Source organism: Notamacropus eugenii, chromosome 6, assembly GCF_028372415.1.
Source record: "Notamacropus eugenii isolate mMacEug1 chromosome 6, mMacEug1.pri_v2, whole genome shotgun sequence".
Taxonomy (NCBI): Eukaryota; Metazoa; Chordata; class Mammalia; order Diprotodontia; family Macropodidae; genus Notamacropus; species Notamacropus eugenii.
In genome coordinates, this window is record NC_092877.1 from 6097745 (window position 1) to 6158692 (window position 60948).

Here is a 60948-nt window from a genome sequence, read left to right on the forward strand (position 1 = left end):
TCCAGGGAAACAAGTACCCTCCCCTCAGAGCTGAGTAAAGTGTGACCAGACCTTCTTACCGAATGATTAAACGTTAGAACCCAGCCACGTGGGAGGGGAGAGAGAGAGAGAGAGACAGAGACAGAGAGACAGACAGACAGAGAGCCAGACAGAGACAGGCAGAAATAGAAGAGAGAGAGAGGGAGAGAGGGAGAGAGGGAGAGAGAAAGACCTTTGTGCACAGCTGTGTGTTCTTTTACTGGTAAATGAATAATTGTAGAACACTCCTTGGGCATCTGTTGTTTACCCTTTAAGGGAATGAGTCTCTGGCTTCACTGGGGCCAAAAAAAACCTCTCCACAGAGAAGGACAGAGGCTGAGTCAAGTGTTTCTCTAAATTTCCTTAAGGAAACACCGGTAATATGGAACATGAGACCAGCTTCCCTTATATTCAGTTCATATTCAATCAGATTTATCTAAATCTTTACAAAGCACTTTTGACACAAAGACCCTATTGAGGAGGAAATAGAACTAGTACTCCCACTTTACAGATGAGGAAACTGAAGCTTTCAGAGGTGCCAGTATCTCTCCTATCCATTTCCTTCTCTAATTTTGCACAGGCTCACATCTCCCCCTCCCCCATCAAGCCCTCTTGCTGACTATAAAAATCAACACATTCTTATTTAATCACAGTTTCATATTTAAAACCTTTAAAATCTAGCTCCAAGTCATCTCTTAAGACTGCCTTCACTTTATGTTCCCTCATACAACGTCCCAGCCACGCTGGACAACTTGGTCTTCTTGCACAACAATCCCATTTCCTGTTTTTATGCCTTCAACCCACAATTGGAACACAGCTAGATGGCACATGTCCCTCCAGTCAGGAAGACCTGAGTTCAAATCCAGCCCCAGACACTTGCTCTGGGTTATCTGATCCAGGACAAGTCACCGAACCTTTGTCTGTCTCAGTTCCCTTTTCTGTAAAATGTGGATAATAATAGGATCTACATTCCAGCCTTGTTTATATATATAATATACATAATATGATGTATAAATGCTAGGGGTTTTTATTGTTACTGGAAAGAGCACAGATTTGGTGTCAGAGGACTTGAGTTTGAATCTCAGCTTTGCTACTTATAACCTGTGCAATCTTTGCCAAGTCAGAGCCCCTTCACACCTTAGTTTTGTCATCTATAAAATGAAGGACCAGAGCAGTGGCATCCCTGTGAGCCACATATTGACTTAGTTTTAAAATGTAATATTATCTATGTTTTATTGCATTTTACTTCTTCGGTTAAACATTTCCCCAATGCATTTTTAATCTGCTTTGACTACACGTGGAGGGGTTGGGGGCTGCATGTGTGTTCGTCTGCTCTGAACTAGATGGCCTCAAAGGTCCCTTCGAGTTTTAAAGCTGTGACTCCTATGCACCATCCTATTTGTGAATCTCATATCCCCTTCAGGACTCAGGTCCAGGAATTCTTCCTACTATATTCCTTTCCTAAACCCCTCCCCCAAGTTATAAGAGCTCCCCCCCTCCCCAAATTACTTTGTCTTTATTTATATATCTTCTATTGCCTTCTCTGTGTTCATATTGTTTCCTCTCTGCAGAAGGTAAGCTCTCTGAAGGCAGCGACTGACTACATCTTTTTTTGGTCTTTGTATCTATCCTCAGTGCTCAGCACTGTGCCCAACATATAGGAGTTTGTGGCATTGAAACATTGACTACAAGAAATAACTTTCTAAATACCTTCCTGGGAGAATCTCAGTGACAAGGGATTTTCCATATGGCTATGTCTGAACCAGATGTCAACTTCTCCTCTGGAGTAGGCTGAGTCTGGCTCTCCTTTGCCCATGGCATCTCACCTGTTCTGTCCATGGTGCCAACAAGTCCACTGCAGCTAATTTCAGGACAGTAAAAGTTATGATTTCAAGTAGTTTGACCTGTTCTCTCTCTCTCTCTCTCTCTCTCTCTCTCTCTCTCTCTCTCTCTCTCTCTCTCTCTCTCTCTCTCTCTCTCTCCTCTCTCTCTCCTCCCTTTGCCCCATCTCAGGGTACCTTGCTGATTTAGCTAGGCTGGCCTGTCTGGCCTGAGTGGTGGTTGCTGGGGATGACTGACTCCTTACCCACAGGAGATGCTATCCTGGATGAGGGCTGTGATCTGGAAGCAGGACTGATGGTTACGATAATCCTACAAATACATGAAGATAATTATAGCCTTTCCCATCCCAGCCTTCGTTTCTTCACAGCCAATCCTCACATGGCATAGATCCCAGGACCAGGGAAGTATATAATAAAAGGAAAGAATTGTGACCCTGGAGTCAGAGGGGCTGGATTTAAATCTTACCTCTACCACTTACTACCTGTATGAAAAATTATTAATCTTCTTGGGCCCCAGTTTAGCCATTTATAAAATGAAAGGGGAGGGGTCAGACCAGATGATCTCTGAGGTCCCTTCCAGCTCCAAATCTATGAACTGTCCTGGTGAATGTTCTCTGGACAATCTCTAGTTCATTAATGTCCTTCTTGAAAGGAGGTGCCCAGAACTGAATGTGATGCACCAGATAATTTGACCAAGGCACAGAGAGGATCAGACAACTTTATTTTGCAAACATCTGATTAGAAATGGAGGTGGCCTCCTCATTTTATGAGAGCAAAGGCTAACAGATGGCTCATCCGAGTGGTGCCCTGATGCCCATAAAATGGTAAAAGATTTAGAGAAGGCCTCTAATACAATCCTAAAATTCCCCTATGGAAAAGGAATGGAAAGACATAAAAAGGAGTCACAGCACCTGGAGACAGGCAGACTGGAGTTCAAATCCTGCCTCAAACATTTACTAGTTGTGTGATCATGGGCAAACCACATAACCTCTGTCTACCCCAGTTTCCTCATCTGTTAAATGGGGATAATGACAGCACCCACCTCCCAAAGTTGTCGTGAAGATCAAATGAGATAATACATGCAAGGTGCTTGGCCGTCCTTAAAGCTCCATGCAAATATTCACTCTTATTTGAAAGGCATAAATGGGATGCCATCTGCACCAGTGAAGGAAGGTGCCCCCACAGATGAGATCAAGGACTTGCTTATATTTTGAACAAATGATGATAAGACCACTTCAATCCTTTGAAAGATCAATGCTTTCCCAAGAGAGATCATTCCCCTTGCCAACACTTATTGCAACCCCTGCCTGAGTGTCTGTGGCCAAAATCAATCATCTAGTGGCCAAATTTCTGGTAATAAAATTCTCCGCACTCAGCTAGACTGTCCTTAGATAATACACGGTACTTGAGTGAAGTCTCCTTAGTGCCTGTCAGAGCTCGAATGACCCTTGAAGACACAGAGTCACTTAAATGTGTTTGTCTCTGATTTGCTGCTTCTCCTTCATTCAAAGAGGACCATGACATCAGGAAGGTGATGTCATGACTTGCCAGTGAATTGGATTTCAGAGAGGGTGTGCTGTGCTAAGGCATCATTCTCGATTTCTCCTCCAGACCCATCTGGGTCTGGTGGCCAGGTAGAGATCAGGATGACTGGAGATGGCCCAGTTGGATGCTCTGCTGAAGTACAGGAGGAGGAAGGGGACTTTAGTGGATAAAGGATACCATGAGAATCCACTAGCACCATGTAGGTACTAACTAATATAGAGCAAAGTGTATGGGACTTGGAGCCAGAGACACTAGGTTTGAATTCTGACTCTGACCCTTAGTAGGGGGTTTGTTGATCAATATTTCAGTCGTGTCTGACTCTTTGTGACCCCATTTAAGGTTTGTTTTGGCAAAGACACTGGAGTGATTTACTTATTTCCTTCTCCAACTCATTTTACAAATGAGAAAACTAAGTTAAATATCTTGCCCAGGGTCACACAGCTAATAAGTGTCTGAGGCCGAATTTGAACTCAGGTCCTTTTGACGCCAGGCCCTGGCACTCAATCCACTGAACCATCTAGCTGCCCCATCTTCACTAGATGGTTTCTACGCCACGATTCTAACTTTGGAGGTGAAAGGAGAGGAGTGTGCCTTGCCTGGTCTGTCCCCTATTCCTTTCCCTTTCCAAAATGGTAGCCTTACTCTGAGGGCCTCAAAATCTATTCCAGGCACAAACATCCCTGGCTAATCTGCATTTGAATTACTTTGCAGCCCAGACCCAATTAGCAGGTAGTCTGAATCTAGGGGCAGGGCCTTGTTACTGGGGCCTAATTACTCTGAGATTAACCAGCATTCAGTGTTAGCTGGCAATTAGCATGTAATTACAGTCAGGTGTAAGCCTGGAGAAGTGCAGTCCTCCCTCCACCCATTCCTTCCCTCCCCATTCTCTTTCTATGGGAAACCTGAACTGTGACCTGGCTTCTGTCACTGACTTTGGAAGGGAATCACCCCTCATAGAGAAGGAGGTGGAGGGCTATCTTCTGTCTTCCTTTGGCAAGGGAGTTTCACAACCCTCCTAATTAAAAAGGGGAAGCTCAAGCTTTTACTGGAGTAGCTTACTGGACATGGAACCGGAAAGCCCTGGGTTCTAATCCCACCTTGAGCACTTATTAGCTGCATGACCCTGGGCAAGTCACTTTCCTTCTTTGAGAGCCACAGATGCCTCCTCTGTCAAGGGGGGACCATAGTAGTGCTTGCTTCATAGGGTCCTTGGAAGGAATGAATGAAGTATTTGTGAAGTGCTTTGCCTACCTTAAAACACTATGTCAGTGTCAGGTGTTATGTAATTAAGCTCTGAGCTAGGGAGAGCTCTGTCTCTGTCTCAGTCCCTCTCTCTCTCTCTCTCTCTCTTCTCTCTCTCCTCTCTCTTTCTCTCTCTCCTTCTCTCTCCGTTTCCCTCCCTTCCTTTCTCCCTCTCTCCTATTTCCCTCCCTCTCTTCCTCTCTCTCCTTTTCTTTCTCTCCTTCCCTTTCTCCTACTCTCTCACTTTCTCTGTCCCTCCTTCCCTTCCTCTCTCTCTTCTCCTCTTTCTCCTTCCCTCCCTTCCTTCCTCTCTCTCTTTCCCTAACCTCCCACTCGTGCTTTTAGAGCTGTCTTGATCTCCGTCCCCACAATTCCAGCCATCAAAAAGAAAACAGAACAATATATGGAATTTAGAACAGGAAGGGCCTTTAGAGATCATTTTGTCACCCACTACACAACTGTACTTCACAGAGAAGGAAACTGAGGTTTATGAAGGTGAAATGAGATTCCCAATGTCGCAGCTGGGCAGTAGGAAGGTCAAGATTTGAATCCTGGTCTTCTGCCTCCACCTTGGCAGTTTTAGCTCTGGCAGACTGGCTCATACCTTTGCCTCCCCAATGCTCTCAGCCTTTTCCTAGTCCAGATGACCTTTCCATGGGCAGGAGTGTGGAAGAGGCTGGATCTGCCCGTGGCTGTCAGTCTGTAGGAGCCAGAGCCCCATCCTCTCCTTACTCTCATCTTCCCCACCACTATCTCACACTCTCACCTGGCAATCTGTTGGCCAGGGCTTTTTATTAGGATTGGCCTAATCCACTGTAATCCCCATTCTTCTTGGAGGCTGACCAGAAAGTCTAGCAAGATCCTCTCTGGAAGAAAAGACTTTGTTTCCCCAGCTGTGAGGAGGAGGGAGGGAGAGCAGGGGGAGAAACCTAGCCGAAACACAAAGCAGCCCTCGTCCTCAGCCCTCAGACGCACTGTCACAGACCTGGGGTCCAGAACCGGCCACCTTTCAGTTTATTTCACTTGCTGCCTCAGCCTGAAAAGAGGAGCGGATGGTTCAGACCCAGGCTTCTTAGGAAGAAGGTCTGGACCCCAGAAGACATGATTCCATCTGTGAACTGCACAATCAGAGAATTGTCTGGACCTTGGAAAAAATAAATGACTTGCCCAGGGTCACACCACTAGTAGGAGTTAAAGGCTGGATCTGAACTCAGATCTCCCTGGATCAGACACCATGTCATCGTCATTACTAGACTGTGAGATACTTGAGGGCAGAAACTCTGCCTCATAATTTTCAATGCAGCCTCATAGAAATGGGGGCACATTAGTCATTATTCCTACTGTTAATGTTTTCAACCATTCACATTGACAGACCTTTACTAAGCTCCCTCTATATGTAAGATATGGAACTAGGGGCTGGGCGGATACTGAGGCAAAATGGGAAACAGACCCGGCCTGGAAGGACAATGCAATGAAACAGATCTAAAATATAAAATACTTTGAGGAGAGAGATAGACAGACGCAGAGACCTCAACGAGCAGGAAAGGCTTCTTGTAGGAAGAAAGAACTAAGTTATACCTTGAAGAAATCTAGGAATTTTAAAATGAAGAGGGAATGAATTCCAGGTATCGATTAATATACATTTATAATCAATGAGTAATTCTTTTCACCCTACATCTTTGTGAAGTCTTTTTGACTTCATTTAGGATATATACATATGTATGTATGTATATATGTGTGTATTATGTACATACATATGTATGTGTGTGTGTGTTTACAAAGATACTGACAATCCTAACGATGTCATTGGTCCTTTTCAAGAACAAGGATGAACAACATTTATTAAGTACCTACTGTGTACTAAGTGCTTGGGGGAAATTCGGAAGACAGTCCCTGGCCTCAAAGAGCTTATGATCTATTGAGCAGTATCTGTAAAGGCATGGGGGCAGGAGGTTGGGATACCAAATTTGGGGACTGGGAAAGTAGATCGATTTGACTGGAAAGGACAGTGCATGAAGGAGAAACACGAAATTTTGTCAGAGGTTGAATGGCCCTTAGAAGTTAGGATGTCAGAACTGGAAGGAATCTTAGAACATATAACATTATTTATGGCTTCAGATATGGAATATACAACCTCATAACTGATGGAGACTTAGAATGTAGGACATGGAATGTCCAAGATGAAAGAATCTTCCAATGGAATTTCAGAACCGAGAGAAAATTTAGAACATAGGATGCTGGAACTGGGAAGTATCTCAGAACCATGAATGTTCCAACTGGAAAGGACTGTGGAGCCAAGGTCAGGACTGGAAGGCTCTTCTAACACGACATTCCAGAATGTAAGAGTTGGAGGTACCTTATTTGTGCATCTAGTCAGAGCCTCTAATTTTACAGATGAGTGAAACAAGAAGCCAGAGAAGAAGTTACTTGCTCAGAATTTCTTATTGCCAAAGCTTCTATTGGAGGACAGGTCTCCAGCCTCTCTAATGGATGCTTGTTCTGTGGTATCTCAGTTGTCCTTCCCTTGAGATCTGTTTCTCTGAGACGTTCACACCTGTTTCTATTTCCATCACTGAACCAGAGGTAGCATCCAAATTCCCTCTTCCAGAAAACTACTGGCTTTTCTCTTCCATTCTTCTCCCTTTATCTTTCACTCTCTCACTTTTTACCCAACCTGCTTGAATCCCCACCTTCATCACCCTTCCCCCACTCCTGATTCCCCTCTCCTGCCCACTAGGAGGGACTCCTTAGGGGCCTCTGATGGAGAGAAAAAGCTGGAAGACATTAATTAAATTTGCCTAGCATTGCAGAGAGTACCCCTGCAAGGCATTCTCATATTTATGCTGATTTTATTTTCTGCCTGTTGTCTCCTTGACTACCTGGCTCACCCTTTTCTGTGATGTTGCCACAGTGTTCTCCCAAAGCCAGTCCTGGGGAGGGGAGAGGAGGAGAGCAGCTTCATTAACCTCCAGTGGAGATAGAACCATAGGGTGAAGGACACCCCCCCCAAAACACACCACACACACACACACACACACACACACACACACACACACAGGTGTGACCTCAGGTACTCCCCACCAGCTGCCATTTCCTCTCTCTGCTGACCACTGGTATTCCTGGAGAGAGGGGAGGATGGGGCTGAGGTTGGTGGTGTGTTCTTGCCTGGAAGGTGGTTTCAACTTTATTTGAAAGAGATGAAGGACAAAGGGCTAGCTAGCACCTGTCATGCCTACCCCACCTCCTGAAGTAACTGCTTGGCCTTTGTACTTCCTAAGGCACCTTGTTTCCTTTGTCTCCATGGTCTCCCAACCTCCCTGGGCTGTCTAGGATACATGTCATTATCTCTGTTTTCCAGATAACCATGATAGTTGCCTAGAGAGTTGGCCTAGGAGTCAGGAAGATCCGGCTTTGAATTCTATCCCTGACACATTTTAGCTGTATGACCTTGGACACCTCACTGAACCTCTTGGTGCCCTTGGTAACTAAATCTATAAAGTGCTGATAGAACGCTCATCTGGATTACTAAATAAAAACAAAAATGGATAAAATCCAAAGAAGGAGGAGAAAGGTCAGAAGAAGGAAGAGAACAAGAAAAGTTTGAATAATTAGAAAGAAGGCCTGCCTCATCATCCAGAAGACCTTTTCCAAATCCTGATTCTAACATATGCTTCTCTCTTCCTGACTGTGTGACCCTAGGCAAGTTATTTTCTGTATTAACAAAGGGATTTCCCTCACTGGGAGTTCTCTATAGTAAGGAAAGCACAGGTCTTGTTAATAATAATAACAACAGTATTCTATAAGGAGAATTATAATATAATAACAACTGATTGGTTCACATGACTCTATCTTTAAGGTTTTCAAAGTTTTTCTCACAACAGCTCTCTGAGAGCTGGCATTATGAGCCCCACTTTACAGATAAGGAAACTGAGGTTCGAGAAATGAAGTGATTTTTCCTAAACCATATAGCTAGTAAGTATCAGAGCTGGGAATCAAACCAACAGGGGTCTTTCTATTCCATCATGCTCCTCCCTCTTCCTCTGCACTACTCTTACAGGTATCACAGAATCAAAGACTTTGAGAGTCAGAAGGGAACTTGGAGGCCATCTAATCTAACCTATACATGAAAGGATCTCACCTATATCACACCCCACACATGGTCATCTAGTTTCTACTGGAAGACATTCCAGGAGGGTTCTCTGGAGGAAGCCCACACCGTTTGTGGACAGCACTACTAACTGATCATTTTTTCCTGTAGATTGATTTAGGTTCTCTGTGTCTTCCCCCCGTTACTTCTCTTTTGGCCATCTGGAGTCAAACAGTTCAGGTCTAAGGTGACCTCTTTGAGATAGCTCTTCAAATACTACAAGGTAGAAATCATTCTTGACCCTATCCTTTCGAGCCTCCCCTTCTCCCAGGTAAACATGTCTGCTTTCTTCAACGGATCCTCCTAACGCTTTGACACAAGGCTCTTCATCCTGGCTGACCTCCTTCGACACTTTCCATCTTATCACTGTCCGTTTTAAACCTTGGTGCCCAGAATAAATGCAATACAAGGCAAAACACAATGGGATTCTCCCCTCTCAATAGGCTCCATCCAGAACCCAAGGCTTCCAATGCAACCCAAAGTTATCTCAGTTTTGTTTTGCTTTTTGGATGTCCCACCACACAGCTGGCTCATATGGAGCTTGTAAACCACTGAAACACCTAGACCATTTTGTGTTTTAAAACAGCTGTGGTATAACCATATCCCTCCCCCAGTCTTGTACTTTTGATGGTGTGTGTGTGTGTGTGTGTGCGTGCATGCATAAGTGTATGTAAGTAAGACTTTGTGTCTCTCCCTAAGAAATTTCATCTTATTATATTCAGCCCAATGCTCCAATCTCCCAAGATCCCTTTGGATCTTTATTCCATCATCTGTTGTGTAAGCCATCTTTCCCAAATTTGTCTTTTCTGCAAATTTGATAAGGTTGCCAGCTAGGTCTTTATTTAAGTCATTGGAAAAAAAAATTAAATGGCACAGAGCCTGGGCTACTGCACTGGAGACTTTCTGGCATGAGGACATTTAACCACTAACACTTATTCTGTCCTCATCCAGTAGTTAGCCACTAATGGGTTAAACTTAGTAAGTCAATAGACTGAAGCAATTGTCTCCTGATGGGATGTAAGGGATACTGATAGTCCTTTCCCCCACATGCCTGAAAAACCCTCTAGCCTATTACTAGTACCCAATAAAATCAATAGAATTCCTGTTTGTTTTTAAGATTAAGCCTTTTCCCTGTAGTCTTCTTTACTCCATAGATTTAGAACTGAAAGGGACCTTGGAGGCTGTTCAGTCCAATTCCCTCATTTTACCAATGAGGGAAGTAAAGCAACCTACCCAAGGTCCTGAGGTGAGATCTACACCCAGGTCCCCCTGACTCCTAATCCAGTGTTCTTTCCACAAAGTCCAGCTGCTTAGATTCATAGAAAAAAATTCTAAACAAAGCTGTCTAGGAATTAGAAGGCACTGTCTTAGAAGGTAATGAATTTCTTGTCATTGGAAGGCTATATGCCACTTGTCAAAGACGTTTCTGGTGGGTCCCGGATCTGGGTAGAACTGTCAACTAAAGATCAAGTTAAGAAGGACTTAGGAAAATTGACTTAGTTCATGGGGTCCTTGGAACATGGGATAGAGGTGCTCCCAACAAACGATGTTAGAGAAAGATGAGACCCTAGGACATATAATGTAAATTGTCTATGATGGGAGTGACCTTTAAGCATGAGATCCCAGAAAGGCAGAAGACCTCATGGCACTTTCCAGTTCTAGGATTCTAATCTAAGAAATAACCAAGGAATCCCTAACTTCAGTGTGGCTATGGTCGTGGGACTGCAGAGTATTATGTCTTGTCTTTTCTTTGTTTTTGTGAGTGGGAGGGAGTACAGAATACTGTTTCTTTTTCCACCACCACCATCACACACACACACACACACACACATACACACACACACAAATGCACAAGATACAAAGAATTCACAGGCTCCCATGAGTAAGTGCAAAAATATGAAGCTCTCAAATAGCCCATTAGACTTCTTCCTAGGAGGTAAAGACCTTGAGAGATATATTGACCAAATATTTCTCATTTACTTTAGACCTGCACCCTCTGAGTGGTTCACAGCCAGAACAGGATTGGTCTGATTCTTATCTCCTATCCCCATCAGCTTCCAATGGCATTGTTTGTTTTCTTCTTATAGCATTGATCTAGCACTTGAAGGTATCATCACAACAATGCTCGGAGGGAAACACTAATTATTTTCATTTTACAAATGGGAAAAACTGAAGTAAAGTAAATGACTTGCCCATGGTCATACAGTGACTGAGGTGAAGTTTGAACTCAGTGCTTCCTGATTCTAAATCCAGAACTTCATTTGTATGCATTGGTGTTTCTTCTACAACTCCTAACACTTGTAGGGCTCAAGAAATCCTTGTTGACTTACAGTTTGCCCACTATTCTGACTAGAAGGCCTGGGTTCAAATCTTACCTTTGATTCTACCAATGTGGCCTTGTTGATTAAATAGTTTTTACCCTACTTTATGCTGTGTCGTTGCCATAGGAATCTTGTTCAGACGAAAAGGAACTGTAGTGTGGTTGAGGCATTTGGTGTGCAATCCTGGTCCAGGAATCAGTGGGGCAGAGGGACCATCTGGAAGGTTTCTTGATATATTAGAATCCCTGATAATGACCCTAGAGTGCCAAAGAGTCTTGGGTGGTACTACATAGCTGGATACCCTCCTTTCTTTCCCCTGTCCTCCATTTTCAGGAATAATGATGAAAGGATCTAGGTAGAAAGGAATACAATGAAAAGCTCCCCCCTAGCTTCTGCCACTCACTAGTTATCTGATACTGAGCAAAACACATAATGCCTTTTCCCTCTGGCCTTGACTTCCCTTATCTGTAAAATGGGGAGTCAGTGATAGATGACCTAGAAGGTCTTTGTTAATTTTTAATCCTATGATCTTCTGAAATGTAGAAGGTATTTCTTCAGTAACTTCTGGGTACCAAGAGTCACTGAACTGTCACTAGTCTGCTGCTTACCTGAAAGGCGAAAGAAGAGAAAGCCAGTGGTACCTGGGAATTGTAAGCAGACTAACTTCGGAGGTCCCACTCAGCTCAAACATTTTATGTATTATGATCCAAAGTCTATCTAAGCTCTAAAATTTTGGGTTCTAAGGTGGCTTTCAAAGTATATATTAAACATTTTCTATGTGCCAAGACTATGGTAGGAGCTGGAAGCACTGTGCAGTGACAGTGACGGAGATAATGCCTCCCCTCAAGGAGCATAGCCCTGATTTATAGGTTCCTTTCAGTTCAGCCAATTTTTGTTGTACAATTTCTTCTATCTCTGATATTGTGTGTTCTAAGGCCCCACCCAGCTCTGACATTGTAGGTTCTAAGGTCCCTCCCAGCTCTGACATTGTAGGTTCTAAGGTCCCTCCCAGCTCTGACATTCTGTGTTCTAAGGTTTTCTCCCCATATCTGACATTTTATGTTCAAATGCCCCTTGAAGTTCTGATAGTCTATATTCTAAGGCCCTTTCCAGCTCTGACATTGTATGTTCTAAGTTTCCTTTCATCGCTGACATTCTATATTCCAAGGACCTTCTAGCTCTGACATTCTAGGTTCTAAGGATCTTTCCAGCTCTAACATTCTAGGTTCTAAAGTCCCTTCTAGCTCTGACATTTTATTTTCTAAGATCTCTTCCAGGTTTAATATTCTCTGTTCTAAGGGCCCTTCTATTTCTGAGACTGTATATATTCTAAGGTCCCTTCTAGCTTGGACATTCTATATTCTGAGCTCCCCTCTAGCTCTGATAGTCTATGTTCTATGTTCTAAAGTTCCCTCCAGCTCTGATATTCCATAGTCTAAGGTACCTTCCAATCCTAATAGTCTAAGGTTCTATGTTTGAAGATCCCTTCAATCCCTGAAATTCTGTGTTTTAAAATATCTTCCAGTTTTGACATTCAATGACTTTTGTAATTAGTCCCAGTTGGACAAAAGACACAACAAATGGTGAGCCAGCCTTCTTAAGTGTATCATCTTGGACCTTTGGTGGTCAGAAATTGTCGCCTACTGCCTGTGAGTCAGTCTGGAGAAATGCATACCTCCTACCTTGAATTGAGGGGGTGGGATGCTGTCTGAGCTCCCCAAGATAGCAGAGACTAGACAGAGGTGTCCCTCTGTTTATCAGGGAGGGAACAGGAACAAGTTGGCAGCAATTGGCAAAAAAACAAAAATGACAGCCCAAAAAATTATCCCAAAGCTAGAACGCAGCATGTTAAATTGGCTCCTATGGTTGGGGCCCTTTTTCTTAATATAAGCATATCAAATGCAGTTTTATTTATAAATATGGAAGAAAATGAGAACAACCCTTCTGCCTAGACTGCTGGGTCCTTCTCCTGTGGAGCAAAGTATTCCTCCTCCCCCCTCCTGCTCTCTAGTGGATATGGCACTGAAAATACCATACAGAAATAAAATAAAGAACCATACTTAGAGGTGAGAGTGACATTAAAGATTATCTAGGTCAATCCTCCCACTGAATAGATGAAGAAAGTGATGCCCAGAGAGGGTCAATGACTTGCCTGAGGTCACACCCCTAGTAAGCAACAGGGCCAGAATTTGAAACAAGGTTTTTGCTTGAGGCATTTTGGTGGTGTAAGACCCAAGTTCAAATCTAGCCTCAAATACTTATTAACTATGTGACCTTGGGCAAGTCACCTAACCTTTGTCTGCTTCAGTTTCTTCATTGGTAAAATTTTGATAATTAAAAGCACCTACAACAGCACAAAGCTGTTATGAAGATCCAGTGAGATAACATGCAAAGTACCTTACGAGACTTAAAGCACTATAAATCCTTCTCTTTCTTTTTCAAAATACAGTGTTCATTTCCTGACATCATGCTTCAGAAGACAGTAAGGGGCAGCTAGGTGGTACAGCATATAGACCTGGAGTCTCAAAGACTCATCTAGCTAAGTTCAAACCTGGTCTCAGATGTTAGCTGTGTGGCCCTGGGCAAGTCACTTAACCTTGTTTGCTTCAGTTTCCTCATCTGTAAAATGAACTAGAGAAAGAAACCACTCTAATATCTTTGTCAAGAAACCCCAAATGGTGTCACAAAGAGTCTGAAATGACTGAACAACAAGGAGAAATAGTAAAGAAATGAATGAGTTTGAGAGTGGGGGAAGAGAGAGAGAGAAGGAGAGAGAGAGGGAGAGAGAGAGGGAGAGAGAGAGAGACAGGGAGAGGGAGAGGGAGAGGGAGAGAGAGAGGGAGAGGGAGAGGGAGGAGAGGGAGAGAGAGAGGGGGAGGGAGAGGGAGAGAGGGAGAGAGAGAGACAGAGAGAGGGAGAGGGAGGGAGAGGGAAAGGGAGAGGGAGAGAGAGAGAGAGAGAGAGAGGGAGAGAGGGAGAGGGAGAAGGAAAGGGAGAGGGAGAGGGAGAAAGGGAGAGGGAGAGGGAGGGGGGAGAGGGAGAGGGAGAGGGAGAGGGAGAGGGAGAGGGGGAGAAAGATTGGAAAGTTACAATTATTGTCCACTGTCACAATATTTGACTCCCTTGAAGGTCAACTATGGTACCATATAAAAAGTCATCTATTCATGGAATAGAATTCCCCATGGGCAAGGCATCAACTTTAACTGGAATGTTCTACAATGTGCCAATGGATAAAGTGTGGGACACCATGTTGAGAAACCATGGGGCTGGAAACCCGGCTCTCGCACTTCTCACCTGAGTAATTTTGGGTAAGTCACTGACTTCTCTGAACCTCGCTCTCCTCATCTGTAAATGGAATTGAAGATATCCAAGGTATCTTTATCTTCCTAGAGTGGTAAAGAGGCTCAAATGAGATAATGTCCTTAAAAACAACACTGCAGATTTAAATTAGTTTATTTAAATATTTAAATAAAATATCTTAAAATAGTGGTTTTTTATTTTAAAAAAATATTCAAGTGAGGATATACCTTACTGGAAAGATGGACCCCTCTTCCTTACAACAGTCCAGGAAAATTTTGAAGAGTTTGAATCAGTGCAAAGGTTGGATGAGTAAAGAGATGGAGATGGAGTAAAGAGATGGGAGGTCTGTAAAATGAAGGGATTGACCTTCTGGGCTTCTAGAGTCTCTCCTAGCTCTCAGTCATACATAACTCAGAAGAGTCAGGGTCTCTCCATACTTTTCTAGGCACCCTGTATAGTAAGATACTGGGCCTTTGTTTTCCTGTTTCCAATGTAGGGGCAGGTGATGAGAATGAATCCTGTTAATAGCTCTCTCAGAAAATCAAAGTTAGAAAAGAGCTGAGAGATGACCTAGGTGTTGGGTGAATATGGTTTCAGTGCCCTGGGAAAGTATATATTTAGCTCTCTGGGTACTCCTTAGGACAGGACCTGAGTTTTCAGTCCTCTTGGTTCTCAGCATTTATTAAACACTTGCTTTGTGTCACACTGTTGTTACCTTCCTTCTCAAAGAGGACCATGACATCAGGGAGGTGATGTCATAACATGTAAGTAAATTGGATCTAAATGAGGAAGGGCTGTGCAAAGTCACCATTGTGACAGGCAATGGGAATACAGAGAAAAAAGCCAAACCAACTCAGAAGTGACATTTGAGGAAGCAAAGGAGAGATTATTCTGGCTAAATTTCTGAGAATCAATTGGAGTGGGGAGGAGCAGAATTCTTGGCCTCCGTTTTGGGTTGTTTTTATTTTTTCTGTTCTCAAGGATTTTATGTTCTCTTGGGAAAAGTAAGAACAACATGTACATAAAAATTAAATACACATGTATACAAAATATTGACTAGGGAGGGGGAGGGCACAGGTCTATTAGGAAGGGACCCATGAGGCACCAATTCCCGTTTCCACAGCCAGTATGACATTCTTTCTATGCAATGTTACTCCAAACAATCAAGAGTTTTAAGTCTAAACCCTATGATTGATGTGTTGGTTGAGATGTGTTCCCACCTGATTACAGTATGGGGAGTAAGATTTTCTCAGTTACTTTAAATAGGCTAGGACAGGGGTGGGGACCCTCTGGCCTTTCAGCCACATGTGGCCTTCTAGTTCCTTGGGTGTGGCTTTTTGAGTGAGTCCAAGTTTTACAGAACAAATCTCTTTATTAAGGGCATTTGTTCTGTGAAGTTTGGATTCAGTCAAGGACTTAGAAGGCCACATGTGGCCTTGAGGCTAAAAGTTCCACTTGACTGATATACTAAGTCAACTCCTGCTCAGCACAAGAAAGTGACTAAACTGTCTCTACACCTTGACCTAGAGATTCCGTTGTTAGGCACATACCCCCAGGAGCTCAGTGACAAAAACGAAGGTCCCATACAAACTGAAATAGTTAGAAAAGTCCTTTTTTTATAGTAGCAAGAACCCAGAAACAGTGTGACTATCTATTCACTTGAGAATGGCTGAACAAACTGTGGAACAAGACTGTTAACTGTGCTCTAATAAACTGTGACTATGAACAACACAGAGAAGCATGGGAAGACTTATATAACGGATGCAGATTGAACTGATTGAACCAGGGAAGAAAGAGCTAAAAACGACTCTAACACTGTAAAAGAACACAACAACATAATCTTTGAAACAATGCTGTGGAATTCCGATGACCAAGCCTGGCCCCAGAGAAGTTAGATGAAAAGGCACATCTACTTTACAAAGGCAGAGGACTGTGGAGATATGGATGTATGGGTCCTAGCAGATAATGTCAATCTTTTATCTCATATTGATTAGTTTTGCTAATTTTTGTTATAAAGAATAGCTCCCTGAGAAGAGGGAGGGATCTTTGGGGAATAACCAATCTAAAACTAAAAGATAAATTTATTTTTTTTAAAAGGTCTACTTATTTATATTTCAGGATTGGTTGGTAGAGGTTCCTGGACTCTAAGAGATGGATTAGTTTCTTTATTTGTACAATGGGGATCATTCTGGTACTACTTTCACTGGGTTGATGTGAAGATGGAAGGAAATGGTGTGCGTAAATCATTTTGTAAACCTTAAAGCTCCATTTGCACAATAGTTAGCACCACCATCATCATCCCTGCCCTCTTGAGTTCAGATAGATCACAAATTAAATGGCCTTGTAGGGGCCCTGTCCTATGGTGCTGGACAGTCTAATGGGAAAGGTCTGATCATGGAGTCTGATTCTTCTCCACTGGGGCTCCCTCTATCACTGTCTAGGAGACGGCAGCTCTGAAATCCTGACACTCCTGGGGCTCAGGGAAGAATTCATCGGTGAGAGCTGCAGGGCCACCCTCCAAACTGGGTGTGCTGTTGCTGTCTGCATGTGACAGGCACCGTCTCCCCTGCCTGGCATATTGGGAAATTATATAACAATGCATTCTGCAATCACCCCAAGCAGACTGCTTTTGTCATTATAATATGCTGTAGTAATAGTGTGTGCCCCTATTAATAAGCCTATCACTCTAAATGCCAGGCTAGGTTTTATTTATTGATATTTGGGATATGGTACTACCCTAGGAAAAATCAACACATTCCCCTCCCCTAGATAAGAGAGGGAAGTCAGTGGGGAGGGAGGGAGCCTCCCTTCTCAAGCTTCGTCATGGATCTGGCTCACTCTAGGACCCAGAAGCAGAACCGGACAGTGCCCTCACAAGCACAAACCAGAAAAAGGACAGAATTTGGAGTCAGGGGGAAGGAAAGAAAGAACAAACACTTATTAAGCAGCTGTTTAACATGTCCCAGGTATTGTGCTAAGTACTTTGCAAATATTGTCTTATTTGAGGACCTGGATTTGAAACTAGAGTTGGCTATCTATTAGTTGTATGGCCTTAAGCAAATCCCTTGGTTTTTCTGAGTCTCAGATTTCTGTAAATAGGGATTGGATTGGATTGTTCAAGTGTTTGCTAGTGAAACTCTTGAAAAGGAAGCAGTATTATAAAGAGTCAATGGATCATAGATTTAGAGAAAGAAGGAACCTCCTTATAGGCTGGTGAGTTGAACTCCCTCATTTTAAAGAAGAGGAACAGTGGGTAAAAGAGTTAAGTTATTTGGCTAAAGTCACACAAAGCAGCAGATGTAGGATGTCAATCCAAACCCCTGGGCCCTGTCCTATCCTGCCCTGGTTAGTCTGGCATATTTGTTCTTGAAAGACTAGAACCCAGGTCTTCTGACTCCAAACCCAGTGTTCTTTCTACTTTAATGTACTACTCTCTAAGTCTCAGTTTCTTTGATTGTAAAATGGGGAAGATAAACAATGACCAGCCAGCCTTCTACATGCTTTTGTCACAGGCAGCATCTGAGATAATGGGCTTGGGGCTTTATGATCAAGCAGCCCAGGATCCTTGCTTCCTACCCCACCGACTGGCAGGGAAGGCCCATGTGGGGTTGCCGTCTTTGAGGCAATTGGGGACAGAGATTCTGGGATTATCCCCTCACCAGAGAGCATGCAAAAGGGACAGATGTTCCCTTCAAAGGGAATCCTTTATATTGTGAGTCAGGTTTGGAGACGAGAGTGAAACTCCTTCTGTTCTTTTCTCCTCCCTTCCTCCCTCCCCATGGCCAAGGACTTTCATGTCTGAGGTGTGAGATTTTGTTCACTTAGGGATTAGGCTTTGATAGAAACATTAGCTCCCTTTGGTTTGAGCTGGGTTGTTTGGAACAGCCATTGACCTCCTGGGACTGTCAGAGAGAGGCCCCTGGGTGCCCTCCCCCCCTTAGCCTTCCTGCAGCTCATTTCCTGAAATCTGTTCACTCGTCTCCCGGCACTCATTTGCACATGCAGAGGCCTGGGGAGTGAGGAGGCCAGAAGATCCAGTGATTAGATGAGAAGGGGAGAGGAAGTTCACCAGAAACACTCACATTTTGTTGGTGGGAAGGCTTGTGCCAGAGGTAGAGAGAAGGGTGGGCATGGGACAGGGAACAGGGCCTAGGATCTGGCATCCAAGGGATCTCAGTTCAAAACCTGGCTCTGATCCTCGAGAGCTGGACCATTTAAATTCTCCAGACTTTTTCATTGTCAAGTGACTATAGATTTGGAGGGGAGAGGAAACTTAGAGGTCATTAAGTCAAACCTCATTTTACAGAGGGAGTTTGGTGGCATGGTGGACAGGACCCTGGGCTTGGAGTCATAAAGTCCTGAGTTCAAATCCAGCCCTAGATGCTTCCTAGCTGTATCATGCTGGGCAAGTGACTTAACTGCCCCAGATCTCAGTTACCTCATCTATAAAGTGGGGGTAACAATAGCACCTGCCTCCTAGGGCTGTTGTGAGGATGTACTATATAAATGATAGCTATTATTAATACAGAAGAAGACCCTGAGGTCCTTCAGATCCTCTGAAATAGGTATTTCTGATTCTGCTTTAAAATGGGAAAGTGAGGATCCAAGGAGGAAAATGATTTACCCAAGGTCACACAGGTAATGAGCATTAGAGTCCAGGTTGGAACACAAGTCTGGCTTCTTTGATGGCCAGGCTTGTTCTTTGTTGATTTTTGAATGTTTCATGGTTCTTCTTTCCATTTCCAACGTTGCAGTCACCGTGTACATTGTTTGCTTGACTGCTTATTTCCCTCTGCATTAGTTCATGTAAATCTTTCCATGCTTCTCTGTATTCACCATTTCTGTTATTTTCTTATTATTTATAATATCTATATAATAACACTTATTAATATAGATTATATTAGCATCACGATATTCCATTTTATTCATTTACTACATCTTGTTTAGCCATTCTCCAGTCAATGGGCACCCACAAGTACTGCACCGAGCCCCAGAGAAAGGCCTCTAGTATTCTGAATACACGTCTTGTGGAGGAACTATGGGAACATATGGCTGAGAATCACACAGGAAAGAGTGGACAGGTGCTGACCTGTGCCCATGGAGGGAAGGTGCTCCTAAGGTCATGGATCCATGGAGCTAATGACGCAGCAGAATTTTCAGCATCTTCTCTTATAGTCCTTGGGCAGACATTCATGCCTTTTTCTGGGGATAATCTCCTACTGCTGGGAGGAGGATGGAGAGGGGGCCCTCATATTCATCTTCCCAAATGCCTCTCAAACAGAGTCACTTCCACTTGCAAGTTGGAGGCTTCTGTTGACAGGCCATTGACCCACTACAAAGAAGACAGATATAACTGAGCCCCAAAGTCAAATGAATGAAGGCCAAGAGCATGAAAGGAAGCTTCTCTTGAAAGGTTTCCTAAGAGTGTTCATTCCTGGTTAGATATGAAAGACATCATGGCCATCCACTGCATCCCAGGCCATTGGCAGTCATCTTGACTTTTATCTTGTCACTGGACTTTGATGACCCTGAAGGAGAAAGTGAGACTGAAGGCTTTGTGCAACTCTGCCTCAGTTAAATCCATTTCACCAGGAAGCCAAGACATCATCTGGTGATGTCACTGGTCCCCTTTAAAAACAAAGGACAAACAGCAAGGGTGTTCAGACCTGATGTCTCTTTCTCCAGACACTCATAGCTAAACCTCCATTGGCTTGGGGAACAGCTGGGGGCTAGCTGAAGATGGACAGAAGGAAGAGAAGAAATTAGATTCCTTTTGTGTTTGGTCCATTAAACATTTATTATGTCCCTACTGAATTCAAGACACGTAGGAAATGGAGTGACTAAATGACTTTTCCAGGGTTACACAGCTAGTAAGGCTTTGTAGAGACAGGGAACCTTCAGCTGGGTCTTGAAGAAAGAGATATGTTCAACACATGGAAATGAGGAGTGTATGATGAAAGAAATGGGGAAGGGTGAGAAGCAGGAGGTCAGTGATGTAGGACCAGAGAGGGGAAAGAGTGACAAATCCAGCCTGGCAAAAATAGAATGCTTGCAAGGGTATAATGTGAGATAATTCACTAAAGTTCTTCCTGGAATGAGTTCCCTTCCCCCCAACACACACACACACACACACACACACACACACACACACACACACACACACACACTCTATTACCCACTTCCATTTTCCTTTTCTTCTTCTCATTTCTGGGGGAAACTGAGATACCGAGTAACAAATTACTCAAGATGAGAGACAAATCTAGAGACAACATGGTACAGTGAGTGTATAGAGTACTGGACTCAGATTCCAGAAAGATTTGGGTTCAAATCCTGCCTCTAACACTTAGTCCCTGTGCAACCATGGGTAAATCCTTATCTGTTAAAGAGAGGGTTGGGCTCAGTGACTTCTGAGGACTTCCAGCGTTAAGTTCAGGTTTGCCTCTGACACTTAGCATCTGTGTGGCCATGGGCAAGTTATCCCTGGGCCTCATTTTTTTCTCTAAAATGAAGGGATGGAACCAAATGACTGTGGCATCCCTTCCAACCCCTGGTCTATCTAGCCTACACTCAAAATGTGGTTCTACCTCTACTTAACAAGTTATTTAAACTCTGAATCTTCATCAGAAAAAGGCTTGGATTTGGAGTCGGTCAACATTGCCCTCCCCCTCCCTCAGTTCTCTGACTAGCTGTGTGATGTTGGGCCAGGTTTTTTCCCTCCTTAGCCTTGTTTCCTCTTCTGTAGGATGAAGAGTTCACTAGATCAGTGTTTCTCAGCCTTCTTTGTCAATGGATGCTTTTGGCAGCCTTCTATTGAAGCCTGTGGGCTCCTCTTGAGAATGAGGTTTTTAGATGTATAAAATAAAATACAAAGGATTACAAAAGAAGTCAATTATATTGAATTAAAGATGTAATAGTTTTCCCAAATAAGTTCATGGATCCCTTGGGTATCTATTGACCCCAGGTTAAGAAACTCGGCCCCAGGGGATCTCTCAGGTCCCACCCAGTTCTGAGTCTAAGGTCCTATGATGGCCACGGTTCTCTCCAGTTCTGATTACTTCACAGAGTTCTCAGGAAGCTGGGATTCAGACTGACAGAGGGAGCTCAGCATTTCCCCTCCCCCATCCTCCACAACCTCACTGCTGGAGCCTGGGAGAGTGATGCTGAGATCTCCCCCTCTCACCAGGCTGGAGGCCAGAGCCTCTCTTTTCTGTCAGACATCTATGTGAGCTCATATCTAAAACAGCAAAGTGTGTGGGTGTGTGTAGGGGGGGAACCCCTGCTTCTTCCCTTTCTCTGAACTTCCCTCCAGACAGTCCAGTAGAGCAAAATGCCTGACTTGGGCTACCTGGCCTGTGGGTCTTCCTTTTCTCCCCTTCCTGGTCTCTAAAAGCTTGGAGGAGGGGAGTTGAGGAAAGGGAAGAAGGCTTCTATTGACATGACAGAAAGGTAGTGTTGGAGGGAGGCTACTTCAGGACATCCTCAGGATACCTAAGGGCTTGGAGGGGAGAAAGAAGGGAGGCCCTTCAGAAATTCAGATCAAATCTCCCTCCTTCAAGGGTAATTGCTACTCACCTGAACCAAAAACAGGGAGGAGTATTCCCAGACTTGGAGAAAGAGGCAGCCTTTGAGGTTGGGGAAGTTAGGGGATGAGGAGGAGGTGGGCTTGGGCTAGGGAAGGATTCAATGAAGATGGCAAACCTGGGGTCTGAGAGGGGAAAGGAATATTTAGTCCTGGCATTCTGGAAGGAGACAGGAACAGGGAAAGGGAGGGTGGGGCGTGGAAGAGGGAATAAGACATATCCTGAGGACCAAGGTTATACAACTAGTAAGGCTTCATAGAGGTAGGGAAGCTTCAGCTGGGTCCTGAAGAAAGAGATATGTTCAACACATGAAAATGATGAGGTCCAGGCAAAGGTCTGGGAAATTGGGGGTGGGGTGGCTAGGAAGGGGAAAGAATGTAGACAAAGGAGGAGCTCAGATATGCCAGTTTGATGGACATCTTTAGAGGGAGAAAGGGAGGGAGGGAGAGAGGGAGAGGGAGAGAGAGAGAGAGAGAGAGAGAGAGAGAGAGAGAGAGAGAGAGAGAGAGAGCGCCACGTTGGAGAATGACCCTGGGGGATCCTGGAAACAATAGCAGGGGAAGAAGAAAGAGGAGGAGAAGAGGGCTCTGAGAAAGAAGAAAGAGGGAAGGGGAGAGGAAAATGAAGCAAAGGCATTTCAATAAATATCTATGGATCAACTGCATCCCCCAAATCAGCATCTCAGTTCTCTTGCACTGCCATATTTATCAGTATAATGTAAATCATGCTGGACCCTGTCTGCTTGAGCTAGCAATGAGGAGGAGCTACAGACATTCAGTTTCAGGGAAAGCAGGGCACCCTGGGGTTAATCACTTGCCCTCTCTGGGCCTGAGTTTCCTCTTCTTTGAAATAATAGGGTTGGATACATCCCTTAAGGTCCCCTGTACTTGTGACATTCTAGGATTTGAGCAGTTCCAGATACAGGTAGAATCAGTTTAAGCCACTCCAAAGAGCACTTACTGAATCTACTGGGCACCACACTCAGCTAGGAACAGGCATACAGGAACAAAATAAAATCATACCAGGAATTGACTTTCTACTGTGGATCACCAAATAAACAGAAATTGTTATAAGAGTTTTAGGAGAAAGATGGGTAAGGAGATCAAGACATGCTTCCCAGAAAGTGCCACTGAGCCGGGACTTGAAGGAAGAGTCAGAAGGGAGGCAACAGTGTGGTCCAGATATTCTAAGAAATGTATTGCTGACTCCTTGGAAGGGCAGCTCAGCTGAAGGAAGGTAGGAAGAGGCATAGTAGGAAAGGATGACTGCAGTCAGACAGTGAGAGGAATTCCACACCAGGCTGCGAAATGTGTATTTATCCTAAGGGCAACAGAGAGACATCACAGGTCCTTGAAGATGAGCAGTCCAGTGTGTTAGGAATATTAGTTTTGCAGCTGTTGAGAAAAAATGGGTGTGAGGGGAGAGAATGAGAGATTGGAAGAGTATCATGGCGTCCAATTAGAAGGAGGGTGTTGCAGTCATTTTGGAGAGGCAGTGACTGTCAGAAGTTGGATCAGTGGCTCCCTAGTCCAACCTACACCTGAGTAAGAATCAGACGCCCTTTGTGACTGGGCTCTTCTTGGGAAACAGCCGTGAACGGGAGCCCATCCCCCACCTCCTTCATCTAGAAGAATCTCATCCTTATATCCAAGAGTAATGAGGTGGGGGATTTGGAGGCATCCAGGTCTTTTAGGAAAGACTCAATTTTCCCATTGGGCACTGCAGAAATGAAGCTTATTTTCTCCTTCATCTGGATAAATGAGTTAATCGTTACTCTTTGCCGCTCCTCCCACCCCCATCTCACCCCAGGTGAGTGAGTTCTGTGGCATTTCATTAGCTTTCTGAGTGGTTCAGTAAGGATGATTCACAGGCCAGACATAGTCAGCAAGTGAGGGAATGGGTGTGTGTGTGTGTGTGTGTGTGTGTGTGTGTGTGTGTGTGTGTGTGTGTGTTCAGGGAGCAGGGAAGGGAAGAAGTAATGAGGAGAGACATATAAGCCATGTCTCCATGATGGCTTCTCACAGATCCTGGGGGGCAGGTGTGGGCAGAGAAGGGGGAGCTGTTTCTAGGAAGATGCACCAATGGCAGCTAGGGCTGATAATGGGTAGAGCCCTGGGTTTGGAGCCAGAAAGCATCGAGTTCCAATCTGACTGAAGATCCCATGTGATGTGGGATAAGTCACTTCATTACCGTTTATCTCAGTTTCCCCAACTTTAAAATGAGAATGATAACATTTACTTCACAGAGTTGTTGTGGGATCCAATGATGTATTTGTAAAAAGCACACTCAGCACATAACAGGCTCTTACATACATCCTCATTCCCACCCCGAAGAATCCTCCTTGGTTAACACAACACAGTAGATACTGCTTCTTTGAAAGTGGGTTGAGGAGGAAAGGGACTGCTCTCACCCCTTTGGGCCTCACTTTCCTCATCTGTAATGTCGGCAAAATGCAATATGTGATGGAGTTGGTGTGAGGAATCGAAGCTCCTTCTGCCTGCGTGAGCTTAATACATAAAACAAGTCTCAAAGGCAATTTGCTACTTATTACAACTGAGGAAACACATCAAGAGGAGCTAAGTGACTAGCCTAGGGTCACATAGCTAATAAGTGTCTGAAGTGGGATTCAGATTCAGGTCTCCCAATGCTCTAACGACTACACCAAAATGCTTGTTGAAAAGCAGACTAGGGAATGGTGAACATGTGCTGGGGAAAGTCTTCTCAGAAGAGGCAAGTCTGGAGGAGGTGGGGGTCCCAAAGGAAATGAGGACAGGACATCCCAAACATTTTCCTAGGTTATTTCTCATAAACATCCCCAGGAGGAGACATAATATCATAGTGGGAAAGGCATTGGTCTGGGAGAAAGCTTCTTTGGATCTAGATAAGGAAGCACTATCCTCTCCTGGGCTTATTTGGACTGAGATCAGAGACCCTGTTTCTTTAATTATGCCAGCCAATCTGAATACACTGAACTTGGAGCCAGAAAGCATGAGTTTAGGTCCTAGCCAATCTTTCTCTGCCTCTATGATCCTGGACCATAAGTTTCTTCTCAGCTCTAACATTCTGTTTTGAGGTCCCTCCCAGTTTTAATACCCTAAATTTCAGGCAGTAAGGTGGACTCAGGTACAGGAAGACCTGAGTTTGAATCCTGTCTCAGACACTTAATAGTTGTATCATTCTAGCCTCAGGTGCTCTCAACCTCAGTTTTCTCATCTGAAAAGTGGAGATAATAGTATCTACCTTTCAGGGTGATTTTGTGCATGCAAGGCCCCTTTAATGTTCTATGAAATTATCCCTCCAGTAGGAGATTTATTTCAACACTTATTAAATACCTCCTATGTACAATTCAATATAATTCAATAATTGAGATCCCATTCCCTAGAGATATGAAGTGATATGATCACTATGCTCTAACCATCACAGAATCTGAGCACCAGAAAATACCTCCAGGACATCTCCAGTTCATCCACAAAAGCATCCCTCACTGATGGCTGTACAGTCTGTCCTTAAAGACCCCCAAGGCAGCCCTCTCAGGAAGATGTTCCCGTCAAGCAGCTGCAATCTGCCTCTTTGTTCCTTCTACCCACTGCTCCCGGTTCTGCTCATGATAGGCCAGTTAAATGAGGGCTGCCATCCCTCCTACTGAAATGACCATCGTCTTCCTGAGCTGTCAACAATTAATCAGGGAGAAGAGAAGACTCAGACACTTAAGTGGATTTGTGATATCACACTCCAACAATACAAATCACAATTCACATATGCGTGCCCAACCTGTTCAACTCACCAGTCCTCAAATTAATCTGACCCTGGGAGACTTCTCGAGAAGCAAACGGGTCATCTACCTATCAGCTCTCATCCTCACTGACCGCATGACCAGCTCCCCTTCTTCTCATCATACATTCCCTGATGATATCTCTTGCTCCTACTGTGAGGAGAAACTCTAAAGAATGAGAGAACTGGGGAAGGGAGAGTGTATACAAATCACTATACATCAGAATATGATGACTGGCCTAGGAGATGTCAGAGAGTGGCCGGAGGGAGGAGGGAGGCTTCATGCCCATCGGAGGACATTAGGCAAAGCTACGTGAAGGAGGCAGAATCTATAAACTCTCCGTAATCATTTAGAACCTGTTGATTTCAACTTGTAGTTATTCAGTTTATATTTGTACTTATTATTTATAAAGTTTTTTATTTACTTGTAAATATTTATATAAATATCGATATGTGATACAGTTGTACTTTGTCTATTTTACCTTTCTGCTAGGTTCCCAGGAACAGGAGAGATCGCTTGCTCTCATGCCGAGTGCGTTGGATTTGTCATGAGAAGCTTAAATCCTGCCTCAGACGTTTACCAAGATTTATGACGCTGGACAAGCCACAACCTCTGTGATCTTCAAAATCCCTATGATTATATATGCAGGTGCCACTGTGGAATTCATAGTTCCTCAAAAGATTTTCCCGATAATCCTCCTTTTGAAAAACCCCATTTTCCCCCCCAGCTGAATAAAGGGAAGGGGAGCTTTGTTCTAACTTTGACCAGGAGAGGAAGAGCAGAGCCTAAGAGACCAAGAAATGACTGGTGACTGCTAAAGACAAAATGTGCCACTATACCAGAGGGCTCTGCTGTGCTAAGAGAGGGGGAGACCTCAGGTAGGATGAGCTGGGCTTCATATGTAAGCTCTGTTTCCCTCCCTTCCCTCATTCTGGGGGTATTTCCTTTTGAGACCCATGTCAGGCTCAGAACAGATATAGGAAATGACAACAAAGACCTTCAGAATATTAGGGAAGCTGGGAAGAGTGGGCTAGAGAAATTAGTTATCCCTTCCACATCTCAACTTTCCCCACTGTGGTTCCGATACATCATGGATTGGCATAAGAAATTAAATGTGAATTTTTAGGGGTTTTGCAGAAGCCACAGATAAGATGCAAAGGCTAGCAGAAGACAAAGAAAAAGTTTAGAAACTCAGAAATGCATAAAATATATGTATTGTATAATAATATAATAAAGTATATGTATCATATAATATCAACCCAAATTTTATAATAAGGTGCTATGAACACCCCATAAAAGAAAAAGAAAAATCCATACTTCTCTATGTGAAAGGAGAGCCCAAATATTTTATGCATATTTTCCAGATCATCAGGGTGCTGCACCCCTAACCCCTCAGTGCAGAAGGGATGATTGTAATTCACCATTTGATACCTTATTTCAGAAGATCCTTCTCTCCATCGTCCCCTACCACCCCAGCATTTTTACCAGCTCGAGAGGCTGGATAAATACACCAGATTAACATACTGACCTGTAAGACTTGGTGTTAGAATTGCCACCAGGTGGGGGGAGGAATTGTTTGGTATGTGGGGAAATTCCATACCAGGCAATCAGACTGGACATTCTTCCCAACAGATCAGGAGATAGAGTGGAGGGGGCAGGAAGAAATGCTGTTTGACCCAAGCAAAAGGCGTAGTGCTCCCTGAGAAAGGAAGGATTGCTAGGTGCCAGGCTGATTGCTGTACTAAATAGCTGTTGGGTACATGGACAATACCAGTTAGTTGTTATTTACATATGATTCGATTCGATTCATTTCAATGGACATTCATTAATCCCTCCAAGAGTAAGGCCTGGAGCTAGACAAGATGCCTGCCCTCTGGAATCCTCATGTCCAGAATGTCCTTTCATGCTGAAGTCCCTTTACAATTTACCTAGCGTGTCTACTCAAACGCTTTCTGAGATGGAGTGCCTCTCTCCTCCCTGAGGTCACCCATTCCATGGTTGAACAGTTTTTGCTGTTAGCAAGTTCCTCCCTCTCATTGCCTTCCCGTCCTCCCTCCCCTAGTTCCTTCTATGACATGGATTTCTGCCTGCCTCGACACTCATTTCCACGCTTGTTATCCTTCTCTGGACAAAACTGGAGTTTCCCTGCAGTACCTCAGCCTGACCAGGTATCCAGAATTGAACATGGGGACAGAGGTTGAACAGGGTAATGGCAATGGTATCAGTAACCTCTTTGTGTTGAGTAATAGAGTTGCATTAATGCAGTCTAATGTGAATCTAGTGGCAACATAGGGCATAGAGTGCCAGGACTCATGTTCCCGAGTTCAAATCTGGTCTCAGATACTATCTGTGTAACCCTGGTCAAGTCACTCAATCCTGTTTACCTTAGTGTCCTCATCTCAAAAATGAGCTGGAGGAAGAAATGGCAAACCACTTCAGTATCTTCTCCAAGTGAACAATAATGTGCCAGACGGAGGCAGGTGGAAAAGGAACCAGTCTGGGAGTCAGATAAGTCTTGCATTCAGGATACTCGATGTGCTGGGTGGTCATGGGAATTTCCACACTTAGAGTCCCTTACATCCATGAACATCAGTGTTCTGGGGAGATGCACCCCTGTGTTTGTCCTCTACCTCCGGGACTTTGGTTTGTTTTTAACACCAAGCGCTGCAGTGCTGGAGTCTGCCGCTTTATTTATACAATCCTTTCACTTCACAAATGAGGCTCAGTGATAAAGGGAAGAGACCAAGAATCCTAGCTCCCATCTCGCGATGGAAAAGAAAATGTCTGACTGACCCAGAAGGGTAATTCCTCCCTAGCGCTGGAAGGGCTCAACACACTAACCCTCTCCTTCCCCCAAGTGAAATCCAGTTAGGTCAGGTTAAATAGAACATAAAAGCCCAGAAGGGGCTGTGGAAGGAGATGGAGGGGGCCCCCTCCGCAGCTTTGCTGTGGCTGATGAGGTGAAGATGTAGTGACAATGCCTATAGATGCACTTCTGTCTTCTGCCTACACACACGCCCACAAACTATGTGGAGTCACCCAAAGCATCCTCCTACTCCCAGCTATGGTAGCTGGGACTCCTGCCAACATCCAGCAGTCTTAGTTACAAAGAAACACCTGGGGGTCCAGGGAGCTCGCAGGGCTCAGGAGCCCATCGGAGTCAGCTGTATTTACAGTGTCCAGCCCTTAGCACAGTTCCTGGCACACAGTAGGCCATTAATAATAGTAACTTGTAGAGAGTAACAATAATGGGCTCACCTGCTTTAGCCTGCTCTCAACCTTTCTAGGATTTGGACTTGAGAGTTTTGTCTGGAGTGAATTGGAGTGTGTGTGTGTGTGTGTGTGTATGTATGTGTGTGTGTGTGTGCGTGTGTATGTGCGCGTGCGTGCGTGTGCGCGTGTGTGTGTGCGTGTGTTATTACTATTTAGCACAGAGGAATAGGGCTAAGAAAGGGGGGCACAGAAGTGAGCGTGACAGGTAGGTAGATGAAGGAACAGAGAAGGGAATAGCACTTGGACTGACAGGTACCTGTACATCACTCCCAGTCCCTGGGAATGGCTTGGTGACGGCGCTGCTGATTGGGAGGGGGATGGGGAAGATGTCACCGGAGTGTCCAACATACAATGTTCTCAGAACTCTCCAAGTACAACCTACGGTGGTTGTACTCTGGCATGTACTCTGGCAGATATCCCAATCCCGTGGCTGAAAGTGAAAAAAAATGCCCCGGCTTCGCCTTTCTCTTTCTAGGTTTTCCCCAGGTCCCTCTTTTCTAGCTTTGCTAAGAGGTAGTAAGTTACGCAGAAAGGTGGGAGAGCCCCCAAAGGCAGCCTGGGGGACTTTGAGGAAGGTCCAGGGCCCTGGGGAGATGGCATTGGAGAAGAGATGGGAGGGGAGGGAGCGGGGTTACGGTCCCCCGGGGCTGGGACCTGCTCTCCCTCGCTCTCTCCCTCCCTCCCTCCCTCCTCAGAGCCCTGGCTCTCTAGCTCCCTAGTTCCCCCGCTAGCTCGCTCCCTCACCGCCCGCAGACGCCTCCCCAGCCAGGCAGCCCAGCGCGTGGGAGGTGACATCTCTTAGGGAGCGCGATTGGTTTAATATGGTAATGGAGAGGAGGGACCAGCCGTGGCCGCTGGCTGGTGGCTTAGCTCCGTCACGCAGGGCGCTGCGCTCAGACGACTCAGTTTCTTCTGCCCCGGCTCCTCTGGTCCCGGCCCTGGCCCCAGAGCCAGACACGCCATGTGAGGCAGCCCCGCGCCAGTGCCCGTGCCCGGTCTCTGCTCTCGCGGCCTGGTGTGCCACTCGCAGTAAGCCCCATGCAGCCTCTGCTCGGCCCCGCCGACGACCATGCCCTAGCGGGGTAAGGCGCTGCGTTTTCCGCTGCTTCTCCTTCCTCCGCAGCTGGCCATTGACTTTGCACCCCCTCCCACCCCACCCCCACCTCCCACTCCCGCCTCCTCTTCCTCCTCCTCCGCCTGGGCAGCTGCTTCTCCGGACTCCTAGCTGTCTGCGTGCGGCAGGAACTCCTGCGGAAAGTACCCGGCGCTCCAGGAGGGGGGCAGAAGGGGATCTGGGTCTTGGGCTGCTTCTCTGCAGGGTTCTCTGCTCTCTGCCTCTGCTGCTGGGGGTGGAGGGGGATGGGGATGTGAGCCGACGGCAGGGAAGAGCAGTTCAGGACCTTCTCCCCTCCTCCCTTCTATCTCTATGGGTCTCAGTCTCTTAAAAATCTCTCACTTGTCAATGGTTTCTTGTTGAATGTCTCTGAATGTAGCACACTCTGGTGTTCGCGCTTTGTGCCTTCCCCGTTTCTCTCTGTCTCTCCTATTTTGTCTCTGTAAGCGAGTGAGTCTCTCTCTCTCTCTCTCTCTCTCTCTCTCTCTCTCTCTCTCTCTCTCTCTCTCTCTCTCTCTCTCTCTCTCTCCCACTCTCTTCTTTGTCTCTCTGAGTCACTCTGTTTCTCTCTCTGTCTCCCCTTGTGCTCCCTATCTGTCCCCGTTCCTTCCTCTGAACCTCAGTTTCCCCATCCATCAAATGAGGGGGTTGGGCTACAGGAGCTCTAAAGTCCCTTCCAGTTCTATCTCCTATGCCATAGAGCCAGGACGTGATCTAGGGATCTAGTCCCAGCTCTGCCACTGACTAGCGGTGTGACTTCTGGACAATTTCTTCCCCTCTCACAATCTGAGCATCCTCATCTGTTCAGTAAGGGCTTGGACGAGAAGCGCTGTAAGGTCCCTTGCAGATGCAAATCTTGGGATCTTAAATGTTGCTGAGAAAGAAGTTGTGAGATTGGGATACCTCCTTTCCTTCATTCCTTCCTTTCTCCCAGTCTAGCCAGTATCTCAGGGTTGGTGGAGGAAGGGGCTAGCTGAGTGAGTTTCTGCTGCCTACAGAATTGTCCGAACCTTAGAGCCACGCAGTCTCTAGGCGGGTGATTTGGGGGTAGTCAGGCCAGGGATGCAGGAAGATGGGCCAGATGACCCAAGAAGACTCGAAGCAGCCCTGGATCCGATGATTCCTCCGGAGCCTTCTCGGCCCGGGGTTCCACGGTAAGTGCCTCGGGATGGAGGCGCGGGGGACTCAGGAGCCCCGGGGAAGTGGGACCACTCCGACAGGGAGTCAGGAAGGCGGACAGACGTGAGGTCCTGGCATCTTGATAGCTGGGGACGCCGAGCGGATGATCTGGTGGGTCACTCGACTGGAAACAGATACAGGCGCGCAGCAGCCACCGGGAGCCTGCGGGGGCGGGCGTCTGGGTTGCCCTGGGCTCCTGGGTGAGGGCAGGCGGGAAGGGGCACTTCTGTGAGGTTCAGGACCCGAGGAAGCTCGGCCTTGCTTCGGCTGCTGGGTCCTGTTGTCTGCACCTCCTCGGCACTCCTGGAATCCCTCTGTCGTTTGTAGCCTTGGAGGAGTTGCGCAGGCAGCTTTTTGGCTGACGGGAATAACCAGGCGAGGGAGGCGTGCTTTGGAGAGTGCGCCAGGGAGCCGGGAGAGAGAGGGGGAGACAGAACAAGAGAAAGACGAAAGCAGCCGGACTTGGCCAAGTGCGCCTTAGCGCACAAAAGCCACGGAGTTCTCTGGCCATCCGATATCCTGCTTCCTAGCCCCAAAGCCCGGGCCCAGAGCTCCAAAGCCACATGTTCCGCTTTCCCAGAGCAAAGTTTTCGCATTTCCCCTGGCCTCCTGAGGTGTTCTCTTTCCCTCCATTGGGGTCCTGAAGAAGCAATCAGCCCGGAGAGTGGGAGCCTCTCCACGCTGCTGGGTTCTGAAAATTAGGGGACCGCCACCAAGGGCTGACTCCCTAACTCCCTGGAGACACTCCATGCAAAGAATGGGGGTGGAGGAAGAGGGAGGATGCTCCATAGGACAGCAACTCAACTTGTGAGGCCATGAACTTTGTCATTCTCTACTCCTTGGCCCAGAGGAGTGCCCTTATGGCGCTGGGGTTGAGGGTGGGGCTCCTCTGTCGTAGCATGGACCCCTTTGGAAGTCTGGGGGAAGCCTGTGGACCCCTGTTCAGAACAGTATTTTAAAATGCATAAAATATGCTATATAGTATTGCAAAGGAAACTAATGCTATGGACATAGTTACTAATTTTTTAAAAAATATTCATGGATACCAAGTTATGAACCCCTGAGAGGGTTCATGGTAGAGACTATCGGCTTCCTTCTCTGGGTACCAGAGAAATGTTTAAGTTACAGGATTAGACCAGGCCTGCCTAGGATCCCCTGACAGTGTGGCCAAAAGTAAGTGCTTAATCAATGCTTGTTGACTGACTGACTTGTTGACTGACCGACCGACTGACTGATTGACTGAACATCTAGGTAGGAGGAGCATGGCATCCCAGGGAACTCCTAGGGCTTTCAATGAAGGAAGTATGGAAGATTTATGAGCCAGAAAAGAGGGATCTTCCCCCCTTATCTCTTCCTCTTGCCTCAATCCAATACAACCCAACCCAATTCAAAATTTACTAAGAGCTAAATGCTATGCTAGGTTCTTGGGATACAGACACCCCCCCCCCAAAAAAAAAGAGAATAAAAACATCTTCTGTCCCTGACGACTAGGGAAAACACAAACACAGAAAGACAAAAACAAAAGATATGCAAACTCATTGCTTTGTAGTTAGGAGAAGGACTATTAGCCATCGAGTAAATCCAGAAAAGTTTCTAGTTGGACGTGTCACTTAAGCTGAGGCTGGAAGTGGGCCTGACCTCAGATCCTTGGCACTTTCTTCCCTGATTTGGGAACAATGGCTCTAAATCCCTGGAATCTTGGGAGTTATTACCCAAATGCCCAAGAATCTCACAAAGCTGTCAGAGCTGAGATTTAATTCCTCATCTTCCTGACTCCAAGTCCAACATGACTTCTGCTCCACCAGATGGTTCTCAAGGTCCAAAGGCAACCCTTTCCTGGAAAACTCACCCCCAGGCTCCCCACAGTAGCTTAGACATCCTCTGGCTTTTGGTTGGTTACATGTCCATTGGACTAGCCACATTCCTCTAAGAAGATGACATTCCTGATTTAATATTGTAAAATAGAGAAACTGAGGCAAAGAAACAGATTGGCCTGGCTAAAAAGGGACTCAGGGTGTCACTTCTGGAATCAGAACTCAGAAATGACATTTTCAAGACTAGCACTGTGGAAAACCAACAGTTGTTGGAGAAAGGGTATGCACCATATTTGGAATCCAAAGCCCTGAGTTTGAATGTGACTCTATTATGTACTGCCTGTGTAATCTGAACAAACCTCTCCTGGCTGGGCTTCTGTTTCCTCATCATACTGTATTGGTTAAAGTTGCGTTGGGCATACTCCATCCTCTCCACCACCCTCTTCACTCCTTTCTCTGCCCCTGTACTCTATCTACCTATCTATCTATCTACCTATCTCTCTCTCTCTCTCTCTCTCTCTCTCTCTCTCTCTCTCTCTCTCTCTCTATCTATCTATCTATCTATCTATCTATGCCTCTTTCTTATTGTCTAAAGGTCCTAAGACTCTCCCGGATTCTTCTTTCCACTCCATTCCCCTTCCCTCTCAGTCCCAGGAGAGAGATGAACTTGGAAATGCTTCTGTGCCTTCCCTAAAACAAAGCAGTTCCACTCTGATGGCTCCCACTGCCCTCTAGGGGCTCAAGACTGGAATGGTCTGATTTGGAGACTTGGCTTGGTGGTTGGGAAATATTCCATTTGAAAAGGAAGATGCATTTTCAATCAGATACAGTTCTCTTGACTCTAGAAGGAGGTTGAGGGGAGTATGTGTGTTGTGGGGTGAGAAGGTAGGCTCTCCTGAAATGGTCTTGGTGGAACCCAGTGCGTAATAGTCTCATGGAAAAGGCTCTCTCTCTCTCCTTATCCATAAAATAGTGAAATCATGAAGCCTGCTGCTATATATTTTGCGGTGAAAGGAATCTTGGGGTTGGCCTAATTTTTACCAGGGGTCTATGAATTTAAAAACACTTTTTATAACTATTTCAATGTGTTGATATTCTTTGCAATTTTTTTGTATGTTATTTTACGCATTCAAAAACTTGATTCTGAGAAAAAGTCCATAGGCCTCTCCAGACTGACTGTCTAAGGGTTCATGGTACACACAAAGTTAAGAACCCTTGATCTAATCCAAGCCCATCATTTTATAGGCCAGGGAACTGAAGATCTGAGGAGTGATTTACTTAGGGTCATGGGGCTAGCAATTGCTCATTCTAAACAGGCATTCTAAAAAGAGGCCTGCTCTGGCCCCTTTTCCAGACCAGAGCATTCTCAATCTAGAGCTAAAAGGAACATCATAGACTAACAGTCTCTTCATTTTATAGGTGAGGAAACTGAGCCCCAGTTACGAAAAACGATTACCCAGAGTCACACAGGAAGAGACAGAGGCAGAATTCCAACTCAGATCTTTCAACTCCTGAGTCAGCTCTCCTAGACTCACCATGTTGGAAGGGGACCTCGGAGGATCTCTAGTATGATTCAAGACCCTTTGTTTTATAATGTGAAGACTGAGGCCTATAGAGATTAGGTGACTTGTCTAAGGTCATACAGGTAGTAAGAGGCACAGAAATGGAATTTGAAAACAAATCCTTTGATTCCATAGTCCTTCCTACACACGACCCAACTCATGACCCTCCCTCTGAGTGACCATCACAGCATCACAGACTCATAACTAGAAGGGACCTAGGAGGCCATCTCATTCAACCCAGGTCCAGAGAGGCTAACATTAGAAAAAACAACCCTTTCCTTTTCCCTCTTTCTTCTCACTTTTTGGTTCCATTGGAAGGTAAGGGAGAAAGGGAACAGAAAAAGCTGACATTTAAGTCAGTCAGTTTGTCTTCTAAAAAGGACATCTATTTTTCTGGAAGAGGATTTTCCAGTGGAAGATGTATAATAGCTAGGCATTGAACAGCACTCCATGGTCTACAAAGTGCTTTACAAAAACCTGTCTCTTTTTATCCTTACAACAGCCCTGGGATCTCCATTTTACAAATGAGGAAGCTGAAACAAGTTAAATGACTTACCCTTGGTCATACAACCAGTTAGTATACAGGGCTGGATGTGAACTCAAGTTTTCATGGCTCCAGGTCCAGCTCTCTCCCTACTGTACTGCAAGCTACCTCGGCTACAAAGCTAGAGATGAGCCTAATTATATCTAAGCAGCGTGTAACCATTTTGTGTCCCAGACCCTTTAGTACTCTGGCAAAACCTACTGCCCCCTTCTCACATTCATGTTTTTCTATCATCAAATAAAATACAAAAGAGTACAAAGGAAATTAATTATATTGAAATACAATTATTAAAACTATTTTTTTAAAAGCTCAGGTTAAGAATTCCTGGCCTGGAGGAAAAAGGGTTTTCCACCCCACCTCCTCCCCTGACTATTCCCTCGTATTTGATGGACAAGTTCCAAGGTTCTGTAAGGAACCCGTAGTCTCTTTTCCTCTAGCTTCTGGCCCTTTCCATTTCAGACAAGAATTGTTTATCTTGTGTCTATGGCTCAGAACCAAGGCCAGGGACCATGGTGGCCTAGGGAAGAGGGAAAGGGGGAGGGCAGGGAAAGCTCTATTTACCGATATTTAGCCTTGACTGCCCTCAAACACACCCTGTGGAGACTGGGCCTTAGGTTGGGGGAGGAGCAGGAGGCATCCATCTCCTTCCCAGTACAAAACACCTTCCAGGTATTTTCTCTTTGGAGTCTCATGGCAGCCCCATGAGGTAGGATGTAAAGGTGTTACTCACCCTAGTGATGAAGAAACAGCTCTAGAGAGGGGAAAGGACTCAGCTGCCAAAATGATCTTTAGGTCTCCCACCCCTGTCACTAAGCTTCAGTGAGTCCTTATTACTTCTAGGGTTAAATATGGCATCCTTTGTCTGGCACTCGATGCCCCTCAAGACCCCTTCCTACCTTTCCAATCCTGTAATACTGGACCCTGTGCTCTTCTCCCCACAAGACTTCTCCATCTCCCAGATGCGTTCATTTCCATTCCTCTCTCCAGATTCACTTCTAGCTCTAAATGTACTATCCCATGATTCTAGGTACAAGACCGGGACCCTGCCCTTCAGGAGCTTACAAATTAGAGGGAGAGACAAGATTTACATGTAGATAGAAATTACAGAAACATTAAATGCCTTTCCACCAACTACATAAGACAAGACCTCCTCATGGTACCAAGGCCGCCATCTTGGTTAAGTAGGAAGAGCCCTGGGCATACCAACAGAGAGAGGCAGAGCTCTTCAGGTCTCCTTGGAGCCAGCAGTGAAAATACTGATTCCAATAGTTAGGCAAGGCACTGAGCCTCAGTTTCCTCATCTGTTAAATGGAGATATCTCACTAGGCTATTGTGAGGAGCCAGTAAAATGATGAGCATAAAATCAACCATTATGCTTAATTTCTAGATCTAGGAACCTAGGGTTAGAGGTGGAAGGGATCTGGGTCTAATCTCTTCATTTTACAGATGGTAAAATGGAGGCAGACAGCAGTTAAGAGATTTGGCCAGGGTTACATAGCTGAGGCTAAATTTGAACCCAGGTCTCCCTGATTCCAAGTCCCATAGGCTGTATTATGCTACCTCTCAAGCTAATACTAACAATAATCTGATGTTTAAATAACACTTGGAAATGTGCAAAGCACTTCCCAGACATTTCATTCTCAGAAAACAGTGAAATTTCATGTATGAAAAAACTGAGACTCAGAGGCGTTTTGATTTATTCAGGTCACCCAGCAGACGTGTCAGAAATGGCTTTGAGCCCATGTCTCTTGAGGCTGCCTCCATCAGTTTATCTGCTCCACCTCCCTGATCTGTGCTATTGTGACAAAGGGTGATAACGTCTTTACCTGCTAGGGATCCCAGGGGCCTCCTGGGGACAAGCTCTTTAGCCCTGAGGAATACAGGAAATGTTGGTTGGATGGGGGTGGGCTTTGGGGGAGCAGGGGGGCAGGAAATGTGCTTAAACCATTGAGCCTACATAGACAGCATCAGCTCTAGGCTCTATCCTGGGTTTTAGTCCCTGTTGGGCCTGGTGTCCATGTGGGGTTTGAAGAATTGCAGATTAAAGTATCTCAACTTATGGCTTTTTTGGGAGGGGGGGTTGAATTTCCACCCATCCCTACACACACACACACACACACACACACACACACACACACACAAGTGCATCCTTCAGAGCAGCTTTTTACACATATGATTAGAGGAATCAGAGCAGTCTCCCTCCCACAAACACACCTCCCAGCTTCTAATAGAGTCTTTTGGGAAGAAACCTGGCTCCTTTTCAGGGATTTGGCTGCTTGGTGAGGTAGCTTTTGTCTTCTTCTTGAATCAGGAGAAAAACCAAGCAAACACGCATATAGGTGAAGGTAGCCCTGCCAAAGGCTTCTCCCTTTCCCCTCCACCATTCCCCCTCCTCTCCTCCCTCCTTTACTTCCCTTTGCTCCATCCTCATCCAATATCTTGTGTTCTCTCACTGTCCCTGACAAGGGAGGCAGAAAACTGACTTGGTCTGTTACTGTGGAAACAAAGCTGGTGTCACTCAGAAGGGAAGGGAATTTCTCACTGGGCTAGAGGGAAGGGAGGAAAAGGATGGAAGAGGTGAGTGGAGAGACTGAGACAGAAAGATGTGAGGCTTGGACACCCAGGTGTTTTCCTTTGGCATATGTATTGTGGAAGCAGGGCTGGGATTTCTTGGCTTCACTCTCCCCTCATCCCCAGTTCAGAGTCACCACCCTCTTCCAAGGCCCACTAGACCTTCCAGTCTAATGTTGTGTGACCCTGGAAAAGTTGTTTTCATTGGTCTCAGCTTCACTGCCTTCAAACTGGACTCCTCCCCCCCCCCAAAAGGAGAAGAATGGACTTGATCACAAATTCTGAGAGTTGGAAGGACCCAGTGTTCATCTAGTAAGAACATTCTTTAGCTGAGGTCCATGAACTTGCTTTTCAAAATATTTGTATATATTGTTGTTCAGTGGTGTCTGACTCTCCATCAGACTCTTCCCCATTTGGGGTTTTCTTGGCTCAGATACTGGAGTAGTTTGCCATTTCTTTCTCTGGCTCATTTTATGGAAGAGGAAACCAAGGCAAACAGGATGAAGTGACTTAAAATTTCATAGAACTAATAAGTGCCTGAGACTGGATTTGAACTCAGAAAGATGAGTCTTCCTGATTCCAGGCTTTGAGCTCTATCCACCGTGCCACCTAGCTGCCCTTGGATAGCTATATTTCAACATAATTTGTTTCCTTTGTAACTCTATGTCTTTTATTTTAGGCATTTAAAGGTACTATTCTTAGAAAGGGTCCATAGTCCAAACTTCAAAGTGGGTCCAGGACACACAAAAAAGGGCAAGAACCAGTGGATTGATCCAGTCCACACATAATGGAATCACTATTACAAAATACCTGAGAAGTGGGCATCTGACTTCTGCTTCAGTATCCCTAAGGCAGGGGAAAACCCAACCATTTAAGGCAAGCATATTCCCCCGTTTATAAAAGGAGATAATTGGAACAGATGATCTCTAAATCCAGCTGCAAATTTTTGCAAATATAGTTGGGACCAGAGAGGAAATGGGATCTAGTGGATAAAATGCTAAACCTGGGATTAGGAAAAAATAGCTTCAAATGCCATCTTGGACACTTACTAGTTGTATGGCCCTATGGATATCACCTGTGCTCAATGAGCCTCAGGAAACTCTCACCAAGGGAAACTGAACACTAAGGAGATCTGTGGGTGCAGCCCGTGGTCCCTTAGAGCCCTGGTGGGTATTTGCCTGATTGGGGGTGGGGTTTAGTGCAAGAAAACAAAAAAACTTGGTGAATGCCCTAGACCTACTCTCCTATTCTGAAAGTCCCAACACTTCAACTCCCCTCCCCTCCCTTCCCCTCCCCTCCCTTCCCCTCCCCTCCTCTCCTCTCCCCTACTCTTCTTCCCTCCCCTCCCCTCCTCTTCTTCCCTCCCCTTCCCTCCCCCTTCCCCTCCCATTCTATCCCTCCCTCTCTCCTCCCCTCCCTCCCCTCCCCTCCCCTCCCTCCCCTCCCCTCTGTCCTCCCCTCCCATTCCCCCTCTCCCCCCTCCTTCCCTCCCCTCCTCTCCCCTCCTCTTCTTCCCTCCCCTTCCCTCCCCCTTCCCTTCCCATTCTGTCCCTCCCTCTCTCCTCCTTTCCTCTCCTTTCCCCTCCCCTCCCCTCCTCTCCTTCTCTCCTCTCTTCTACTTTCCTCTCCTGTTCACAGTGAAATGGTTTTAATGCCTTTGCCTGCTCTCCAACCTCCAAGCTGCTTTTCCAGCCCTTCCATGAGCCACGATACCAACAACTTGATATGGTGCTTTAAGCACTAGATACTGTCTCACTTCATCCTCACAAGCCTGTGAAGTACGTGCCGTTATCCCTATTTTGCAGATGAGAAAACTGAGGCTGAGAGAAAAGTGAAATGATTTGCCTTGGGTCACACAGCTAGTAAGCAAGCTTCTGAAATGGAATTGGAATTTAGGTCTTCCTGACTCCAAATCTGTCAGGATCCCCTGTACCAACTGCCTAGATCTGAGACGCTGAATGATCTGTGATTGTTGCTTTCAGGTATAGAGAGCCTTCTCTGTCTCCAGGACCCTGGGGTAGGGGAAGGAGGTAAGAAGGTCTGACAGTCCTTTTGCCCCAATCTCTAACTCCATGGTGCCTGGGGGAGAACCTGTGGCTTAGAGCAGGAAGGCAATTTGCAGCCAGCATGCCAGCCAGACTGCTTTTCCATACTGAGACCACGCTCCGCAGACTTCCTGTGCTCTGACTCTGGAAAAGCAGAACGTGAGTTCCCAGGGGGAGCCCGGGCAACTCTGCTGCTCCTCCCGCATTCCACACCTTGAGGGCTCTGCTTCTGCTCCTTCTCCTTCTCCCCTTCCCTCCCCCTCCTCCAGGACCAGCTGGTGGAGAACTACAGACACCCCATGCTCTGAGTGCTGTGTGTAAACATGGCTCCAGAGAGCAGGGCTATCTCCTTCTCTGGGCCTCCCCGCTTTCAGGAAGAGTCTTAAATCATTTGCAAGGAGAATGGGGCACAAAGGGACTCTTTGTGGACCAAGCCCATGGAGCTCCAGACCCCACGCCTCCCTTCCCCCACATCCCAAAGGGATTCAGGAGAATCTCAGAATCGCAGAGTGTGAGCACTGGAATGGAACATAAAACCTTGAACATCAGAGGTGGAAGGAACTTTGCAACATAGAACACAGAATGGCAGAACTTGGATGGGCCTTAGAACATAGAAAGTGAAAGCTGGGAAGATCCTTAGAACATATAACATAGAATATCAGAACTGGGAGAGATCTTAGAATGTAAAATGTCAGAGCTGGAAGACACCTCAGAATATGGAATGTCAGAACTAGGAAGAGATGTTAGAAATTCCCTAGTTCACCCTTTTAATTTTCCAAACCAAGGCCCAGAGAGTGGTGATGGTACAGTTATGTTTGTGTTGGGAAGGAAGGAAGGAGCGCCAGTCACAGTATGTGCTGAGGCTGTGTTTCAGGGTACAAAATGCTCCCAACTGACTCGATCTGCCATCTGGACAACATTGGGACCCAGAGTCTTTGCTCTGTTGGCAGGGTTGGAGAGGAGGTTTGACAAGGCCAGTTTCTGCCTTATGAGGTTCCTCATTACAAGTTCTCATTTCTCCCACAGCTCACTGACTTGTGGGACCAGAGCTGGGGAATTATTCGTGGTCAAAGAAGCCCCATAGAACCTGCTGCTCTCTGCAGAATGCAGGAGGAGGAGGAGGGGTGCTTGGACAAGGTTTCACAAAGCCTTCCCAGACAGCATAGGCGCCTCTCCTCTCTGCGATCATCAGCTCCCCCCCCCCCCCACCTAACTCCCCCCGTGGGCAGCTGCCATTGGGAACGCCAGCAGTGGGTGGCAGGTTTAATTATAGCATATATTTAGACCAACAGAGAAAATGAGGGTGGGTTGGTTGAAATGCTTCGACCACGTGCCACACTGAAGAAAAGCAGGCAAGAATTTTGCCTTAAACACTGTTTCCTGGGCACAAAAGACACTCAAGAAACCCAGAACCAGAGAATTTGGGGCTGGGAGAGCAGCTAACCCAGCCTTTCATTTTGTCCAAGAAGATGAAGCCCAGAGAAGGTAAGTGATTTGCCTAAGGTCACACAGTCCATCAGTAGAAGGTGAAGATTCAAACCCAGGTTTTCTACCTTTCAGTCCAGGACTCTTTCTACAGTATTGCTCTGCTTTTCTACATAGGGAACAAACTTTTAATGAAGAGGATCATTGACCAGAGTCTAGAGTTAAAAGAGAACTGCAAGGGCCTTCTAGTCTAACCCATGTATTTTTTACAGATGAGGAAAGTGAGGCTTAGGGAGGTCAAGTCACTTGTCTAAGTAGAAGAGATTGAATTTGAACACAGGTCCTTTGACCCCATATTCCCACTATATACCACTGGGATTCCCACTTGAGCAAGTTTTTGGTGGTGTGGAAAAGATCACTGCTCTAGTTCTTGGACTGGGTAGTGACTCACATCATGTACACATCACCTGGAGGACAACTAGGAATTAGCTCGAGGGGTACTCCATAGTTTTAGGAAAGGGAGAAGATACCAGCCCCCTCTCCCTGAAAAAGTTGCTGCTGGAGCCCCAGGCTATGTGTGTTTCCATGAGAGCTGAATGGCAAAGTGAGTGGAGCACTGGATGCAAAGCCAGAAAGATCTGAGTTCAAATCTTGCCTCAGTCACTTCCTAGCTATGTGATCCTAGGCAAGGAACTTAAACTCTACCTACTTCAATTTCCCAACAGCAAAGTTGGATTACTAATAATGCCTCTTTCACAGGGTTGTCAGGATCAAATGAGGTAGTATTTGTAAAGCCCAAGGCACATAGTAGGCATTTAATTTGTCCCCCTTCCTTCCTCATCTATTCTATCATATGCATATTAGTTATTCACATGTTATCTCACATTGGAATGGAAACTTCTTCAGGGTAGGCACCATTTTGGGCTTTCATTGCATTGCCAGTGTATGGCACAGCAGATTCTGTAACTCTGTTCTGTCCCTCTGTTTCCCTATGTGCACAAGGGCACCAACTGTCCTGATTCTTGTAGGAAAGTTTTATGTAGAATGTAAAGTAGACTTGGAGACAGAATACAGCTGAGTCAAATGGAATGTCATTTGCTCTAAATTTCTCACTTATAAAGTGGGCATACATGTACCATACAGTGCCATATGCCCTACAGGTTGATAGAAAAAAAGTGTTGTTTTAACCTGAGGGCTTTATGTGAATGTGAAGTTTGCCCATGGTGAGCTCATATAAAGATCTGTAGACTGGAATAGACTGGGACTGAATTGAATTTTCACATGTTGTCTCTATGCGTTCGGAATGAGGGAGGACCCAGCCAATGAAGCCCTAGTATGAGGCACCCTAGATCTCAGGGTGTCACCAACTGGTCCAGCCCAGGTGAGAAACAAGCTTCTGATAGGTGATTATCAGGCTTAGTTCTTCATGATCCCCTCTTTTCTATCCCTAAAGAGGCAATGTAGTAGGATTCCATGGAGCGTGTGTGGGGCTTGGACTACATGCCGTGACACTGACCCTGGGAGCTTGGGATCTGTAGACAAAAGAATTGGGTCCCATCCTGAAAAGCTCTGCAGCTTACTTGCTGTGGGACCTTGGACAGAGATCTTAATACATCTGGGTCTCTGTTTATCCATGAAATGAGATAAAAATTACTTACAGATAGTGCTTCCTTTCTTCATCTCATGTTGTGGCTGAAACAGAGTGCTTTGGGAACTGTATGGCACTAGAGGAATGAATGTGAACTATTAATATTATTTGGCATCTATTCAAACACCCATATCCTTCCTTGGTCACTGCAGCCCTTCCCCTGAGGGTTGGGGGTGGCTGGGAACCTGTTGTGCTTGACCTTGAGGGCAGCCAATGAGAGACATTGCCCCCATGGCCTGTGATCTCATTGTCCATTGCTGCTGGCTGTCCTGGATCTGGGCTGGGAGCAGTATTACAGGTTATGTGCCAGGACTCCAGGATAGAACCTAGGAGCTCTCAACAGGTCTGAGTTGAAGGGATCTTTCTCTTTTCAGCTCTTCTGAAGCCAGTCCACAGGTACCAGTGACCAAGATGGCTGCCAAACAACCTCCACCTCTCATGAAAAAGCACAGCCAGACGGACCTTGTGAGCCGCCTGAAGACCCGAAAGATCCTTGGAGTGGGAGGAGAGGATGATGATGGAGAAGTGCACCGCTCCAAGGTAAGAAACTTTCTTTGAGGAAGATGGGGTTGTAATCGTGGCTGCCGGCAACAGATTGATAGGTAGATCAAGATGAAAAAGAAAACAAACAGGGCAAAGGAAGAGGGAGGGAGAAATAATGAGGCCAGTCCCAAGATTCCTTCTTATGTGGGGATTCAAGGATAGCTCCTTTGCAACACAAACCCACAGGATTTTAGAGTCAGAAGAGACCTTGATAACTGTCTAATCTTTACCAAAAGAGAAAAGTAACTCCCCATGATGACACTCATTGTCAGCTTCTGCTCATTCAGCTTCTGCTTGAAGACCCCCAAGGAGGGGCAGCCCACCACCTCCAGAGCACCCATTACACTTCTGGATAACCCTGTTGTTTAAGAAGATTTCCCTACCATGAAGGCTAAACTTGGCTCTTGGTAATTTGTGCCAAGTGCATCTGGTTCTGTGCTCTGAGACTAAACTAAACTAACTTCATCCATCCACACAATCACTGGCCAAATACTTGAAGACATCACGTTGCTATTGTGTCTTCTCTTGTCCAGTTTAATCATCCCCGTTTCCTTAACCTTTCTTTCTATGATACGGTCTCAAGGCCATCTCTTCACCACGTTGGATGCTTTCCAGCTTACTATCTCCCTAAAGAATGGAACTTCAGATATGGTTAGAGCATGGAGGGACTGTCACCTTATTCTTGAAAGATGTGTCTTTTAAAGTATCCTCAGATATCACCAGACTTTTTAAAGTGACATTGATATGGGGCAGCTAGGTAGCAAAGAGCATAGACTGCCAGATTTAGAGTCAGAAAGACTCCTTCTCCTAGAGTTCAAATCTGGCTTCAGACACTTAGTAGTTGTGTGGTCCTGAGCAAGTCACTTTATCCTGTTTTCCTCTATTTCTTCATCTATAAAATAAACTGGAAAAAGAAATGGCAAACCACTCCAGTATCTGTTCCAAGAAAACCCCAAATGGGGTCATGAAGAATCAGACAGCACTGAACAACAACTGAAATCACATTGGTGAACAAGGTGCACTGTCTAGGAAGTCATGGATAGGGTATGATTTCCATCTGTAGACGAAATTTTCTGATTATTTCACTGTTAATTTATCTTAAGTTTGCAGGTCACTAAAATCCCTACATGGTTTTTCCATCAAACTTCTGTCTAACCATGCCTCCTCTATCTTACATTTGTAAGGTTGCTTTTTTGAACCCAAGCATAAGACTTTAACCCTTATCACTATGGAATTTCATCGTACTGGATTCTGCCCAATGACTTAGCCCACCCAGAGCTTTTCTTCTGCCATGGACTGCATTGTCTATCTCTTGTATCCTCCCACCTTTGTGACATCAGCTCTATTCAGTCCTAAAACTTACTCCTGGAAAGGGGTCTCCAAGCTCAAATGATTCAAGATGTTTATTTTTTTTGTATTTTTGCTTTTAATTAACTATATTTCCCAATATATTCCTCTCTCACCCCTTCTCAGAGAGCTATTCCTTATAATAAAGGGGGGGGGGGGCGCGAGACTAAGGAAAAGAGAACCTCAGAACTAATAAACATAATGAAAACGTCTGACATCATGCATCCCATGCCTGAGATCCCTCTCCAAAGTGAAGGATCCTTTTCAATATGGCTTTTACTAAATGTGTATGTTTCATCCCTGCCAGCAAAACCCATTCTTCATGACCTGCGGATATTCATTTTATGAGTAAAATTAAATGAGAGATAAGCAGGTATTGTGCAGATAGTGTTGAGTTTGGAACCAGAGGACTTTGGTTTAAAGCCCAACTCTGATGCTCACCAGCTAGGTGACTCTGGGGAAATCTTTTCCCCTCTCTGAGTCTTAGTTTCTTCACTGGTAAAATGGAGGATTTGGATTAGATACTCTCTGAGCTCCCTTTATAGTCCTGAATCCAGCTATGTATGGTGACTTTCTGGATAGGTTACCAGAAGCTTCAGTGGGCCACCTCCATGTGGAGGGAGGGGGACTAATTCTTCAACCTTCCCTTGCCCAGGCTGTGCTAAGGTTTTGTCCTAGCATGGGGCATACACCAGCCCCATCCCCTTCCCACCTCCTCTCAACCTCTTAAGGGGTCTCATCTTGTTTGTGTTAGCTCAATTTCCTTGATGCCAAAATAAGGTGAGAGAGCTGCCTTGGACCCCACTACTCCTCTGCTTGGATCCCTAGGAGGCATCTGAAGATATTATGATGGAAAATGAGGCAGGGAAAGATCCAGGCAGGAGGGAAGGTCTGGGAAAGATTTTTCTCTCCACAGGCATATCGTAGGTAAAAGCTCTTGATAAAGCCTAGTGCACAATAGAAAAGTGAATGGTTTGTATTATTGTAAGGAAAGAAATGAACTGGGTATGGGAGGGGCGTGATTAGCTCAGTAAGAGGCTTGGAGGAACTAGGTAGCATCTAGTGGCCAAAATATTTTGCTCACTTGACAGCAGTTCCAAGGCTTGAACTGAACCACTCTTCAAGGTTGCAGATACGAGGCAAAAGGAGGCCCACTCCCAGACTGCTTTGCTTGTAGATTTCCAATTGGAAGGGACCTCAGAGGGAGGGTGTCTAGGACGATCCCTTGATTTTATAGCTGAGGAAACCAAAGCCCAGAGAAGGAAAAGTGATTTGCTGGAGGTCACCCAGGCGAGGTTGACAGAGCAGAAATTTGAACCTGTTCCCTTGACTCTAAATCTAAAGCTTCCTTCACTATGATGTGCTGTCCTTCTGAGGGGAAAACAAGGCCATGAGTGTGTGGGAGTGGTCCTGAGACCGTGGGTCTGGGCAGAAGGGCAGGATTTGGGGTCAGTAAATGGTGATAGCCATCCCTCGTGTGGTCTATTACAATAATCTCTTATTCATCTTTCCTATTCCCATCCACTCTCCATTCAGTTGCTCAATTATTTTCCTAATGCATGGATCTGACCACATCTGCTTGGCATTTAAGTCCTTCTCACTTGGGGTTGGACCTTTTCTACATCTTTAGTCTTATTACTACCCTTCAAATAGAATCCAACTGTGGTCCTCTTATTGTTCTCCCATTTTCCATGTCTATGCTTTACGCTGGCTGATCTCTGTGCCTGGAATCATCTCTGTTTCCTGGAATTCCCAGTTTCCTTCAAGTCTCAGCTCAAACAGTTCCATCTACATGAAGCCTTCCTGATTCCCCCCAGCTAGTACCCCACCCCCTGGCCCCAATTGCATGCTCTCTCTCTCTCTCTCTCTCTCTCTCTCTCTCTCTCTCTCTCTCTCTCTCTCTCTCTCTCTCTCTCACACGCACACACACACACACACACACACACACACACACACACACACACCCTTCTTCCCTCCATCTATATCTATACCTACACAAACATACACACACATATATAACATGCCTATATACAGCATGTATCGGTGCCTCTCTTGCTGCTTCTGATAGAGAGTAAGGCTCTTGAGGTCAGGGACACAAGTTCATTTTTGTATTTATGTCCGCAGGATCTAGCACAGTGCTTGGCACATGGTACATACTTAGTAAACGTTGGTTGATTAATTATTTGATTGCCCATGTGTATGGGGAGGGGAGATGGGGAGGGAGAGAGGGAGAGGGTTGCTTTCCTACTGGAGAGGAATAGAGCCCAAACCCTCCCTGTCTTGAGGTTCTCAAAGGGCTCCAGGGACCCTGTGTCTCCCTGCCCCGAGTTCCCACCTTCTCCTTCTCAATGGCAGATCAGCCAGGTGCTGGGAAATGAAATCAAGTTCGCTGTCCGGGAGCCTTTGGGGCTCAGGTGAGTGGAGGTAGAAACTTCCCCCCTCCCATCCCCATTTCCCTGTTGATGTGCTCCTTCCCACCCCGCCCTCAACGTATGGAGAGAGGAAGGAAAGGGGTGGGGGGAAGAAGGAGAGCAGAGGAGGCTTCAGCCAGCTAATGTCTACCTGCCCCAACTTTGGCTTCTCTGATCTGGCCGTAGCTGGAGGCTGTCCTCTGACCCCTAGTTAAAGGATATTTGGTCCTTAGCTCCATTGTTATTTCCCATCAACTCTCCCATATCCATGATTTCACTCTCTCCAGGCCTGCTGGTCAGAGGGAGTCTTGGTGGGGAGTGGGGGATGAGTGTGCTCCCTTTGCCTCTGGGAATGGTGGGGTTGTGGGAGGGAGTGGGGTATTTCTAGTTATAATCTTTGTCTTCTCTCCAGGGTCTGGCAGTTTGTCTCAGCTGTTCTCTTCTCTGGGGTTGCTATCATGGTAAGGAAGACCTTGTTTTCCCCATTGGGTCCCACACCCAGTTATCTGAACTGGAAACAGCCGCCCTCTCTCCCACTTTTCCTCATAAAACACAGCATCTATCACTTCCCTTGTGGGCTCTCCCAGCCTGCCTCTTCCCCAATGTCCTCTCCCTATGCTTTTCAGGCCCTTGCTTTTCCTGACCAACTGTTTGATGCTGTCTTTGATGGAGCTGAGGTGAACAGTAAAACTCCAATCCGACTCTATGGAGGGGCACTCCTCAGTGAGTAGGGATATAGGGGTCCCTGGGTTGAGGGTGGCCAGGAAATACGTGGGGTGCCTCAGTGAGAAAGGTAGCTCAGAATCACAGAACTTTGGAGCTGTTGGGAACCTCAGTGGTCACCTCTAACTAACCCGTATATGAAAGAAATTTCAATGTGGCTGTAAGTATTCCTTCCCATTCTTCTTCTGGGGCCCCATGAGAGGAGGGGCATTTGGAGATCAATCTAAGGCTGAGAGGGGGAAAAGGTGGCATTAAAATTTCCTTTCTCTGAGGGATCACTATTTCCACTAAGGCAGGAAGGAGCCTCTAGATATTACTGAGGAAAAAGGGTAGGCACCGATGCCCTAGACTGGCATGGTCCTCAGCTTAGCTCCTGCCATTGCTTCCTCCAGACTTTGGGCAAGTACACCTGTGTATGCTTGGAAAGTCACCTGACATCACCAGTCCTCAGTTTCCCAACCTGTAAGATGGGAGGGCTGGAAGAACAGAAAACAGCGTGGTACAATGGAGAAAAAGCATTGGCCAGAACCCCAGAACTTATTACTTAGGTGACTTTAGGCAAGTCGCTTTATTTTAAGACTCAGTTTCCCCATCTGTAAAATGAAGGGGGTGTAGTAAATGGCTCCTGAAATTCTTTCCAGCTCTAGACTAAATAAATATGGTGATCAATCCCTTGAGAGGCTCCCTTGAACTTGTGGTGCCACCTTGTGGCAAAACTTAGAATAGCAGTCCATCATGGCATTGATCTAAATAACATTATTATTAGCAGCAGCAGCAGCATCTTCATCATCATCACCATCATTTAATGATCCTAGCTCACATTCCCAGAGAATGGCAGGCTTGACAAAGTCCCCTATATACTTGATCTCACTCAAGACTTACAGCATCCCTGCAACATAGGTGTTGCAGACAGTGTCTTCAATTTGCAAATGGAGAAACTGAGGCTAACAAGGTGAAGTGACCCATCTTAGAGCAGTAAATCACCAGTGCCAGAGCCAGTCTCTGAATCCTGACCTTCTCCCACTATGACCACCCTGCCTCTCATGGTGTCTCAGAGCTAGAGAGACTGTGGATAGAGAGCTATACCTGGGGTCAGGAAGACCTTAGTTCAATTTACTAGCTGTATGACCTTGGACAAGTCACTCGACCTGTCTGCCTCAGCATCCTCATATGTAAAATAGGGATGATAATAGCACTTCCCTCCCAAGGTTGTTGTGAAGATGAAATGGAATAATACTTGTACAGTGTTTTCAAACCCTGAAGTACTCCACAAATTATTCTTATTAACCTTAGAGACCACTGAATCTAACCTTCTTTTTACAAATGAGTAAATGGAGGTCTAGAGTGACTTATTGACCTCCTTAAAGCCACACAACTAGTAAAAGTAGAGGAAGTGAGAATCATACTCTCAGAGGAGGAAACTGAGTCAAAGAGAGGAAGAGATGTGTGTCATTACGGTCACAGGGCTAGTTTAGAACCACAATGGTAGGGAAGAACTCAGATGTACCACCAGAGAGAAGAGCCCTGGACAAAACCCTAATGGGAGGGTATGTGGGGGGGATAGCTAGATAGTCACTGAGCTCCCTCCTACCTCTCAAGGACTTAGGCACACTGCCTTTGGGGTCACAGTTTGTACTTGGCTTACAGTGGAGAGAGGAGAGGTCTTCTGTCTACCCTGATTATCAGAAGGCCTTCCCCATAAGTACCTGTGCCTTTGTAGGAGGAGGCCAAAAAGCCCCTTGAATTGGCTGGGGGGAGGGAGCTGGGGAGGAGAAAGGAGAAGATTGGTCTGTGGGGAATCAGTGAAATGCCCACCACATAACCTGCTCTTTCCTCCTGCCTCAGGCATCTCTCTCATCATGTGGAATGCCCTCTACACAGCTGAGAAGGTCATTATCCGCTGGACACTGCTTACTGAGGCCTGCTACTTTGGGGTGCAGTTCTTAGGTGAGTTACTAGAGAGGAGACCTTAGTTCTTTTACTCCAATATTCTCGTTTGGCAGATGAGAAAACTGAAACCTAGAGAGATGGTAAGTAGCAGAGAGAGGATTTGAATCCAAGGTCTTCTCACTCCAGATCCAGTTCTCTTTGCTACAGCTCATGCTGTCTTGACTACAGAATACGCAAGTTGGCCAATCAGCCCAGGATACATGGAGGTGGCATTCCCAACATCCCTCATCCCCTCAAAACTGCTTCCTTTGAGGTTGGATGGAGACTGGTGGTAGAGTCTTGGTTTGGTTGTTCTTTTTCATTCTGATTGGATAGATTTAGAGGACACACTCTGGGGAAGGAAAGTAGAGATGCAGTCACCTGGGTCCTTTGGTAGCAGATAGCAATTGAGGCTGATATTCTTAGGTTTGGGCAGCTGGCATTCTGAAGTCAGTCTTCACACCCCACTGACAATTCTGGGGATCTTCCTCATTTCTATTTTTCAATATTAATTTCATTTATTTTCAGTGTTCTACAGTCACTACCATATAACTTAGATTTTTTCCCCCTCCCTCCCCCTCTCTCCCTGAGATGGCATACAATTTTATATAGGTTCTACACACACATTCCTATTAAATACATTTTCACTATAGTCATACTGTGTAGAAGAATTACAATGAATGGGAGAAATCATGTAACAAACCAAAACGTAACACACACACACACACACACACACACACACACAAATGATCTGCTATATTCTGCAATTGAATTCCATAGTTCTTTCTCTGGATGTTGAAGGCATTTTGCCTTAAAAGACCACTGGCAATTTTTTTAAGTCCTTGCATTCCTACAAAGTTTGAAGTCTACCAGAAAAAGCTCTCACACGCTGTGGTCGTTGCTGTGTACAAGGTTCTCCTGGCTCTGCTCTTTTCGCTCAGCATCAGATCATATAAATCTTTCCAGGTCTCTCTGAAGTCTTCCTGTTCATTTCTTACAGCACAATAGTATTCCATCACATCCACATACCATAATTTATTCAGCCATTCCCCAGTTGATGGGCATCCCCTTGATTTTCAGTTTTGGGCCACCACAAAGAGTACTGCTAGAAATATTTTTGTACATGTGGGACCCTTTCCCATTTTTATGATCTCTTTGGTTTGCATCCCTAGAAGCGGTATTGCTGGGTCAAAGAGTATGTACATTTTTGTAGCCCTTTGGGCGTAGTTCCAAATTGCTCTTCTGGATGGTTGGATCTTCTCACAGCTCCAGCAACAATGAATTAGTGTTCCAACTCTCCCACATCTTTTCCAACATTTATCATCTTCCTGATCTGTCATGTTTGCTAATCTGATAGGTGTGATGTGGTGTCTTAGACTTGTTTTGATTTGCATCTCTCTAATCAAAAGTGCTTTAGAGAATTTTTTCATATGACTATAGGTATCTTTAATTTCTTCCTCTGAAAATTCCCTGTTCGTATCCTTTGACCATTTATCAATTGGAGAATAACTTGTTTTTTTGTACATTTGATTGAGTTCACTATATGTTCTAGAAATGAGACCTTTATCACAAACATTAGCTGTAAAAATTCTTTCCCAGTTTTCTACATCCCTCCAAATCTTGGTTGCATTGGGTTTGGTTGTGCAAAAACTTTTCAGTTTAATGTAATCAAAATTATCCATCTTGCACTTCATAATGCTTTCTATCTCTTCTTTAGTTAAAAATTCTTCCCTTCTCCATAAATCTGATAAATACACTATTCCTTGCTCCACCAATTTGTCCATAGTATTGATCTTTATACCTAGATCATGTACCCATTTGGACTTTATTCTTGTGTCTGGTGTCAGGCATTGGTCTATGCCTAGTTTCTGCCACACTGTTATCCAGTTTTCCCAGAAATTTTTGTTGAACAGTGAGTTCTTATCTCAGAAGCTGGCATCCTTGGGTTTATCAAACAGTAGATTGCTATATCCATTGTCTACCTAGCCTATTCCACTTGTCTACCCTTTTGTTTCATAGCCAGTATAAAGTGGTTTTGATAATTGCCACTTTATAATACAATTTGACATCTGGTAGCGCTAGGCCACCTTCCCTAGCATTTCTTTTCATTAGTCCCCTTGATATTCTGGACCTTCAGTTGTTCCAGATGAATTTTGACACTATTTTTTCCAGCTCTAGAAAATAATTATGTCATAGTTTAATTGGTATGGCACTAAATAAGTAAATTAATTTAGGTAAAATTGTCATTTTTATTATATTGGCTCAGACTACCCATGAGCAACTGATGTTTTCCCACTTACTTAGATCTGACTTTATTTGTGCGAAAAGTGTCTTATAATTGTGTTCATATAGTCCCTGGGTTTGTTTTGGCAGGTAAACTCCCAAATATTTTATAGTGTCTACCCTAGCTTTAAATGGGATTTCGCTTTCTATCTCTTGCTGTTGGGCTTTGTTACTAATATATAGAAATGCAGAAGATTTGTGTGGGTTTATTTTGTAACTTGCAACTTTGCCAAAGTTGTTAATTGTTTCAAGTAGTTTTTTACTTGAATCTCTGGGATTTTCTAAGTATATCATCATATCATCTGCAAAGAGTGATAACTTAGTTGCTTCTTTGCCTATTCTAATTCCTTCAATTTCTTTATCTTCTCTAATTGCTCTAGCTAACATTTCTAGTACTATATTGAATAAAAGTGGTGATAATGGACATCCTTGTTTCATCCCTGATCTTACTGGGAATGCATCTAGCTTATCTCCATTGCATGTAATGCTTTTTTGCTGGTTTTAGGTAGATATTGCTTATTATTTTGTGGAAAGTTCCCTTTATTCCTATGCTCTCCAATGTTTTTAATAGAAATGGGTAATGTATTTTCGCAAAAGCTTTTACTGCATCTGTTGAAATAATCATGTGGTTTCTGTTAGTTTTGTTGCTGATATGACTGATAATGCTAATAGTTTTCCTAATATTGAGCCAATCCTGCATTCCTGGTATGAATCTTACCTGATCATAATGTATTATTCTCATGATAAGTTGCTGTATTCTTTTTGCTAAAATCTTATTTAAAATTTTTGCATCTATATTCAATAGGGAAATTGGTCTATAATTTTCTTTCTCTGTTTTGTCTCTTCCTGGTTTAGGTATCAAAACCATCTTTGTATCATAAAAAAGAATTTGGGAGTACTCTTTCTTCCCCAATTTTCCCAAATAGTCTATATAACATTGGAATTAACTGTTCTTTAAATGTTTGATAGAATTCATTTGTAAATCCAATTGGCCCTGGAGATGTTTTCCTAGGGAGTTCATTGCTGGCTTGTTCAATTTCTTTTTCTGAGATGGGGTTGTTTAAGTATTCAACTTCCTCTTCTGTTAATCTGGGCAATTTATATTTTTTTAAAAATCCATCTTATTTAGATTGTCAAATTTATGTGCATAAAGTTGGGCAAAGTAATTTCTAATTATTGTTTTAATTTCCTCCTCATTGGAGGTGAGTTCATCCCTTTCATTTTTGATATTGGTAATTTGGTTTTCTTTTTCTAAATCCAATTGACCAAAGGTTTATCAATTTTATTAGTTTTTTCAAAAAACCAACTATTAGTTTTATTTATTAGTTCAATAGTTTTCTTAATTTCAATTTTATTGATCTCTCCTTTGGTTTTCAGTATTTCTAATTTAATATTTACTTGGGGATTTTCAATTTGTTCTTTTTCTAGCTTTTTCAGCTGCATGCCCAAGTCATTGATCTCCTCTTTCTCTATTTTATTCATGTAAGCATTCAAAGATATAAAACTTCCCCTAAGAACTGCTTTTGCAGTATCCCATAAGATTTGGTAGGTTTCTCATTATCGTCATTCTCTTGAATGAAGTTGTTCATTGTTTCTATGATTTGTTGTTTAACCCACTCCTTCTTTAGGGTTAGATTATTTTGTTTCCAATTAATTTTTGGTCTATCTTTCCATGGTCTTTTATTACATATAATTTTTATTGCATTATGATCTGAGAAGGATGCATTGACTATCTCTGCCTTTCTGCACTGGATTGTGAGGTTTTTATGCCCCAGAACATGGTCAATTTTTGTATATGTGCCATGTACCACTGAGAAAAAAGGTATATTACTTTCTATCCCCATTCAATTTTCTCCAGAGATCTATCATATCTACCTTATCCAGAGTTTTATTCACCTCCTTAACTTCTCTCTTGTCTATTTTAAGGTTAGATTTATTAAGTTCAGAGAGGGGGAGGCTGAGGTCCCCTAGCAGTATAGTTTTGCTGTCTATTTCTTCCTGTAACTCCCTTAACTTCTACTCTAAGAATCTGGATGCTATACCACTTGGAGCATACATGTTTAGTAATGATATTACTCCATTGTCTATGGCGCCTTTTAGCAGGATATAGGTTCCTTCCTTATTTCTTTTGATTAGATCTATTTCTGCTTTTGCTTTGTCTGAGATTAGGATTGCTACCCCTGCTTTTCTTACATCAGCTGAAGCACAAGATATTCTGCTCCAACCTTTTACCTTTATCCTGTGTGTGTTCCACCATTTCAAATGCGTTTCTTGTAAACAACATATTGTTGGATTATGGCTTTTAATCCATTTTGCTATCCATCTCTGTTTTATGAGAGAATTCATCCCATTCACATCCACAGTTATGATTGCTATCTGTGTCTTTCCCTCCATCCTCTTTCCCACTATTTGTGCTTTTAGTTCTCCTTTCTCCCTTCCCCTCCTCAATAGTTTTCACTTTTGACTACCACCTCCCACAGTCTTCCCTTCCTTCAGTCCCCCTCCCTTTTACTGCCCTTTACCCTTACTACTTCTTCCCTCCCTTTTAGCTCCCCCTCCCCTTTCTTCCCCCTTCTTCTCCTACTGCCTATAGAGCTAGTTAGATTTATATACTTAATTAAGTTTATTTTTCCCTCCTTGAACCAAATCAGATGAGAATGTCTCTCAAAGAATGCTCCTCTCCCTCCCCTCTTTTCCTCTACTATAATATAATTTTGTACTTCTTCCTGTGATGTAATTTGTCATTTTCTGCTTCCTCCTTTTTATATCTCCTGTTACAATACCTTCACATGCTTGAATCACATTTTTGTCATCACATCATTTATTTTATAACTGTTCCCTCTATCTATGTATATCCCTTTTATACTTCACAATAGATATACAATTCTCAAGATTAACATGTATCATCTTCCCTTATAGAGATGGAAACAGTTTGCCCAAATTGAGTAACAAGTTTTTCTTTTCCCCTGTTTATCTTTTTATTTCTCTCCTGAGACCTGCATTTGAAGATCAAATTTTCTATTGAGTTCTATTCTTTTTGTCAGGAAGGTCTGGAAATCCCTTATTTTGTTGAATGTTCATCTCCTTTCCCAAAATATTATGCTGAACTTTGCTGGGTAATTGATCCTTGATTGTAGTCCCAGCTCCTTTGCCTTACAGAATATCATATTCCAATTCCTTCAGTCTTTTAATGTAGAAGCTGCAAGGTCCTGTGTGATACTGACTGTAGCTCCTCGATATTTGAATGGTTTCTTTCTGGCTGCCTGTAGTATTTTCTCCTTCACTTGATAGATGTGGAATTTGGCAACAACATTTCTTGATGTTTTTAGTTTGGGAATCCCTTTCAGGAGGTGAATGGTGGATCCTTTTGATGACTGTTTTGCCCTCTGAATCTAGCATTTCTGGGTAGTTTTCCTTGATGATTTCTTGGAAGATATTATCCAGACTCTTTTTTTCATCATGGTTTTCTGGTAGGCCAACAATTCCTAAATTTTCCCTCCTGGATCTATTTTCCAGGTCAGTTATTTTTCCAATTAGATATTTTACATTTTCTTCTATCTTTTCATTCTTTAGATTTTGTTTGACTGATTCTTGATGGCTTACAGAGTCATCAACTTCTACTTGTCCAATTCTAATTTTCATCAAATTGTTTTCTTCAGTTAACTTTTGCATCTCCTTTTCCATCTGTCCAATTATTCCTTTTAGGGGCAGCTAGGTGGTGCAGTGGATAGAGTACTAGAGCAGGAGTCAGGAGGACCTGAGTTCAAATCTCACCTTAGACACTTGACACTCTGTGTGACCTTGGGCAAGTCACTTAACCCCAGTTGCCTCATCCTGGGTCATCTCCAGTCAACCTGATGAATATCTGGTCACTGGATTCAGATGGCTCTGGAGGAGAAGTGAGGCTGGTGTCCTGCATAGCCCTCCTTCACTCAAAACAAAGTCAAGTGCAAATCATGTCATTATTTCTCTGATGGCATGGTCTTCTTTGGCAATGAAGGATGAATACACACATATATTGTTTTCAAGGAACTGTTCTCTTTGGTGAGTTCTTTTTTCATATTTTTAAAATCACTGGCCATTTTTTCTTCTATTTCCTTCTTCAGCTGATCCAGGAGTGTTCTCTGTGCATGCAAGCAGTTCGTAGTCCCTTCTGAAGTTTCAGATGGGAGTACAGTCTCAATACTGACTTCTTTGGCATTCGTGTTTTGGTCCTTGTCCCCATAGAAAGATTCTATGATCTTTTCCTTCCTCCTTTACTTCTTGCTCAAGGTGGTGAGGCTTTGTGTGTTGTGGCCTCTGGTTCTTTTAGTTAGAAGCTGGAGAATCTGTTGTTGAGCTGTTGGTGTGTCAAATCTAAGGGCAGGTGCCTTTGTTTTTCCTTTTGTTTTGTGTTTCCCCGGCTTAGCCCTGGGGCTAGCTTGTTAAGTGTGGGGGAGGGGTGGTCTGGTAATGGGAGATCTCCTTGGCTGAGCTACAGCAAAAGCAAGCTCAGCTCACACCTGGGTCCTAATGCGAGTTTCCACCCCCTCTGGGGCTCCTCTCCTTCCAGTTAACCTCTGCCACAGTAAGAGGAAGCCCCCTTAACTATTTTCCTAGCCTCAGGTGCTATGAGACTGTTTGCCCCTTCACATGTTCTTACCAATCCAGGATTTTTCTGGGAAAATATTTTATAGTTCTTTTGAGGTCACTAAGGGGAGGGGGAGAGAGCATTTATGGATCATTCTGCTGTTTTGGCTCCTGGAAGATCAATTAGGTGACTTACAGATGTTTAATCTGTGGGCTGAAAGTCTCGGGAGCAGCTGCCCTGATTTCTTAATAATCTTTTGCATGCCTCTGACATAAATACTCACCCTCTTCTCTCTTCATTCTTAGAGGCAGCTAGGTGCCAAAGTGGAGAGAGCCCTAGATTTGGCATTAGGGAGACCTAGGTTAAAGCCTGCCTGTGTAACATTGGTCAAATCATTTAACTCCTCTCAGCCTCAAGTTTCTTATCTGTAAAATGGGGCAAATAAAAACACTTACCTCATGGGACTGTTTTGAGGATCCAATAAACTATCATTTTTTTAATAGACAAAAATTATTTTTTCTTACTCCTATTTTAATAATCCTCCCCAAATCACTGGAAAAGAAAGATAAATAAAACCAAAACACTTGTAACCAATATACATTGTCATAAAAACAGATCTTTCATTGACCATGTCCCCAAAGGAGTTTCATTCTGCACCCTGAGTCCCAGGTGAGTTGCATTACATAGACTATCTCCTTCAAAATGAGATCATTTTTGAGATAATTTCCAAAGTGGATAGCATTAAATATATTACCTCATTCAAAATGAGATGATTTCCAAGGGGAATAGCATTAGATATATTATCTCATTCAAGATGAGCTCTCATTTTGAATGAGATAATTTGTGTAAAGTGTTTTATCAACCATAAAGCGGTTGGCTATTAATATTAATATTAATCAACAAACATTTATTAAGCACCTAGTATAAACCAGGCATTGTACTATTCACTAGAGATACAAGGACAAAAACTTAAGGGGTCCTGACTTCAAGGGCCCCACAGTCTGTGGGGCTGAAACAACATGTACACCAATAGACAAATATAGGTATTATAGAGAGGGACAATGAGAATAGGGGAGGTCAAGGAAGGGCCCCGGGGTGTACTTGAACTAAGAAGTGAAAGAAATGAGGGATTCTAAGGGAGATGGTGGGAGATGGGGGCATTACACAAAGGTAATGGAGATGGGAGGGCGTGTACAAAGAGTAGTGGGGAGGCCAGTTTGTGAAGGGGAGTAGGATTCAAGGCTTTTCAAAGCTTTTCAAGAAGCCTTGAAAAGAGCTGAATTGTGGGGTGGGGGGTTCTAAATGATGAGCTAAGGAGTTCATGTTTTCTTCCAGAGGCAGAGGGAGCCACCAGGGCTTTCTGGTTAGACCTGAACTTTAGGAAAAGTCACCTTGGCCGTGGCGTGTAGGATGAATCAGAGCATAGAGAGGCTTGTTGCGTTATTCTGGGCCTATCCTGGGGTGGCAGCTAGGGGAGTGAGGGAAGAGTGGGGGGCATGGGGCACTCCAGAAGTGTGACTCAGAGACTTCTTCTCATTATGTCTTTCAGTCACCACTGCTACCCTGGCCGAAAACGGGCACATCTCGTCAGGGGCCCTGTTTCTCCTTGCCAGTCGTCTCCTCTTCATCCTCGTCAGCATTTACTACTATTACCAAGTGGGCCGGAGAGCCAAGAAAGCCTAGTAGCCCTGTCCCTCCCTGGGCAGAGGATGTCAGGGGTGGGGCGGCCTGCCTGTACTTCCCTGGACCAGGGGGACATTCAGGGGTTTTATTTTTTTGGTTTGTCCTTTTCATCTAGAGGGGGTGACCCTCCCCCCCATCCCCAGACTTTGACTGCTCAGCCCCTGGCCCAGGCAGGGAGGTGGTTACCCTGCTTGGCTCAGTGATTCTAAACTGAAGAGTCTTCATGTCCTAACCAGCCCCTGGATCTAGGATGGGAGCCAACTTTGACCCTGGGCCAATGTGTAGCCCCTGGCTTTTCTCCTAAGAAATCTCCCTAGGCCATGACCAGGTATCTGAGACTTCCCAATGTAGGGATAGGAGCTGGTCTAGGCTTTGAGGTCTCAGAAGCAGCAATGATACTGTAGAAAGAACACTGGATTTGGAGGTAGAAGACTCTTGAGGTCAAATTCTGGTCCTCTTCCTTACTACCTGTATGACCTTGGCCAAGTCACTTAACAATCGTGAGACTCAGTTTTCTCAAATATAAAATGAGAACATTCTACTTAACGATCACTAAGGGCTCTTTCCAGCTCTAAATCCTATGAATTATGAGCTAGATGAGGAGACCAAAGGTCCCTGGGGATAAACAAAAGCATCTCTACTCTTTCTTCTGGGATAGACTGGACATGCCTTCTGTAGGGGCAGAATGAAAGGCCCACCTCCACCCCCTGGGGATCTTCAGCCTTTGGGCTTCTGCTGGTCACTGATGCTGAATCCCTGAAAGTTGCAAAGGACCTCAGAGTTCATCTATTCCAAGTAACATAAGGGCTTGAGACCAGGGAATGGAGGAGGAAACAGCTCCTTAAATAGGATCACCAGAGACCAAGCTCATAGGATACCCCCACATCCTTTGGAAGGATGGATTTTCAGGGACCCAAAGCCTGCCCCAGGGATGTCCTCCTAAACTCTCTGGAAGCCTCAGCCTGAGTTCAGATTCAAGGTTTTCTCCTTGTCTTATCATGGTTGACTATTCCAGGCATTCAAATTCAGTTTGCCCACACTGCCCTTGGTCTTTCCAGACAGCTTCGCACTAGAACTTTTGGTTAGAGAGCCCTTTTTCTCATGAAATATCCCAGTGACCATGCCTCCTCTGAAGCTGAGCCATTAGGCTCCACTCCAGTCTCACCTTCAAATGGTTCCTTGGGATCTGTAGTTTTGCTGGCCTATGGGTATGGGTTTGTAGATGGGCCACTGGGTCAAAGTGGACTGTGAACATGGCTAGATGGGGCCATAACACAGTGAGTGATGCTACTGATAGGAAATGTCCCCTTTGGAAGGTTATCTCCCTTTCTGAAGATGGGTAGTTTCAGGGGTAGGTAAAAGATGGGAAAAGAAATGCTACTCTATTTTCTCCCCTCCCCCAGTTGAGAGGCTCTAGGGTCCTATCTGGACCCCCTGAAGCTGCCCAAGGGTGAATTAGACCTTGATTAGGAGGGGATGATAAACCCTTTGGGATTCAACTTTAGCAACACACCCTCCAGGCAGGAGACTGCCACCTGAGCATTGGACCCAAGGGCTCTCCCTGCCAGTCTACAGGTATATTTCCTGTCCCCTCCCTCACACCAACCTTCCTCAGCTTCCCTTACCCCCTTCCATTCTCTGGATAGGGGCACTGGTGAACTCCAAACCCACCTCTACCTGTCACTGACGGGTCCCTGAGTCAGAAACCATTTTGTAAATAGTAGAATTAGGGCTAGGGTTAAATGTGCAAAAAAGAGAAAGGAAGCCTCCATCATTTCTGCAAATCGCAGCCCTCCTCTGTGTTTGCCTCCTGTGCGAGCCCCTTCCCTTGCTGGCTCAGCTCTGACCCAGTGGGTAGGAAAGCCTACCTGCCCGCCTTCCCTCTTTCCTACTTTTCTAGTCTCTTTTCTCAGTTTTTTTTCATGCTTCAAATGGTGCCTTTAGAGCAGGAAATTCAGAAACTCATGTTCTATTCCAGAAAGACTCAAATGTCACATGTGTATCTCTGTCTTTTTTTTTCCTTTGGGTGTTGCAAGATTTTGTCCTCTGAACCCGATACCTCAGTAGTAGAAATAAACAAAATCCATTTGGTCAAAATCCTGGTCCCTGTATCCCAGAGTTCCCCCCAAATAGGGCTAGTCTGGATCAGAAGGACTCCCCCTATCCCCCAAGACTCCTCCAGGATTAGAGGCACTGGAGAATCAGGCGCTGGAAAGCAGCTTTCCTCTGCCTGCCACAACCTTTTCCTTTGGCTGCTGAAGTGGTTGAGAGGGTAGGATGTGTAGAAGACAGCCTCACTGCCTTAGTCTGGATCACCTTCTTCTGAGTGGGGCAGGGAGTGGGGGAGGCAGGCAAAGTGTATTGTCTTATGGAAAAGCTACAAGTATAACTAAGCTCCCCTTCCATGTGTGTGCAGGGTGGTATTGGGGAAGAGGAGGATGGGTGGACCAACTGGATGGGGTCTATGAGACTTGAGCAAAACCTCTGCAAGATACCAGCTGTTCTCACACACACACAC

At 44.8% G+C, this 60948-nt stretch overlaps 1 protein-coding gene across 5 annotated transcripts; it reads left to right on the forward strand.

The window, feature by feature from the left end:
- The first annotated feature begins 29891 nt into the window (after positions 1–29891).
- Positions 29892–60527, forward strand: TP53I11 (tumor protein p53 inducible protein 11). 5 transcript variants are annotated; one of them, XM_072618135.1, is made up of 8 exons: positions 29892–30121; positions 39806–39853; positions 43316–43481; positions 47187–47245; positions 47655–47703; positions 47869–47965; positions 49811–49912; positions 58297–60527. In XM_072618135.1, exons 1-8 carry the CDS (start codon positions 30078–30080, stop codon positions 58428–58430), a joined length of 699 nt encoding a protein of 232 aa, XP_072474236.1. In that variant the 5' UTR covers positions 29892–30077; the 3' UTR covers positions 58431–60527. The 5 variants fall into 5 exon arrangements, with proteins under 5 accessions (XP_072474236.1, XP_072474237.1, XP_072474235.1 ...); XM_072618136.1 differs by lacking the exon at positions 39806–39853 and having other exon boundaries at positions 29896–30121; XM_072618134.1 differs by lacking the exons at positions 29892–30121; positions 39806–39853 and adding an exon at positions 30282–31307.
- The last annotated feature ends 421 nt before the right edge of the window (positions 60528–60948 follow it).

What these genes read in the sequence shown, in the direction of transcription:
- TP53I11 (XM_072618135.1), top strand. Translation starts at nt 30,078, where the DNA reads ATGCAGCCTCTGCTCGGCCCCGCCGACGACCATGCCCTAGCGGG. An exon ending in CCCTGGGGTAGGGGAAGGAG is followed by an intron (nt 39,854 to 43,315) that starts GTAAGAAGGTCT and finishes TTCTCTTTTCAG; the next exon opens with CTCTTCTGAAGCCAGTCCAC. An exon ending in CTTTGGGGTGCAGTTCTTAG is followed by an intron (nt 49,913 to 58,296) that starts GTGAGTTACTAG and finishes TATGTCTTTCAG; the next exon opens with TCACCACTGCTACCCTGGCC.